Source organism: Pipistrellus kuhlii, unplaced genomic scaffold (assembly GCF_014108245.1).
Source record: "Pipistrellus kuhlii isolate mPipKuh1 unplaced genomic scaffold, mPipKuh1.p scaffold_m20_p_13, whole genome shotgun sequence".
In the NCBI taxonomy this organism is placed as follows: domain Eukaryota; kingdom Metazoa; phylum Chordata; class Mammalia; order Chiroptera; family Vespertilionidae; genus Pipistrellus; species Pipistrellus kuhlii.
The window spans coordinates 50,488,963-50,558,474 of NW_023425438.1; the positions used below are offsets into that span (position 1 = coordinate 50,488,963).

The following is a 69,512-nucleotide window of genomic DNA, read 5'->3' on the forward strand; positions in this document are numbered from 1 at the left end:
GTGGAAGCCTGAAAGAAGTGGGTGGAAATTATTTCTCAGCCACCCTGTTTTTAAAGCTAATGGTAAATTACTCACCGAGAGAGCCTATTCCATTTCCTTTTTCTGAGCCCACTGAAAAATTGCACTTGGCTCCCTTGATGGGCATATGAGGAGATGCTTACCAGAGTTGAAATGAGATTTTGTCCAGGTTAAGGCTTTAGGAAAGCTGTGGTGGCCATAACTAGGCATCTGTATGTAGTTCTAGATCTATAAAATGTTTGCTTAATTAGAGGGCTTTTCTCGGTAGAGATGTTAGAACAGGGGTTACTCAACCCCACACAAATTGATTTCCCTTTGCAATTTATAGATGGCTGTGCAACTCAAAGGTTGTTTTTGTAATTCGTTTTTGATACTTTTTACCAGTAGATGCCTGACAGAAACAGGATGGAGTCCATGTTCTGGTCCTCAGAATATCTCTAGTGAGTTTATTATGGCCTTTATGTTTTTTTCCACTATATTTTTATTTTTTTGAGTATTACTTTGTATTAGTTTCAGGTGTACGTCATAGCGGTTAGAGAATCATATACTTTACAAAATGTTTCCCCTGATATTTTCAGTACCCACCTGGCACCATACATAGTTATTACAATATTATTGACTATATTCTCTATGCTGTACTTTACATCCCTGTAACTATTTTGTAACTACCAATTTGTACTTCTAAATCCCTTCACCATTTTCACCAAGCCTCCCACCCACCTCCCCTCTGGCAATTATCAGTCTGTTCTCTGTTTCTATGGGTCTGTTTCCATTTTGTTTGCTCACTTATTTTTTTCTTTAGATTCATATATAAGTGAAATCATATGGTATTTATCTTTCTTTGACTGACTTATTTCACTTAGCATAATACCCTCTAGATCCATCATGCTGTCACAGATGGTAGTGCTGCATTCTTTTTTTATGGCCAACTAATATTCCATTGTATATGTGTATCATCATTTTTTAAAATATATTTTATTGATTTTACACAGAGAGGAACTGAGAGGGATAGAGAGTTAGAAATGTCGATGAGAAAGAAACATCGACCAGCTGCCTCTTGAACACCCCCCACTGGGATGTGCCCGCAACTAAGGTAATACCCTTGACCTGAATTGAACCCAGGACCTTTCAGTCCGCAGGCGGATGTTCTATCCACTGAGCCAAACTGGTTTCGGCTGTATCATCATTTTTGATGGGCACTTGGTTTGATTCCTTAGGTTGGCTATTATAAGTAACGATGTAGAGAACATAGGAGGACATATATTTTTTTAGAATTAGTGTTTTGGGTTTCTTTGGATATATATTTAGAAATGGAATCACTAGGTCATAAAACAGTGCCACTTTTAATTTGTTGAGTAATCTCCATACTGTTTTCCATAATGGCTGCACCAGTCTGAATTTCCACCAGCAGTGCATCAGGGTTTCCTTTCTCTACATTTTTGCCAAAACTTGTTTATTGATTTATTGATAACTAGAGGCATGGTGCATGAAATTAGTGCATGGGTAGGGTCCCTAGCCCTGGCCAGTGATAGGGGCCTTCCAACTGCCTGCAGCGGCCTCCCTTCGTTCTGCACCACCCCCTGGTGGTCAGCACACATCATAGCAAGCAATCGAACTGGTCTCGTGGAACTCCTGAAGGGATAATTTGCATATTAGGCTATACAGATAGCCATTCTGACAGGTATGAAGTGATGTCTCATTGTGGTGTTAATTTGTATTTCTCTGATAATTAGTGACGTTGCACATCTTTTCATATGTTTCTTGGACATCTGTATGTCCTCTTTGGAGAAGTGTCTATTCAGGTCCCCTGTTCTTTTTTTATTTGGATTTTTTGTTTTGTTTTTTGGTTTTAAGTTTTTTTTTATAAATTTTGGGTATTAATTATGGACAGATGTTTTCTCTAATATTATAATAAATGTGTCCTAATTTGCTAAAATATGATAGGGCTTTACATTTGTGAAAATTCACCAAAATAATTTAAGTCAGAGGCATTTTTAAGACCTATATTTTGAATTGTTGAAAATATATGTTAAATATTCCCAAAATGAAATCCAAAAAGATGTGAATTCTTGAGATGGAAAGAGACCACAGACATGCCCCGGGTTAGACTACATTTCAAATATACTTGGCTAAGGATAGAAAATTTTATTTGGAAGAAAAGTGACCACACAGAGTGTGTTTGGCCTATGTGACTGGGCCAAAGAGATGCACACAGAAATTAGCTAAGCCAGTGGATGCAAGCAGTGGTCCGTGAGGTCTGAAAGGATGGTGACCGCTGATTTAAGGAAATCTTTGGAGCAGCGGTCTCCAACCAGTGGTCTGCAGACAACTGGGGGTCCATGAGGTCCAAAAGGTTGGCGACCACTGATCTAAGCCATCTATAGTACTCACCCTTAAGAACATGCCATATGTTCCAGAATGGAAGCGGCTGTGATCCCTGAGTCACCATTTGGAGGAAAGTTGCAGTACCTGCACAGAATAAGATGAGCAAGAAATCAGTATTCATTGTGCTAAGCTAAGGATAGTTCAGGGTATATGCCTTATACAGCACAGCCTGTCCTAATACAATATCCTAGTTTAGTGATAAGAACACTGATTTCATAGTCAGGAGACTTTATGTTCTGTGAGGTTAAACTATAAGAAATTGCTGTTAATTAGAAGTTTTTAATATTCAAGAATGTCAATTTCACATAATTTATACTAATAGTTCCTCCTCTGTGAGCAGCTAGATATGTAACATTGAATAATCTGCAAATCCCATTTTCCCAATGTATTAAAATCAGACCTAATAAACCTTTTAAAACACCCAAAAATAGCAGAATACACATTCTTCTCAAGGGTACATAGAACATTCTTTAAGACATACATATATGCTAAGCTATAAAACAAACCTCAATTAATTTTAAAGGATTGAGATTATATGAAGTGTGGTCTCTTACTACAATGGGATTAAATTAGAAATCAATAACAGCAGGAAATTTGAAAAATACACAAAATTGAATTAAATGTACTCTTCAATAATAAGAAATCACAAGAAATTAGAAAATACTTTCAAATGAATAAAAAAGAAAGTAAAACATACCCAAACATATAGAATACACTGAAAGCATGCTCAGAACTTTATAGCTACAGATGGGAACATTATAAAAGGAAAAGATCCAAAATCAACCTAACCTTTCATCTTTTGTTGTTGTTTGTTGTTAATTCTCACCCAAGGATGTTTCCTGCCCCCCACCTCCAATGATTTTTAAAGAGTGGAAGGGAAGGGAAGAGACAGAAAGAAACATCAATGTGAGAGAGACACATGAATTGGCGGTCTCTTGCACAAACTCCAACTGGGAATTGAACCTGCATCCCCAGGTAAACCCAGGACCCTCCAATCCATGGGCCAATGCCCTAACCACTGAGAAAACTGGCTAGGGCTAACCTATCATCTAAAAAAAAAAAAAAAAAAAAAAAAAAAAAAAAAAAAAAAACCCAGCAAAATAAACCCAAAGCAAGAAAAAACAAATAAATAATAAATATTATGGTGAAAATAAGAGAAACTAGAAAAACAATAGAGAAAATAAAAAAAATTAAAAAAATGATTATTTGAAAAGATCAGCAAAGTTGATGCACCTTTTTCTAGTCTGGCCAAGAAAAAAAGAGAAAGGAATCAAAATACTAAAATCAGGGGGGAACATTACTACCAAACCTGTAGAAACTAAAAGGATTATAAGCAAATAGTATGAACAATTGTATACAAACAAATTAGATAACCTAATGGGATAGATAAATTTCTAGAGAGACATAGATTACTGAAATTGACTCACTAAGTAACAGAAAATATAAATAGATATATAACAAATGAGAGATTGAATTAGTAATTTTAAAATTTTATACAAAGAAAAGATCAAGCCCAAGTGACTTCACAGTTGAAGTCTACATTTAAAGAAGAATCCATACCAATCCTTAACAAATTTTCTTAAAACCCAGAAGAGGATGGTGGAATATATATATCAATTCATTTTATGAGGCCAATATTACCCTGATCCCAAAACTAGACATAGATATCATGAGAAAAAATACAGACCTATATCTCGATTCAAGTTCGAGAAGAATTATTGCAGCTTCATCCCTTCGTAGGATGCTGTTTCCTAATTGCTGTAATGTTCTTGGTTGCTCCTTCTGGACTCCAGCCTGGCAGTCCCTCCTGGTTGTGGGCCTAAGTGTCTCCTCAGCTGCTCCCGGTGGGCACCTCACGACTGGTTTTCAGCACCAGCTTCTCCTGTGTTGCCTGTACCGCAGCGTCCAGCTCCTCCTGGCCACACTGCAGCTCATCCCCAGGCCCAGGCAGCACGGCCCCCGGGGGTGAGGACGCACATGGGTGGGCTGGAGGAGACACCTGCTCCGCCCAGGGTGGTGGGTCTCTGCTCAGCTTTCTCTGACATCACCTTGGCCATAGGGCTGGGCCTGGCAAAGGGGAACGTCAAGGCTCCCCAAGCAGCCTTTGTTTGCAGGGCCTGGGCCAGGACAGTTTGCTGTGCTGTTTTGCTGAGTAGAGTGATTATTTTCTAAAAGTTTCCTATTTTGCTAGGTGACCTATTCTAAGTCCTTCGGATATAGAAAGCAAGCTTCTGTTGGGGTTCTTTTGGTCTGCGCTCATTGGCAAATTTCAGGGTTGGTGGCTTTTCCAGCACCGAGTCTGGGGCATCTGAGGCAGAAAGAAAACCCAGAGAATGCACCACCATGCTGTTCTTGGGGCTCTGAGGTCCTATGTCAGTCTGCCTTCTTCTCTATACCTTTGAAAGCCTCTTATATTTTATATGTCACAGTCGGTGCTTCTAGTTGTGCATAGTGGGAAGAATAGAGAAACATGCCTCTGCTCCATCACTCTGGAACAAGGCTTGACTTGCTTTTCACTCAACATTGTGCTTTCAAACTGTACTTATAATGGCACAATTAGAATGATTTATTTATCTAATTAATTCCTGTATAGTATTCCATTGTATGATTAAACCTAAATTTATTTACCTATTCTCCCAATGATGAACATGTATGTTATTTCAGGCATTTTTGTTGTAACAGAGATTCATTGAATATCCTTCCTTGCACATGTCTCCAGGGTACACATGAGTTTCTTTACACACCTACATGCAGCACCATAGAGTGGGCACATTTTCAGTTTTACTAGGTATTTCCAAATGTTTACTCTCCCACCGCTTCTTTGCCACACTTAGTATTGTTAGACTTTTTGATTTCTGCCAGTCTGATGTGTGTGAAGTGTATTTAATTGTTTTACTTTGTATGTCTCTAATACTAGTCTACTGGTCTTTAGATTTCTTCTCTGAACTGCTTGTTCATATCCTTTGCTGAGTCCTGGTTCAGGCTGTTATCAGCTATGTGATATGGAGCAAGTTATCTAATTTCTCTGTGTCTGTTTCCTCATCCATGGAATGAAAGTATATAATAGTATCACTTTATAACTGCAGGGCGATTATTAGGATAAAGTGCCTTCATGTATGTTTAAAACTGTGCTTCGTGTATAGTAAGCACTGTGTAACTAATTATTATTCATTCACAGAATATGTATTAATTTTTATATGGATATAAATTCCTCATTTGTTCTCTTATAAATATGTTCTCTCTGACTGTGACTTGTCCTTATACTTAGTTTATAGCATATATGAACAGACTGAAGTTTCAAATTTGTATAACAGTATATATCATGTTCCCTAATAATTTCTGATGTCTTTTTAAAGAAATCATCTTTCCCCAAAATAATGAAATAGTTCTGCATACTTTCTTGCAGTTGTATCAAACTGTTGACTTTCATTTTTAGATATTTAATCTCCCCAGAACTTATTTTTATCTGGTGTGAGAAGATAGAAAGCTGAGTTAGGCCAAGACCACAGGAGCTGGTTAGGGCATTAGGACTGGTGAGGGCAATGACCCGTACTCAGTTTGGTCTCATTCTTTGTCATTTACTGGGGAGCCAGTCAATGACCAGGACAAAGGATCACAGGAAGTTAAGGGCATTCGTACAATAAAACCGCTCTCCAAAATGTCCTTTGTGTCATGGAAGTGCATCTGATATTTGGCGTCTCAGCAGACCTAGGATAGACAGTGCCAGAGGCTGCAGAGTTAAGACAGCCTGCCTTTTCCATCATCCTGGCAGTGGAGAGGGCTCAGGGGAGTCACATCACCACGTAAGATAGCACTGTGATCTCATGAAGATATTGGCACAACTCTGCCTTCCATTCCGTTTCTAATTAGGCCTTCCTGTGATTTTGATGCCAGGAGATGACACAATTCTCTCAGCTCCATGAATTGACTAGCCTTTCCCTGAAACTGGTCACATCTCCCACACAAAAGACCCCTAAAGGCCAAGATCTCTCTGAGTACAGTAACATCATCCACGTTGGCCATTTTGCTTTAGTTTTGTAAAGTCCGAATGCTGCGGAGCTGAAGTTAAAGCAAATGACACATTTGCTTGCAATGACACATTCCGGTTTTTAAGGATTCATAACACAACACAGAGTCTTGCTCTCCAGATGCCTAATGGTATGCCATGGGCCCCGCACTTGGAAGTGTGCCTTCTGGTAAATACGACGGAGTCAGATGTAACAGCTGGGTAGTTATAATGGCAGGAAATGTGTAGCCTGATCACGGTCAGAACCTGAGTCAGTCCATAAATTGATTGGCGAACTCTCCGAAAAGAAAACCACTGACGTGGGAAGTGGAGGAGTAAATGTGTGGTCACAGTCCGGTTTTATTTCCTGAGAACGATTGCTTCCTCAGTAATGGGCATTGTGTTCCCAGTGCCTTGGGGAAGCTCTCACTTCCGTAGGGTCATGATTGGTAATAAAAACACAGAATCCTGAGGAAGGTTTTAAGGATGGCCCCAGAATAAAACGTAAAATGAGCTTGTGACATCTGACTAAGAGGGAGATGGAGGGGTGTCAGAATTATTCACGGTGGGTCATAAAATGAAAATGCCAAGAGGTCAGCAGAAGGAGCAGCCAGCAACGCTGGGGGGTTGTTTGCACACCGCTTCTCTAGATGACACATTCTAGTCATCAAAGCTTCCCCAAACTTCCCATCGGCCAGGGCTACAGGGCGAGTGCACAAATGCTAATTTTACACGTGCGGATGGCTGTGCGCACATCTCGGGAACGTTGGCTGCGGTGACAGAGCTGGGCTGTGGCACAGATCGCCCAGGACATTCTATACGGCTTCTGGAAGTCCTCTATTACTTAATTTTGGCAGGAGAGTTATCTTTGTCAGTGTGATCCTGTGATTTATAAGAAATATACATTTGGTCTTCTTCCACAGTTTCTGGCTCACAGCTCTAAAACCCTTGGAATTTTTTAAGTGATGAGAGCATACTGATGTCTTTGGTTGTGTTAATAAGGTGACTTTTGGAAAGTATCTAAGGTTGGGGGCTGGTAGTCAGGGGAGGGTTGGAACTTTTAGTCCCACCAGCCTTCCCCGTCCCCACCTGCAGGGAGGATAGAGGAGCTGGAGATTGAATTAGAGACAGTGACATTGATTTAATCAAGCTTGGCTCTATAATGAAGCCTCCATAAAAAACCAAGAGGACAGCGTTTGGAGATCTTCCAGGCTGGTGAGCACGTGGAGACGTGGGGTGAGTGGTGCACCTGGAGAGGGCATGGAAGCTGAGTCCTTTCCCCTCCCCTGCCCTATGCATCTCCTCCATCTGGCGGTTCCTGAGCTATATCCTTTACAATAAACCAGTGAGATAGTAAGTTCTGAACCCTCTGAGCCAGGCGTCCTCAAACTTTTTAAAGTGGGGGCCAGATCACGGTCCCTCAGAGAGCTGGAGGGCCGGACTATATGAACTACTAATTCCTACTGTAACACCCCGCTGCGCTCACTGTCCAAAAAACCTGGCGGGCCGGATCAGACTCCTCTGCGGGCCGCATGTGGCCCGCGGGCCGTAGTTTGAAGACCCCTCTGAGCCATCCTGGCAAATTAATCAAACCCACAGAGATGATTGTGTGAACCTGTGATTTACAGCCACTAGGTCAGAAGTACAGAAAACAACCTGTGATTTGCATTCTGAGTGGAAGACAGTTTTTGGCATCTCTAAGTTTTAGCCAGTCAGAAGCCCAAGTAACAAACTGGGTTTGTGATTAGAAGTAGAGGGCAGTCTTGTGGGACTAGTTGTTTACCTGTGAAATCTGATTTTATCTCCAGGTAAGATAGTGTCAGAATTGAGTTGAAATCTCAATCATCCTGCTGTGGTCTGAGAATTGCTCATTGATGTGGGGAAGCCTACACACACACACACACACACACACACACACACCCCACACACACACACTGGGCCTGGGTCCAGGAACACTTTTCAGTCAGTATTTTTCCAGAACTATATATATAAAACCTATATATATAAAACCCTAATATACAAATAAACTGAATGGCAGAACAACCAAACAACTGAAGAACCAGTCACTATGGCATGTGCTGACCACCACGGGTGCGTGCAGAACATGGCGGGCGTCGGCTGCAGCAGGATGGTAAGCAGGTGAGCAGGGGTGCCAGAACAAGGTGGGGCATCAGTCACTGTCATCAGGGTGAGCCTCTGGTAGTTACTGAAAATTCCTTGCTCCCACATGCTGTGGTCCTGCCCAGCACTTGCACCTGCTGCCAGTGCCAGCCCTGCTCGGACCTGCAGCCAGTTCCAGAGCTGATACTCGCACCCACTGCTGGTACGAGGTGCCAGTCCCAATCACTTGGCGCCATCAATGGGTGTGAATGGCAGCTGCCAGCCCAAATCGCCCCTGATGGCTTCTCCACCTCCCCCTGCCCCTGGAGGGCAATCGGAGCAGCAGCCACCACTTGCACCCACTGCTGGCGCCGGCCCCAATCACTCGGGACCATCAGCAGGTGTGAGTAGGGCCGGCACTATCAATTCATGGGAGCGATGGCAGTAGTGCAAGCGGTGGCAGGGGCAGGAGGGATGGCGGGAGTGGGGCTGCTGGCAGACAGGGGACCAGTATTTCAATTGGCCCTCAAAGCTCAGTGAAGGCACTGGGACACTCTTAATCCATTTTATAGAACAGGAAACTTGAGGCCAATTCCAGTTGGCTGTGGAACTGGACTCAGCTGCGCAGGGAGCCCTCACAACTGCACTCTCCATCTTTCCTAAGGGACAGCCTTGGGGCAAACAGAACAAACTTCCTCTTGAGGCTTCTAAGCTTCCTCAGTGGGGTACCTGGCAGGGCGATGCCCTTCCACTGAAATGGCGCTGCCCCTTAGCCCCTGCCTCAGGGCTGCAGGTTTGTGTCCTTTCAGCCAGCAGCCATCGCCTCTTGTTTCCTGCATCTTGGGGCCACCGCAGAACCTCGCTCTCCACAGGCGAGGCAGATCCCCGCCCGCCTGCCAGGCCCCTGCCCGGGCCGAACCCCCTCAAGTGCATCCTGCCTTGGTGCCGCTCTGTGCCCCTTGGGCCGCTGGCCTGGCCTCCTGCACTTCGCTGAAGCTTCCTTTTTCTCTTCAGGGGCTTGGTTCCAGTAACCCCGGCCCTCCGTGGCTCCCTGGAGCCCCCCGCTCCACTCTGCTCTCCTGGGTCGCCTCTGCAGGAGGCTGGGAGCATGCGCTCTGTCCTCTAGAACCTGGAGAGGGTGAAGGTGTGTATAGATGCTGCTGCTAGAGCTAGAACCCCTAAGTGCTGCTTCCGCTGGAGCCATCACCCAATGCAGGAAAAAATAAATGGCTCTCCCTTCTATCTTTCAGACTCCTCTTCCATTGACAGAAGGCAACTGGGGAGAAAGTTTATTTTGCAGGCTCCCAGTTCTCTGTGATTGGAGGGGAATAAGGAAGGTAGTTATGAAGACTAGTGTCCAAATAATGGGCACAACTCTTGACAAAGGAAAGTATAAAATACGAAGAGGCATGGTTCTGCCATCTCACAGGTCTTGTCTGTTAGCACATTCTGGTTCTTCTGAGATACATGGCTCTCCTGCCCCCTGAAACTAAACAGCAAAAAAGCTGCATTCAAGTGGGTGTGGACAGTGTCAGCAGATGGGTGAGGTTGGCCTTTTCTGCCACCAAACCGTTTTTTAGGGGATTTGACAGCCAGCCTCTGAAATAAACCTATTACTACTTTCTATAAATCCTGCACATAGATAGATGCCATCAAACATTAATTATTATACCTACATCATAATTTTCTTTAGACCAGGGGTTCTTGAAGAACATTGGGTACCACAAGAACTCGGGGAATTATACTTTCAACCCTGAAACTTATCATTGATTTCGAAATTTCATTTTTTATATCCTACAGATTAAAGTTCAGTTCCTTGAAAGCCTGCTGAGTTTTATCATAATAACAACTTGTAAAGCGGAAGCTAATTTAATGAGAAAAGGAGAGGAATTTTTAGTGTAATTCTCTGGTGTTTGCTTCTGTTTCAGATGGTGTGTGGAAAGTCCACATAGTGAGTTCATTTATTTTTTTTTAAATTATACCTCATTAAATTGGCTTGGCACTGACAAACCCACTGGTCACAAGCTTTTTAATAATACCTAACAAATAAAGCACTTTGGAGAAATAAATGTAATTTAAAAAGAGAAGAATTGATCTTTCACATATATAAGTTCAGGTCTTTACATATGTTAATCTATTTACTAATAATATTGTTTAGGGGTAAAATTCCATAGCATAGTTTAAGTCATAAATATTTTATGTTGAGCAATGCCTACTCAAATTATTCTGTAAATCTTCATTCATTTAAAAATTATATAATATGGCAGGTAAATTATTAACATGTTTTAGGCATATTTTAAGCATTCAACAGTTGTTAGGCCTTAAAAGCGCAAAACTTAAAGATATGCATGATTAAAAGAGTCCAAACATTTGTTTAATATAGGCCATGTCTGTTTCCTCTTTAGTAAACAATAGCAGAATTCATTTTTTTTAATCTTCTTTCTTTTTAAAAAATATGTTTTTATTGATTTCAGAGAGAGGAAGAGAGAAGGGCAGAAAGATAGAAACATTAATGATGAGAGAGAATCATCAATTGGCTGCTTCCTGCACACCCCTTACTGGGCAGCAAGCCCATAATCCAGGCATGTGGTCCCTGGCATACTGGGAATGGAACCATGATCTCCTGGTTCATGGGTTGATGCTCAACCATCGAGCCACACCAGCCAGGTTGCCTTCTTCCTATCCCATATCTAATCTATTTTTTTTAATTTTCTAATTTTTTATTGATTGATTTTTAGAGAGAGATAGACAGACAGACAGAGACAGAGAAGCATCAATTTGTTATTCCACTTATTTATGCATTCATTGGTTGATTCTTATTTGTGCCTTGGCCAGGAACTGAACCCTCAACCTTGATGTATTGGGACAATGCTCTACCTACTGAGCTAGCCAAACAGAACCTTAATTTTTCTATAATTATCATAAATTTCATGTGCAAGTTTTAAAAATAATGTTTGTCTAAATTAGGGGTGGAGAACATCTGGATATGGGCCACAAAATCATGTGGTCTGGCCCTGCCAAGGTATTAGGGGTGAGTTAACTAAATGTCTGGCCAAACATAACAGGCTAATTTTTAAGTTGATAATTTTGTATGGCCCACAAATGATGTTATAAATATCCAAATGGCCCTTGTCATAAAAGATTCCCCACCCCTGTGTTAAATAGTCTTCCTAAGTTTTTTTAATCTAATTCAGAACAGAAGAATAAAATTTTTCAAGCAAATACTTTATCAGGCCTCTAGAAATATAGGGTGGGACAAAAGTTGGCTTACAGTTGTGAGTACACAAAACACAGAATTTCTTATTATAATACTAGAGGCCGATGCATGAAATTCATGAAAGAGTAGGCCTTCCTTTCCCCGGCTGCTGGCACCAGCTTTCCTCCGGCGCCCGGGACCCAGGCTTCCCTCCCAGCCCCAGCTTCGTCTAGAAGGTCATCTGGAAGGATGTCCACTCTAATTAGCATAGTATGCTTTTATTATTACAGATTATTTATTAATTATTGTATTATTTCCCATACAAACAACTATAAAACTACTTTTGTCTCACCATGTATTGCATAGCTACTCAAATGAAAACATATTTTTAATATTTTTTCAGCTTTTTTATTTCAAGATAAACAATTTTAAATGAATGTTAGATGCAATAAACCTTAATAGTTCAAGAAAAATAAATTTAAATATGAATATGTTAAATGCAATAAATACAAATTATTCAAAAAATGATCTTACATATAATATTGCATGCAATAAACATTAATATTTCAAGAATAAAAGGATTTTAAGTATAATGATATTACCAAAACTGTACCAACATAGATGATAACTCAAACGTTGTAGGAAACATTAAAAATCTGAAAATAACAGGATTACTTCTACTATATTCTAGTACATATTTTCCCCCTCTGGCTCTATTTTTGTTTATTAGTTTATGTTGTTCATTATATTCTACAAATGAATTAGATCATATGATATTTATCTTTCTCTAACTGGGTTATTCACTTAGCATGATGCCAATAATGTCTATTTTGTTGGATAAGAATATTACTACTCCAGCCTTTTTTTTCTTTTCCATTTTCATGGAAAAGTTTTTTCCATCCCTTCACTTTCATCCTGTGTGTGTCTTTTGTTTTGAGGTGGGTTTCTTGTACACAGCATATAGTTGGGTCACTTTTTTTATCCATTCAGCTACCCTCCACCTTTTGATCAGAGCATTTAATCTAGTTACATTTAGGGTTATTATTGAGAGGTACTTATTTATAGCCATTTTAATTCTGTATGGCTAGGTTTCTTTCTGTGTTTCTTCTTCTCAGCAATCCCTTTAACATTTCTTGTAATGCTGGCTTGTTGATGATGAACTCCTTTCGCCTTTTTTTTTTTTTTTTTTTTTTTTTTTTTTTTTTTTTTTTTTTAAATCAGAGAAGCTCTTTATTTGACCGTCTGTTTTGATGATAGCCTTGCTGGATATAGTAATCTTGGTCTCAGATCCTTCCTTTCCATTACCTTGAGTACTTCATGACATTCGTTCTGGCCTGTAGAGTTTCTGATGAGAAATCAGGTATCAGCCTTATGGGAACTCCTTTGTAGGTAACAGTTTTCTTTTCTCTTGCTGCCTTTAAGATTCTCTCTTTGTCTTTCATTTTTGGCATTTTAATTATGATGTGTCTGGGCATGGGTCTGTTTGGGCTCTTCTTGTTTGGAGTTCTCTATGCCTCCTGAACTTGTGTGGCTTTTCCTTTACCAGGTTAGTGGAAGTTTCCTACTATTATTTCTTCAAACATATTCTCTATTCCTTTCTCCCCTTCTGTCTCTTCTGGCACACCTACTATTATATTCTAATATTGTTATGTTTCACATTGTCCCACAGCTTCCTTAAGCTGTCCTCCTGTTTTTTAATTGTGATTTTTTCTTTCTTTCTGGTTCTCTAATTGAGATTTTCAACTCTGTCTTCTAATTCACTGATTCAATCCTCAGCTTCCCCTAATCTGCTGTGTATTCCTTCCAATGTGTTCTTTATTTGTGTTATGTCATTCTTTATCTCAGACTATTCTTTTTTCATAGTGTTGAGCATTTTTACCATCATTACTCTGAACTATGTTTCAGATAAATTTCTTATCTCTACTTTATTTATCTCTTCTTGAGAATTCTCTCCTTTCATTTGGGGGTTGTTTCCTTGGTTCCTCATTTTGGTTGTCTGTTTGGGTTTGTGACTAAGTTTTAGGTAAATCTTCTACACCTCTCAATCTCTAGTGTTTAATGACAGTGTTAAAGGCTGTTTCTGACTAATTTGATCAGGTAAAGACTCAAAGCCTCCAGAGACTGCCTTTTCCTACCGACTAATAGGATTCTGACTTGAATTGCTCCCAGGCAATTGTCCTTAGGTATGGTGAGAGTTTTGTTTTGTTTGTTTGTTTTAACAGAGTGGGCAGTTGCTTCTGCCTGGAGGCTGTTACTTTTAATCTCTTAAGTAGCCTCAGGACAAGGTATTTTCAATAGGTTGTGTTCATTTTTCCCCCCAGGCAAGGCAGATGTCTATGTGGGAAAGATGTCCTCCCTATGTGAGGGAATGACTCAGCCCAGGAAACTTGGGGTGTCTGCTTTCTGAGCTCTATCTCCTGAGTCCCCAGTCCTGGGTTTTGATCTCATGGCTCTAGTCACTTCACCCTCCCTCTGCCAGAGCAGAAGGTGAGTGGCTCCACAGGGAATGTTTGTGCATTGGCCCTTCAAGAGGGTGCCCAAACTTTCAGCTGCCACTCCCTGGCAGACTGCACCTCACTGCTTTTCACAACAAATGTTATGTGGGTACCCTTCTCAGTTTGGTGCTTTCTGCTGGGGAGCCCTGCTTGTGGATTAATCCCAGAGTTCTCAGTAGCACCCCTCCCCCAACAGCTTAGATATATTTCTGGGGCTTCGGTTGCTGTCTGTGGGTGCCTGGCCAGCCCTTTCATGCCTCCACCCCTCCTACCAGTCTCTATGTGGTCTTCACCTTTAGTCCTTGGGTTCTCAGGGTTCTCTCCTGTGAGTTTTCCATTGATTATTCAGGAAGCCTTTCTGTATGTCAGTTGTAATTCCAGCTTTTTCCTGGGAGCATGTCCATGCAGCATCTTCCTACTCTGCTGCCATTTTTAATTTCCCATGTCTAATCTTAAGGGGACTGTTTTTAGAAAAAAAAAAACAATAATAAGAACACCTACCTCTTATCCCACACTCTTAAAGACATGACTACATCCTTGGGTCCAAATTCCTCATTTTCATTCTTGATGGGATGGTGACCTTGGCTAGTTCTTTTATCTTCTAAGGCTTAATCTCCCCATTAATAAGATTAGTATAGTACTATAGCCCTTATGGATTTTCAGTAAGAATTACATGAAATAACTTATGTGAAGTGTCTAAAACAGACAAAAACTTAGTAAGTAGAGTGTTGTTATTATGATTATTTTTATGTCTTCTTGAATACTGATTTAATAGGTCATATTTAACTTATTTATATAAAAGAATATCGGGAAAAAACTTAAAGAGTCTGATTTTCAACTATGATTTTTTTAAAAAGAACCTTACATAATTGAACTTTTTAATTTCTTGTAATGTTATATGCTGAACTCCAAATTTTGTTCTCAGATGCACCAAAGACTACAAAACATCCTTTGTTAATGATGGGAAAGAAACAGCTTCTTCATAAACAAGACTTCATCATTCAAGAGTTTATAGATTTATGTCCAGATCTATGATTTAAAAAAAGAGAAAAAGCCTTTCTTTAGAGTTAGAAATGTTTCTCAAACCACTATAGAAAAACAATTATGATTCTCCACTTTTTGTTTTTATTGCTGGGTTTAAAAGGATGACTCTCTACAATGCCAACACCAGGAGGATATTATTTCACAAATAAGAGCCCAGCATGACATTTATGAGAAAGCTGGGGTCCTCCTGTGAAAAGCTAATTGGTGCTTAGCCAATGGGCTCCGGGCATTGCTGGGCTTATCAGACACAGAGAAGAGGGTTGCCTGTACCTGCGGAACTTCAGAAAATACTCACTTCTTGTCCTAGCAGGACACATCTGTAGCCATCAAAGAGAAACCAGAGTTTAAAGATGAAGTATCTTCCCCAATTCCCTTTCTTCTTGGCCATCTATTGCTTCTGCCTGCTACAGCATCCCTCCTCAGGTAAGGGACCCCTTCATCTTAGTTGGCCTGAGCTCTAAGGAAGACTGAGATGATCCTTGATTCTTCTGGAAGAAGGCAAACTTTATTCCCCCACCTGCCCCTATTTCCACCCTTTCAATTTCTGTCTCTAACCTTTAAGAGAGGGTGAACAGAGCTAGGTATCAAAGCCTTTTACTAAAGCAGGCAACTTTCACTCGTTGGTCTCACACAGCTCCTGCCGCTGTCCTGAGGATGTGCCTGCTGAAACTGCGAGAGAAAGGACTTGGGGAAATCCCAATTTCTTAGGAAGAGAACTAGAGACTGTAGAATTGAGATTACAGGCTGGAGATTAGGGGCAGTTGGAGAGGGCTGGGGTAGGAGTGCTCACAGGAAAAGGGAATTTTTCATAGCCTTGTGGGCTCCCAGGAGGCAGGACCCTGAAACTCCAGAGGAGGTCCCGCTGCTTCCAGGTTGAGGCATTGTCCGAGGTGCTGACTGGGGTCGCTTCATTAACTGCCTAGAACCAGCGGTTTGTAGGGAACCAGTGCGTTTGTATGGGGAGTAGTCTGAATCCATTACCCCTCTCAGGTAACTCTCCGTATGATGCAGGGAAAGATGTGGTGGCAGAACAGCGGGGCTGTAAACACGAAATGTTTAGAATTTCGATTTAGGGGAGTAGAAATCTTTGAAAATATATTTCAAACTGTATGTGTGTTTTTTAACTGTGTCGTATAATCACAAAACCTAAGTATTTCAAGGAACTGTGAAAGTCACTTGATTAGCCTCTTATAGAGAACAAGGATTTCCTCTGTGATTTTCCTATGTGATAACTCTGTAAAACCCGGTGCACTACCAGCCTGAGATAGCGAGTAGCTGCTTCCTTTGGGCTCCAATAGAATCTTGTTTCTATTACACTTTTGTACATTTATTGTCTTTTATATATCTGTATGTATTTATAGCCACCTCCTTCATTTTTTCTGTTTGATTTCATGTTCCCTGAGGATATGGTCCCTATGGTCTTTGTGGTTATATTGATAACACAGAACCTATTAATAATTCTTTATAGGACTGGTTTGAATTAATTTGCATTTTTGAATGGCACCAACCATCAAGAACTTCTTTACACTAAACTGAAATCTGATCACATGTAACTTCTAACCATTAACCCTAGCTCCTTCCTTTGGAGATGTACAGAATAAGTCCAATAACTCTCAGGACAGTTCTCAATATATTTGGAGGTAGTTAACATATGCTTCCTAATTTTTCTCTTTGTCAAAGAAAACTATGTTTGGCTCCTTTTATTCTACCACACATCGTACTATTTCAAGTAGGGCTATTACCTTTCAAGGCTTGGATACTATTATTTGAATATAGCACAAGATTGCCTTAGTTTTTAGCTTTTTCTTGACTCATAGAAAGATTTCAGGGAGCAAAATACCAATTTTTCATCTAAAAATATATATTCTACTCTTGGGCCAGATATTTCTTTTCTCATATTTAAAAATCTAAGTTCAGAGTTTTGTATTTATCTCACTTAATTTCATCTGGTTAGTTTTGACCTATTTAGTTGATTCTTCCAATTGCAGTATTAGCTATTCCTCCAAGTGTTCTATCACATGAAAATGAGATGAAGACTTCATTTAGGTCAGGTACAAATTGGCTGGCACAGGGTCCATCTGCATGTTGATAGCAACATTCCTACAGCCCTGCCCCTGAGGAGTCTAATGAAGCACAGAGCCAGGCATCCATATTTCTTAAATGTTCCCAAAGTGATTTTGATGCACGTACTTGACACCATTTCCTGGTATTTCATCTTCATAAATTCCATCAAAATATAAATTAAGTTGTTGTCTAGGCATTTTTGCCCTTTTTCTGACTTGATAATTCTTGTACTGTTAATTCCTGATAAATAGAAAATTAAGTTATTTCAATTAATTTTGGTGCAAATCTCATGTTTGCTAGTGGCAGGTAAAATGTTGTTTTCTTTGTCAATCCTTTTTAACAGCATTGCATTTATAGAATTTCTGTATGTTTTTTATGGGAAAGATTTAAAAATTAATGCTATGACTTCTTTTATCCTAATTGATATTTTTATGATGTCTCACAATAGGATATATTCAAGCTTTAGATGATTCTCCAGATGGCGTGGATACTGTGCAGCTGGAGGTACACTGTTGTTCAGTAACGAGAGGTTTTTATTTAGTGTTGGCCTTGAAAATATCATGTGGGTAATGTTTACTTAAAACTATTTTAAGAACAGAGTCTTGGCTGCAGCAGGACTCACTATTGTCATTTTCATGGCCTCATTTAAGACATCCTGAAAATTGTGTTGAAATGTATTGCCACTGTGTAAGAAAATAATACAAGGCTCATAAATGGGACAATTTTAGGATTATATGTGTTGTAATAAAATGCTATGGATTAATGAATTTATACTTAATTTTGATTCATTTTCCTCATTTTTTAGCGACTGGCATATTGGGCAACTCTTTCTAGTCAACCTAAGGTAAAGAAAAAAAAAATCCATCCTAATATGATAAATTTTAATTATAATATGTTTATGCCATAATTGATATCTGTAATAACTGCACTGTTTTGCTACCTACAAGAGAATTTTATGTGTGTTTGTGTAAGAATATAGTTTTAGGAAATAACAACTGAATCTCTTAAATAATTTACTGTAAGATTTTTGTAGTTCATCTGCATTCTTACAATTAAAATAATCACATATGGATATCTAATTAATTTAATTGAATATGTTGTCTTATAGCAGCGTTTTTCAACCGCTGTTCCGCGGCACACTATGTTGCCTGGTGTGCCGTAGGTGCAGACAAGACAAGAATTTTATAATTTTTCACTATTTTGTTTACTTAATATTTCATAATAAAGTAATTATAAAATACTTTCTTTGTGTTTATTTGATTCCTAGTCAAGAGAATTACTTTATATATAGTCAATATAGGCACAGAGTTAAATTTTTTAACATTTTCTAATGGTGGTGTGCCTCGTGATTTTTTTCATGAAACAAGTGTGCCTTTGCCCAAAAAAGGTTGAAAAACACTGTCTTATAGCATAACATGAATTACAAATTGAATACTGTGATTTGACAGTTCTCCAAAACAATAGATTTCATGTAAAGAACTTATGGTAGCCACAACAGAAATATTTCATTGGGTACAAAGTAAATGTTGATTTATTCTAAAATGTAAGAGAGTGGTATCAAGGAAGAGCCCATGATTCTTAGGATCGACTATATGGTTTTTACTTTTTCTCTTCCTCCTCTACCTCTTCTAACTCACAGTATCCAATGCTCCAGCCACAGTGAACTTCTTACTATTTCCTAAGGCACCAGGCCCTTATGTCTTTGTATAGGCCTTTCTTTAGGTAAAATGCCTTTGCCTCCTTTGCCGGCTGTAGTTAATATCCCAGACTCTAAAGCCAAAGCTCAAAACCCACATCTATTTAACCTTAGTAGGTGTCTTAATTGCTCTGTGTCTCAGTTTCACCATCTGTAATATGGGAATAATAGCTGTAATAGCCTCATAATATTATGTAAGTAATGCTCACTTATATTATTTTTATAATTGTGAAGTATTTTCAACAGTATCTATAAGATAGACAGTGCAAGCTGTTATCATTGGTTTTTTTTCCCATTTATCTTTATTGTTGAAAGTGTTACAGATGTCCTCTTGTCCTCATATTGATTCTTATTCCCCCCCCATTGATTCTTAATTAAATGAATTTCCATTTTTCAAGACTGTAACATCATGTTCTCTCTTAAACTTCCCAAGTATATGGTGCCCATCTCTTCTCATTTTCAGTTTACCATTATGCATATGTTTGAAGACAATTGTCATCTCCCATCTTTAGAACTAATCATTACAAATTGATACCCAGAGCAAAAATCCAGGGTAAGAGCTCTCCATCTCCTTGCCGCTGCCTTCTCATTCACATCGAAAGGACTTCCTTACCCCTCACACCAAGGCTGTGGGGGTGCCCCTTCATAAGCACAGGAAGTACAAGTGTGGCTGTCACATATACTACCTTCAGTACTAAAGTGGGCTGTGTGATTCCCCAGTTGCAAAGGTCCACTTGGATCAATTTCCTTCCATTGTCTGCATTTTCCCATAGCTGATCCAGTTCATTGTTTCTAATTGCAAAAGAGCAAGGCATTGCTCGGTGAACACAACTACCAATATTTTACTAGAGAAAGCTATTAATGAGAGACTGCGGCCGAAATCGGTTTGGCTCAGTGGATAGAGCGTCGGCTTGCGGACTGAAAGGTCCCAGGTTCGATTCCAGTCAAGGGCATGTACCTTGGTTGCGGGCACATCCCCAGTAGGGGGTGTGCAGGAGGCAGCTGATCAATGATTCTCTCTCATCTATGTTTCTAACTCTCTATCCTTCTCTCTTCCTCTCTGTAAAAAATCAATAAAATACATTTTTTTAAAAAAAATTTTAATAAAAAAATAGACTGCAACTCTTCTGCCTTGAAGTGTAGCTTTCAACATGTCACTTCCTCTCCTGGGCTTTGGCTTCCTCTCCTACCCAGTGTCTGCATGTCTTGTGCGGCTCTAAGTCCCCTCCAGTGCTGGTCTCCAGGAGAGTCCCATCTGTGTCTCTAGGAAACTTTCATACAAGGCCACTCAAAAAGCATTACAACCTGGGAACTGCAGCACTCTTGGTGTTTTGTGCTTGTCACTATGTGGGATCAGAAGAATTTAAATGGGAAAGGGGGCAACAGATTCTTATGAACACAGCCCTACTATTCATCCATTTGAAAAAGGTATTTTTTAAAGCATGCCATGTGCCAGGAGCTAAGGATATACAGTAGTGATCAAAATAGACAAAACTACCTATTCTCATGGAACTTATATTGTAGTTAGGAAAATAAATAATTTAGATAAGTACACTTAAACTTTTTTAGAATAAAAGAAAAGAGAAAGGAAGGTGCATATAAAATGTTGAGAGTGGTGTTTAGCAACTGAAAAAAAATCTTTGTATTTCTTTGTGTGTGTGTGTGTTGTTGTTGTTGTTTTGTTTGTTTTTTGTGGGTTTTTGGTGGGTTTTTTTGTTTGTTTGTTTTGTCTAAAAGGTAATGGTAAAAAGTTGATAAACTTGATACCAAAAAAGCACACAATTGTTCACCCAGTACGTTTTCAGAACACACACACACACACACACCACAGCAAACAGATGCTGACAATGAGACCAAAAACTATAAAATAATAAATGGTAAATTTTAGAATTTATAATAAAGAAATAGAGGAACTCACCACAGAACCTCTGCTATTAATGATGTTGGAATTATATGGGGTGTGCAAAGTAGGTTTACAGTTGAAAGGACAAGAAACACAGGGTCTATTCTTATATTTTTATTAATTGTATTATTTTCCACATGAACAACTGCAAACCTACTTTTCCCACCCCCTATAGTATATGTGCTGCCAAAGCGAGCACTTTTCCCACCCCCTATAGTGTGTGTCTGTGCCCATAAGTATGTAGGTGCATGTATGTACATGACAGAGAGAGAATGCATAGATATTGGCTGCTGCAGAAATTCTCCACAAAGTTTATAGAGAGATGTAATCATATTCAGAGCCACAAAATTAGAAGTACAATATTATTAAAAACTTCTTATTTCTGTGTTAATGGAGTTTAAGCTGATTCAATAATGTTTAAATGTGAATGAGATATGAATGATCAATAGCAGCCAGATAAACATATTTAAAAGTGCATTCACAGTAATCATCTCTAGCAATTTTATAAAATACAGACATGGAATCCTGTGCTAGCACTTTGTGAGCGCCCTCTTCACAGCATCCTTGAGTGGAATATGCTGCCCACACAGCTTTTTCCAGGTTGTCATCTATGCAAACAAGGGCAGGTGGTGCTCTAACAAGGACTTAGAATGAAAAACTATGCTTTGTGCAAGAACAGTGAAGATTCATGTTGAATGTTTTAGGGGGAAAAGGTTTGATCAATTCAAACCAACCATTTAAAAAGCTGAACTCTAGGATATACCCAGCAGCAAATTAAAAATTGCAATCATTATTTTGTTCCAGTTCTTATCAGATGGTTATCTGGGAATAGATTCTTGTATCTCTTCTAGGCATCATAGAGTATGTTTTCCCCTTAAGCTTGAAAAGGTAAAATGAGATTAAGTTTTAAAATAATGATATATTGCTGCCAACTTTGTTTTTCATAAGATCCTGCATCACTATAATCTTATTCAGTTTGTGTAATGAATTTCTTTTTAGCTTGGCAATTTATTTCATAATATTAAGGTAAATCCTATATATCTCATGGTGTAACTTATCCTGAAAACTTTGTCAGTTACCTGCCACATAAAATTCCATGTAACTTGCCCTCACAATTCTCTTTCCAGGATATTCGAGACATATACAAAAGGGTGAGTACTGCCCAGCCCTGTAGCAAGGGCATGCAGCTTCTACTTTTTGTAGCAAGTGACACAATACTAAAATGAACCTTTTTTTGTTTTTCTTATTCAGTTTCTATTTGACTACTCCAGAGCTCAGGAGACAACACAGCCAGTTAACACTGGGGTCGGTATTGTATCGTAATCGTCTTTGTAAAAGTCCCTCCCCTCTGCATGCCTTTATTGCTTCCTAATTAATGCGTGCGGGTCAGCAGAAGGCCTGAGACACTCTCTCTGTAACAGCTTCCCCGACGCCTTTCCCAGGCCGGTAGGGACTACATGTCTCTCTCCCTCGGTGGGAGTGGGAGGAGGCTGACAGATCTAGAAAGATAGAGAATAAATTATAGAAAAGGAAACGTAAGTAAGAAATCACTTTTCGTGATGCATTTAAACAGATGTACAAGAAGAACCTGACAAACGGAACTCTATTTATATTGTTCCGCATTACCCTCTGTTCTTAAAAGTATGAAAAGTGTCTTGTGACATGTAAAGCACCCTATCCCCCAATAGTGGTCCATGGATGTTCTTTTTTCATAACAGACACAATGTGTGGGTGCTGTTCAAATAATAAACATCACCTCTAACTTTATTAGCATAAACTTGAGTTATCCTCAGGTACAGATTGTGTAAGTGAATTTCTGAAGGGTATGATTTGAGAATTATTAAAATCATAGAATAAAATTAATTCAGGTGCCCTGTCACAACAACTGAAATTTGACCATTAGAAAGTCACTTATTTATGTAATTAAGGCTTCCCAAGTCTTCAGGAAGACCCTTAAGAAAAACAGCAAAGTATTTTTTTCTCCTCAGAGGCAAAGATTCACAAGTAGTACAGGTTTGGGGATGGGAATCAAGGAATGACGGGGATTTTCTCACGAAAAGCCTTGGGCACTGCAAGGGGGAGGGAAGGTGCAATGAAAGGGGGAAAATAAACATGGTCTGTGACACCAATTAAACTTGACTCTGAGTCACACTTCTCAGGAGGATTCAGAAAGACCAGGTAAGACACAGGTGTGTCTGAGAGCCGGTGGGGAGTCACAGACAAGAAGTCTGGGAAAATAAATGCCTCCGGGAGAGAGGGTCCGGGTGCTGTCCTCCCAGATGGTCCCTTAGGTCAGGAGAGCACAGCTGGAGGGCAGAAGGACCTGCGTGGAGATGCTTCTTTGGAACAGTGCACTCCACACCAGAAGCACGGAAAACTTGGGGCCAATGCAGCTCAGAGTCTGGTTTATCCTAAGGGAATGTTTTAAGAGATGTGTTGGAATTGAAACCTGCTACCCAAGCAGGCGCGTCTTTATTGAAAACATAAAATTCCAAGCTCGGGTTCAGAAAGGATATTACTCTGAAAATTAAACCCATTTGTAAGGGAGGGAGTGGAAAGGATGCGGATAACGCTGGGCTCTGGCCCCGCCGACTGGAGCCTCAGGGCGCCCATCTGTTGCAGTTTCCTCCGGGGCGCCCTTCCGTGCGGCTGGCCGCCTCTCTCGCCGAAGGAAAGATGAGGAGATTTCTACAGCGCGTATGTGCTTTTTTTCTTCCGCCATATTTCATGCCGGTAAAGGTCCATTTAACTAGGGTATATGCGTGTCTTCGCCTCGGAACGGGCTTGCATTCTCTCCTCAATCTATGTCTCCCTGCGGGAGGGAGCTCTGGCCCATTGACCCCACACAAGTTAATTAACCTCCCCCAGCCACAGCCTCCTCCACTGGAACCATCCATGGGCCCCTCATGGCTCCATCCTCTCCTCTGCTGACCTCTTCATCCACACTTTTGTTGTTGTTAATCCACTGGAGGGTATTTTTTCCATTGATTTTTAGAGAGAGTGGAAGGGAGGGGGAGAGACAGAGAGAAACATTCATGCAAGAGAGACACATTGATTGGTTGCCTCCCCCACGAACCCGCTATCAGGGACACAGACTGAGCTGCAACCGAGGCATGTGCCCTTGATTGAAATCGAGGCCGGCCTGCACTCTGTCCACTGAGCCAAACTGGCCAGAGCTTCATCCACGTTTTTTGTTTTGTTTTAGCTTTTGTGTTGTCTGCCACCTTTCCTGTCCCTTCTCTTCCTCTTGACATGAACATTTGCCTTGGTGGCCCTCTGTTTCCCATTGCCCTACCCACCCTTTTGTCCATATCTCAGAGCTTTGTTTTTGTCTTCATGGGGGGGGGGGGGGAGAAATAAGTTTAGAAATTGCCAGTTTCAGTAATAGTTGAACCTCAAAATCTTCATCAAGGTTTGTTGCATGGTAGCAAAAAGAAAACTTCTTTTGAACACTGTGAGCCCAAGTCAGGTGACCAATGCATCCCAGGATGCACAGGACTTACCTGGTTTTATCTCCGAAAATTCCAAGATCCTCAGGAAACTACTCAGTTCCTGAGAAATCTATTTGTCATCCCAAGCACAGGGAGCAGTTTTTCTGATCTGACCACAGCTCTCCAGGCTGGGTCTTGCCTGCAGGGTTATGCCAGAGTCACAGGCAAAGACAAGCTGAAGAAGCTGAAATGCCTTATCTGGGATATGTGTCTAAACCAGGGGTCAGTTTCAAGTTGAGGCTGTTGAGAAGAGCAAGCAAATATAACATTGTCCAGGACACAAATGGTAACTTAATCAATAAAGCATGCTTGCTTTCCTGAACAGGAAATTGAAACTGACCACATACCTGTGCCCTTGAACAGGGAGGTGCAGAATCCCAGCAAATAACAGCTAGCCTCACGGATGTGGTCCCTGTGAAATTAACCTGTGTCTTTTCCTTCACAGGATTCGGGGGCTGTGGCACCTGACTTTACCAAGAAGGTATGTGAGCCTTGCGGAGAACACAACCTCCCAAGAAAGATCTGCGAGAGGGAAGTACTTGGGACACATTGACAATCCTCTGGCTGTGGGTATCTCATCTCCAGTCTTGTGGATGCGTCACCTGGGGCCATCTGTCCTGGAATTGGCCTTCTCTGGCTCAGGGCCCCCATGCCAGTGTACAACTTGGGGAGGTACTGCAAGTGGCACAGACCCTATATACCTGTGCTTCTCTGCTTTGACAGCGCATTAAAGATATCTGGGGACCTTGTCAAAGTCTGGAGATTCAGTAGGGGCCTATGACTGTGTATTTCTTACAAGTTGTCAGGTGTTATTAATGCTTTGGGACTGGGGACCACACTTTGGAAACTGCTGTCAAGACATCTTTGAGAGGCCTTGGGCACAACATGGTTGCATAATGGTTTGTGTTTTTATGTTGTAGGATCACGCTGCTACCCGGGGACGACCATTTTTTCTTTTCAGGGTACAGCATGTTTCTGTTTTTAACCCTGACTCCCTCGTGTTGAATGAGCAGAGCGGGCCCCACGATGAACTGGTGAACAATGGTGGGGACTCTAACTCTTTAGTTAGGGGGTAACCCTCAAAGTTTTCTCTACAGAGTCAGTGCTTGTAAAGGAAAGAGTCCACCAGGACACAGGCTGAGAGCACCAGGGCGCTGGGAGCACAGGGTTGGGAAGTGGGGGTTCTAGTGATGGACAGACAGGAGGGCCAGCCAGAGTCGGAGCCTGTGTTTCTGAACATGAAGGTGTGGATACCTGGCTCCAAAACACTCTGGCAAGAGGAGCCTAGTGCCATCCTCTCCTCCTTCCCAGGGGACTTGAGCCTCTTGCAAAGATCATGGAGCCGGAGAGTTCTCTCTTGGTATTTGACCTGCCTATCACCCGCTTTGTTTCAACCCCTAAATACTCAATGTTCGCATCAGAAAAATGTGCAAATCAGCCAGACTTGTACCTCTCAAACTGCATTCTGTGGGCCATTGGTGCTAAGAGTTGCTATGCAAAGATCAAATCAGATTAGAAAACACTGCACCCACCATTCCTGAAGATTTACAATGCACACTGTGTCCGGCAGAAAACAACCTGTTTAACTTGAGTTTATTGTATGTTGTTTCCCAAACTGTTCTGGCTATGGAAATGCTTCTCAACCCTCATGCCACCCCACATACACCTTTTTAATCTGCATGATCTGTTAATAGTTGTTCTCTGGAAAGTACTTTATGAAACAGTGGGTCTCAATGATGTCTTTAGGGTGAGAAGTCCTGTGACAAATAGGTTGAGGACTGTCCTGCTACATAAACAGAGGCTAAAGGGTGGAGTGAAGGAGGGGGGACAGTGTCTGGCTAGAGTGGTGGAGTGCAGACAGTCTAAGCAGTAGGGTCTTGGAGCTCTGCCATAGAGGACCTACAGACTGAGACAGGGCTGAGGCTCACCCAGTGAGCCCCCCAGGAGGTCACTGACACCTTAGTTAGGAGAACAGGGCCTTAGGGCTCATGAAGAAAGAATCTGAAACCAAGAAACAGGTTCTGGACAGCTTTGTTCCAATGTTTCTAAGTTGCTCCTTTTTTTATTTTATTTTTTCCAGCCAAGGAATGGAAGAAACACTGAACACCCAGTAGGATAGACCAAGGTCAGTCCATTACAACTTTTTACTCCAAGGAAATGTTATGAGTCTGACAGGGGGTAGTGAGAGGCAGCCAGAGGGGTGATAGTACAAAGAAAGGAGGGCCACATGGAACTCTTGAGGACCTTCTGCCCCATCCCCTTTCCTGCTCTCAGCACCACAGAGCCCCCATTCCAGCCAGCCCTGGGCAAACACTGCAGCCTTCACTTCACGCTGGCTCTTTGCAAGGGAGCTGTCTTTGGCTGCCTGTGAGGGGCTGGACGCTCCACTTGGCCCATCTGACTCTCTGTGAATTCTCACCTGGCTCTTCTAATGAGGAAAAAAAACTACCCTGGGGTGCTTGGGGCAATGTTTAAGCTCCCTAGAGTGGAAACATTACAGAGTACAGCCAGACAAGGCCATTCCTTCCATTCAATGATGCTCAGAGTTTCCATCTGGGGAGATTCCTGGTCTTCGGCCTGTGGAAGCAGACATCCCTGTACAAGGTCTCCTCTGCCTCTCCTGTTGATGTGGTCCCAGGAACATGAGGTCACAGTCCTGCAGAGGCAATGCATGTTCCCACCTGGAACCTGATCCTGACCTGCTGGCCGTGGTCAGGGCCCCAGAAGGCCCAGGTGCCTGAGAAAGCTGCCCAGACGCCGGGTAACAGAGCTGCCAGGTAAAAAGGAGAAGGTATTCCTAGAGTCACAGCACTCACACATAGTTAGTGGTCTAATTAGGTACAGAGCAAACACAGACCTTAGAAGTATCGACTATGGGCATTTAGGACATGTCAAATTGAGGTGTACTTTTAAAATATGCTATGTAATAACATGCCCATGGTCTCATCTCAGTTCTGAGAATGAATTCATCTGAGTTGTATGTTTTCTTTCTTTTTTCTTTTTCCAGAGTTCAGTGGCAAAGGGAAGCTGGATCAGATGAAGCAACCCAGCAATTATTCTGGGCAAATGTCAAATTTCTTCTTATGAACAATATGAAAAGACAATTCTCTTGCTCTATATTCACTGAAATTTTCAGTTGTATAAAGAATAAAATAGCATTGACACATTTTCATTTCTTATTGGAAAATCTTGGGGGAAGGATCAGTGTATATTTAAAGTAATGGGATTTTTCTTTTTTTTAAAGTACTTTTTGGGATATCATTTTAGCATGCCCCAACTATCTTGTTATTATTGAGAACTGAGCACACAAGCTTGAGAGATGGGCTGTTTTCAAATCCTTACTCTACTTTGTAGTTGGGGTACCTTGGGCAGGTCACTTTCTACCCCTGTGCCTCAGGCTCTGGTAAAATGGAGTTGGTAATAATGGCTCCTACACATAGTTTGTGTGATGATTGAAGAGCTGGTCCATGTAAAGGGCTTAGCATGAAGGTGCATAGTGACCATTCAATTGTGTTGATTCTAATTATACTTCAAAGATGATTTTCATCACACAAATGGTATCAAAGGGACTTACCCTAATGAGAGCTACTTCTAATTGCTGACCAGGGGCCAGAGGTCACAGCATTAAGTAATGCATAACAACTCAAACTCCTTAAGGAACCATAAGGCCCAGGCCATTAGCTTCTCATGCTCCTCCTCTATAAATAGTATTTGACATCGAGACTCCTCAAGATCATGTGAAGGAATAGACAGCGATGCAGAAGACAGGCACACAATGCAATGAGGGGCCCTAATGATACATGCATATAACAGTCTTTTAAGGCACTAAAGTGGGTGCTTTTATTATATTTACCTTCACAGTCCTGTAAAGTAGTGTATTATAGTAATGTTAGTTGCTACACAAATAAACCTCAGAGTCTTGGTGGCTTGGCTTAGTATAATCTTTTTCCCCAAAAAATGGAGTGAAAAATTGAATTAACTTCCTGGATATATGTTTCATTATTATATCATTCAAGTAACTAATCTTACTTTTACTTGTATTATAGAAAACATATTTGCCTAATACAATAGTAAAATAAACATTATTCTAACCTTTTCCCCCAAAAAAAATTTTGATAAATAGATGGAAATATAATAATACATCTTGTTTGTTTAAAAGCTTTACTGAATTTTAACTCTACAAATATTTATTCAGTTGGGTCTTAAAATAGCCAATACTTTATACTGTTCAGTAATGAAATATTTATAGAAAAACTGCCTTTCGCACATTTAACAGTTATATCCTAAGGCTTGGCCCCAATACTTCCTCATATATAAAGAAGTTTGATGCCTTCTTGTGAACACTTCACCATTTCTTTTTGCCTCATTATTTTTTATTAAAGTACTTATAAATTGGTAATACTTTTTTGGTTAGATTTTCACCATTTATCTAAAATACTAGCAGCCTGGTGCACAAAATTCATGCACTCAGGAGGGCCCCTCAGCCCAACCTGCACCCTCTTGCAGTCTGCGAGTCCTTGGGGGATGTCCGGTAGTCAAACATCCTTAGTGATGCTACAGAGGCAGGAGAGGCTCCCGACACCACTGCTGCGCTCACCAGCAGTCAGCTGGACTCATGGCTTCTGGCTGAGCGATGCCTCCTATGTGGGAGTGCACTGGCCACCACAGGGAAGCTCTTGCCTTGAGCGTCTGCCCCTAGTGGTCAGTGCACGTAATAGCAACCAGTCATTTGGTTGATTATTATATAGGACTAGAAGCCCATTGCATGAATTTGTGCACAGATGGGGTCTGGCCAGCCTGGCCCTGGGGAGGGGCACAAAGGGAGTTGGCCAGCTGCCCCACCCTTGATGGGGTGGGAAAGGCTATTGGGAGTGGGGCTGGCCTGGGGAAGTTGGCTGGCTATCCCCTCCCCAGATGAGGCCAGTTTGCTGGCCCCAGAGGGCATCATAGCAACTAGTCGGTCAGATCTTTACAGCATTCCACTCACTGGCTTTTTAGATAGATAGATAGATAGATAGATAGATAGATAGATAGATAGATAGATAGATAATATAATAGATAGATAAACTCCTTAAGAAGAGAGCAGGCATGAAAAATTATGTATTTTCATATTGACTAAGAAACAAAAACCTTATAGAAGACAAATTATAACACATGCCACTGAATCAGTAGAAGGTAAGCAGAAATCTGAGGCAGGAGATGATACTGATTTCATATTTGCTAAGTACCTGTAAAGAAATTATATTTCTATGAACCAACCACTTATAACTCTCTGATAGAATTAATGAAATATAATCCCTCCCCTTTCTTTCATTTCTACAAAGAAAATACTTTTTTCTGAGGTGTATTATTAAAATAATGTTAATCCTGAATTTCAGTGTACATAAAGGCCAAACAGTTGTCTTTCTAGGAAAAGAAGATTGCTACAAGATTGAAAGAATCATTTGATAGATTAATTTTAGAGATCAGATATGTAATAACAAGTAGTTTGGGCTTAAGTTTTAGAGTTACTTTAACACATGCTTTAAACTTTATAGCCTTACAATATTGATTTAATTAAAGTAATTCTGTTCATTGAATACATTTATTTTCATAGGGATTGGATAATGTTTTACTGTAACTCTTCATTACATACATCTCAAAAGTTTTATTAACTGAAAGCTTCATAAGCTGTCACAAATGTTATGTAGAGACTCTTAAAATGTAATTTAAATTTTATACATTATGTTTAGAATATTCAAACTTCATTTTAGTGACCCAGTTGACAATATCTATAAATTTTTAACTCTTAGAAACCAAAATCAAAACAAAACATTCTAGATTAAATGCTTAAAAGTTATATTACTATGCTATATAAATGTAAATGCTTGTATATATGGAATTTCATTTTTATGATGTTTATATTTATAGGGGTCATTAATGCCACTACAAAAGCCCTAAGTTGCATGCCTAGCACAGAAGCCACATTTCTTTCTCTTTTTTTTAAATATATTTTATTGATATTTTACAGAGTGGAGGAAGGGAGAGAGATAGAGAGCTAGAAACGTCGATGAGAGAGAAACATCGACCAGCTGCCTCCTGCACACCCCCTACCGGGGATGTGCCCGCAACCAATGTACATGCCCTTGACCGGAATCGAACCCGGGACCTTTCAGTCCGCAGTCCGACGCTCTACCACTGAGCCAAACCGGTTTCGGCAGAAGCCACATTTCTTTTCTCTTTTTCTTTCTTTCTTTTTTGAGTGAAAACTCTGAATTTAATGTGATATTGGGGAGCCCCATTTTTCACTTTCTATCACTCACTCATCGGACCTATTGTGAGTTGGGTGAAGACTGCCCCCAGTCAGCCTCTTTGGTCTGTCTCTGAATCTCCTTCTCGCCTATTCATAGAGTGCTTGTTTTCACTCCTGTAGGCTTTCCAGTGGGCCCAGGAGGACGTGGCAAATGTTATGGCTGTGGGCTGAGGGCTCCCCAGGCCAGGGCTGGGGAACTGAGGAGATGCAATGTGCAATCATCATAAATGCCTATTGTGCCAAAGAGGCACTGTGGTAGGGTCTTGGAGGCAGAGGTAAGGGAGGAAACTGGGTCCCCTTAGGGATGTCTTCAGGTATGAAAGCTATATACTCCCTCAAGTATATTGCCGAAGGTCAAGTCTACGCAGCCAGTCCTCGCTGACTGGGGCGGCAATCTAGGGTGTCTTTGTCGCTTCAGGTGCTTTGTTCTGAATGCTAAAGTGAGTCATGTCCCCATCTGGCCCAATTCTTGGGCCACCAGCTGTTGTACATGGAGGGAACTCCTCATTCCCCTCCCCCAGCTAGCAATGAGCAGGACGCAGCCACTTGATACCCCATGCAAGATACAAATAGTGATCACAGCAGTTCTGAGACCCACTAGGCATGTGACACCTTCACAGAGACTAGTCTCTGGACTCCAAAAGTAAGAGGCTATACAACATCCTGGATAGAAAATGGTCAGGAAGGTGTTACAGCTAGGGAGGTTGACTATGTTGTGATTGAAAGGTGTCAGGTAGTTGGAAATGAGGACCCTGAGATGGTGATCCCTGAGTCTCTAGTCCTGCCTGGCCAGCCCCAGCACCACACATTTCACACCACCAACCTGTGAACGACACTGTCCAGCAGTGCACTGCTGAATCGGAAGACACAGATGCAGGACAAGGAGGCTGGACCTGATGGGCACGTAAAGTAACAGTGTGAGGATGGGCTCCGGAGCCACAAAGGGAGGCTCCATGGAGGTTGCTGCAGGGACGCCTACAGGCCATATTTCCACTTGCCACAGGTCAATCCATTCAGCTCTCACATGGTCCACTGCAAATTCTCCTAGTTTAATTCAGAGCAGAGTCCAAGTTTCTTTCTACATTGTAGTCTCTGCCCAGGATGGGCTCAATGAACCTCCCCACCCTCTCCAGACACTGATTGAATTGGGAAAAAGAAGATGCTCTCAGGAGCGAGGGTTTTATGGGCCAGGCCTTCCTTTTTAGTAGAACTCTGTCTCATAACCATGTCTGACTGGAAAGGAGGCTGGAAATGTCACCTTGCTGTGTGGCCTGGAGGAAGAGAGGCAGATTTGGTGAATAGCTGGTCAGTCTCTACTGTAGTATTAATATAAATATTATCCTTAGGGTGCAATGAAACTGACACTCAAAGAAATCAAATATTTGCCCAAGGTCTTTCACTAAATGTCAAGGACACAATTCAAACCCCTGGCGCAACTGATTCAATATCTGTGGCTCTTCACCAGTACAAGCTATCTCCCAGGGACAGTTAGCCTTTGGCTGGGGGCAGCAGTGGAATGGGATAAGGGTACACTGTTGAACTGTACATGAAATCAAAGCAACAAGCCCTGCTACCTGAGCCTTGACTTGTTAGGTAGAGATTGATGTTCTCAGTGCCAGATCAGAGGGAAGTAAGAGTTCACCCTAACCAAGCAATGCAAGGCAGTGCCTGATCGGGGGCTGAAGAGGCATCTGGATGAATTGGGGGAAGTTAAGCAGGGACCCTCCCCCACCTCTGCTTGGGTTCCAGGTTCTTTTCCAATTCAACATGTTTAGACGCTCTGGGTTTCTTAGTCTTTATGAAGGTATGTACTAGTATCTGTGTATCTCACTACCTGAAGGAACAAATATGCCTGGACCAAACAAACCCCTTTGAAAAGCTGGAAAAATTCCACTTTGGACAATTTTATTTTTTGCTCAATTCTCTGATCTCTTTGTTGACTCCTGGTATTTCAGCTTAATATTAAACCATCAATTTGCTTCAAGAGAATAAGTCACAATCAATAGAAACCCTGAAGGAACAGGCAGTAGGACTTACTTTATTTGCCCACTTCATCTTCCAGACCATGGTGAAATGGATGTAGGGAATTGCTGTAATAAAGCAGAGCCCAGGAGAAGAGACATTCACTGCATGTCAGCTGTAAGAATGCTGGGCACTGGGCAGCTGAGCAGTAGACCATGTGGCTACAGACTTGCCGGAGGCGAAAGCAAACAGCAGTTAACATAAAAATGCAAAAAGAAACATTGGAAGGCCAAAGGACTTTGGTATTCATCAGGGCTGAAAATCATCATAAAATTGCCCTGTTGCGGGCTCAATGTCTCAAGACAATTTCCTAACCTGATAATCCTTACATTGTTTACCAAACTTTACCTTTGATCTGCCTGTATGCATTGCTAAAGGAAAAATGTGTATTCAAGTAAATAAAAAGCAGACCAGGCCAAAGGTGAGTGTGTCTCTTCAAGAAAGAGGCTCCACTTGACCCCCAATGCCTTCTAAATTCGTATTTCTTGTATAGCATTTTCATTTGTGCATCGGCCTCTCCTTCAGATCTTGAACCTAGCCATGAAGGTCATGGCACAGACTCAGAAGAAAATGTGGCCAAGGGAAGAGCTACCATTTATCACTATTCTCTGGGGAAAACTCACAGTGACCTGAACTAGGTAAAGAAGAGCAAGGATCATTTGTGGCAGGGGTCCTCAAACTTTTTAAAGTGGGGGCCAGATCACGGTCCCTCAGAGAGCTGGAGGGCCGGACTATATGAACTACTAATTCCTACTGTAACACCTCGGCTGCGCTCACTGCCCAAAAAACCTGGCGGGCCGGATCAGACTCCTCTGAGGGCCGCATGTGGCCCGCGGGCCGTAGTTTGAAGACGCCTGATTTGTGGGAAGAAAAGCCACAGGAGATTAATTTTACCCTTGATTGTCACTTAAGCAATGGACAACATTGCAAAATGCATCTTTTTATCAGGGGATAAGGTCCCTTCCCACTCAGCAAGAAAACAGACACATTTGGTAATGGGACTTGTATTACTTGGAGTCTCGATGCGAATGACCCAGGCCAGTTGAGTACCTCTATTGTTTGAACTGTTCAGAAGGAAAGGATCCTGAAAATCATTGCCTCACTGTACCCCACATTATTAAATCTGGGTTGCCCCTAATCTGTGCTCCAGCATAATGTTTTAAGTCCTGTACCTGGAAATGAAAAACATCGCTTCCCTCCCTTGGGGAGAAATCAACAAGACCACACTTGAGAGGTAATTCATAGTTCATACCTGGGTGGTCCTATCTCACCACAGTCTGCTGCCTTAGATTTAGAAGAGGAGAAGAGTTCTTGGAGGGCAACCATGACTAACAGAATTCAATGTTGAGGAAGAGAAAGGGATCCTTCAGCAAAGTGCTAATGCTGTGGTGTGCTAAGGGGTGGAGTTGGGAGAGGCTGCTCATGGTTAGCACACCAAGTGTTCCAGGACACCTTGAAGAGAGACTCTCCTCACTGCCTTAAATATTCCAGGCCAATTGTCCTCCACCCTCCCCTAAAACTCTACATTTCTTGATGGCTCCTTTTGTCTGGCTAAGTCATCCTACTCTTCCTCGGTGCTGTCATCTACAGACATCCTGGCTGAACCTCCTTGTCCCTCGAGGGTTTTGATAATTTGTTCATGGCCCTCCTGTCCACCTCATGTCTTGTGTCATTCAGGTTGGCATCGAAGTCCCTGTGGACATCTGTCTGATACTCTGGGCTTGGAGTTCTTGACCTCCTCATTGACAAAGCTTTTCATCTCTTCACTCTGGCTGCCCACTTGTTCTCTCCCCAACCTCACTGCAAGTTCCTTAGGTGGAGGATGCTTGTATCTATAATAATAAAAGGGCAATATGCTAATTAGACCAGACATCTTCCAGGTGTCATTCTGGATGTCTTTCCTAACAAAGCCAGGGCCGGAGAAAAGCCAGCCCAGGTTCCAGGTGCCTGTGGGTGGCCTGAGGGAAGCCATCCCAGATCCTGGGTGCCTGTGGGTAACCAGAGGAGGGAAGCAGCCTGGGTCTGGGGTGTTGAAAGGAAGCCAGTGCCAGCAGCCGGGGGTAAAAAAGGCCCATTCTTGCATGAATTTTCATGCATTGGGCCTCTAGTTGTTAATAACTTCAGAGATTGTAATTCTGTTAAATGAAAGGTTGTCATGCTTGATTCATGAGTGATAATGTTAGATCTCTGTGTGGGTCTTTTACAAGAAAACATCTAATGACCATGGGGAGGCAGAAGAGACTGATTTGACATGTGATAAGAAGTAATCATTGACAATTTCATGGTGGTCAGTCCTCTGGGTTCCTTTCTGTGACCTGGGATCTAAAATTGGTAATCAAGTCAAATACAAGCAAACAAACACTACCATCTTTCTCCCCAAAATACAGGTCAAGGACCATATTTTTTCTATTTAAGCTTAATCAGGCCAAAATCACAAGGACAAGCCTGAAATCTGACAGAATCAGATTTATTGACCTGATGCCATGAGGGAGGCACTCCAGAAGAGCCATGGGGTGCTTCTCAGTAAATGAGGAGACTTGTAAGTCAAGCTCCTGCTGAAGGATCCAGGAAAGTCCAAAGGAAGTGGGGATCAATGCTGTACTAGTTGCAGTTGCCAAGGCAGAATTATGAGAAGTGGGGACTAACTAGAGCTTGGAAGGCATAATGAGCAAGAATGGCTCAGCATTTGGGAATCCCTAGTAAAAGATGGGTGAGCTAAAGCATGTCAGGGCATCGTTGGTAAGAAAGCAGAGGTCATTCGAAGTGGGCATTGTTATGACGTTTCACAGCTTGAGAGAAGGCTGTTCTCTGTAAACTCCGCTTTTGGCTTTATCTGAATCTGTCCTCCCAGCCTGGGTATCAGCAGGACTGCTTTTGTTTTGTTTTTTCAATACACACTTATTTTCACTCTTTCAGTCCCAAACAAGTTTTAGCTCTTTCTGTTAACTGGATTTAGCCAAGTTTAAATATTCCCTTTTACATCTTACTAAACCTAATGTCCACATTTCCCTCTACAGCTATGACCATCAACCACACACAGAAGCAAATCAAATAATCCTGCAAAGACTAAGGTGGCATGTGTAGGACAACTTTAGGAAGGTTCATTAAAACAATTAGAACCAAATAAAATACAAACTAAAGTCAGAGGTGGTTTATTCCCATCAGAAGTGGGGTGAGCATCTGCTTGCTGTGGCATGGTCAGCTTCATGTGACTGGTATTAGGGAACTGTTTTCTCTGCTAAGGCCCTAAAGCATTCACTAAGAGGAAGAACTTACTAGCTCCTCTTCTCTCATTTCTTAAAAAAAAAAAAAAAAAAAAAAAAAAAAAAAGGAAAATCATTGAGAATTTGGACACATTAAGAGCCCAGCTATTATAGCTGATGAGAGACAACTCATATTCCAGTAGTTCTCAAACGTTACTGTGCTTCAGAAAAACCTGTAGGACTTGCTGAAACCCAGGCTGCAGTTCTCTATCCCTAGAGATTCTGATTCAATAGGTCTGTAGTAGGTGCCTAAGAATTCACAATGTCAGCAAGTTCTGATACTGATGATGCCGATGCAAGGACCATATTTTACATCTCTATCTCAGCTTTTCCTCGTTGCTTCCACCTTCCATACCTTTCCACCTTCTGTTTCTCCTGCTTGAAATGCCTTCCCTGCTCTCCATTTAACTAGTTGTTTGTCTTAATTTCAGTTATCCAACCTTGCTTGGCTATTATATTCGTTTATCTGTTGGTATGTAACAAATTACCCCAGGTAGGACCTCCAGAATGGTAGCATGAGGTGCTCAGAGAAATCATTAAACTGGTGGAGATTAATAAAGACAACCATTCAAAATCTTTAAAGATTGATCAAAAGATTTAAACATAGTTGAAAAACATCAGTTCAACAAAATCTATGGAAACTTAGTTAGAACAGTGGAAATCCATGGCATTGAAGCTAGAGACTGCATCCATCTCCCCACAGCTCTGCCTTGTTGAAGAACTAACTGTTCCAGTGAGCTCAGCAACCATCTATACTAATAAAAGAGTAATATGCTAATTAGACCAGGAGACCTTCCAGACAAAGCTATGGTGGCAGGGCTGAGGCAGAGGCAGTTAGGGGCAATCAGGCCAAGGGAGCAGTTGGGAGTGAGCAGGCCAGCTGGGGCGGGGGCAGTTGGGAGTGATCAGGTTGGCAGGAGAGGCAGTTGGGGTGATCAGGCTGGCAGGCAGAGTGGTTAGGAGTAATCAGGCGGGCAGGCAGATGAGCGGTTAAGAGCCAGTGGTCCCAGATTGTGAGAGGGATCCCAGGTTGGAGAGGGTGCAGGCTGGGCTGAGGGACACTCCCCACTATGCACGAATTTTGTGCACTGGGCCACTAGTTGAAGAATAAAACCTTCCTTTCCACAATAGCTCAGTGGAGAAGTCCTCATGGGCTCAACAGATGAATGACAGCTTCCATCTTCCCCAGCTTCCTAGGGATGAAGATGGCAACCAGTGAATTTCAAATCTCATCCTCTTTGGATCTGTGCCACAGAAGATTCATACTGGGGACATACTTAGGAGTGGTATGATCCCCCGATATGGGATCACTCCCTCCCCTACCTTGCCTCAGCACCAGCACACACACAGCTCCTGGTCAATAAAGAGAATCCAGGTGGGGTAGTCAGTCAAGAGTGAGCTCCTCACCCTCCCGCCAGCTCTGGTCAGAGCCTCCATGGCTTAGGTTCTGCCCAGGGGGGAAGAGCAAATCTCAAAGTCGGTTAACACCAGCCCAAGTGTCCAAGGAGGAATATTGATTCTTTAACTCAAATTTGTAGGACTTTCATAGGCAGAATTCTGGGGCCTAGCACCCGCACTTTACAATTCAGACTGATTTTTACTCAGTGCCTCCAGTGTGCCCATATAAGGCTAAACATTTGTGCAAATATGGATTGCCTTTCTGGTTTTGTCTGTTTGATCACTGCTGAATTTGTAGAGCCTAAATTAGTACCTGGTACAAAGTAGGCTCTCAATAAATGTCTTACAAATGAATTGCCTTATCCGACGCTGAAATTATAGTTTTAACTCCAGGTGACTGTATCATTTTTTATTATAACACTGCATCAGGGAAACATTTCTATTTCTGACTTCTAGAGCTTAGTTTAGACTTCTTTTGCACATTCAGGTCTAGAGCTGGAATCTCCTCCACCCAGCCCAAAGTTCCAAGGCCGAAGACCAGCCCTAATAAGGTAGCGCTCAGGGTTGGCTCCGGGTCACGTGACTTGCAGCGCAGCCAGAAGGTAGACGTCTCCTGCGACTCCTGCCTCGCGCGTGCGCACAGCTTCTACGCCGGTTTGAGGAGCGTGCGCAGACTCAGAGGCCTCGCTTCCTCCCAGGCGCCGCAGCTCACTCCGGTGGGCGGGGCGAAAGCTGAGCTGGGAGGGGAGGCCGGGAGGCAGCTGCGCGCATGCGCAGGAGAGAACTGAGGGATCGGGCGAGGTGGTCGGCCTGGCTTAAGATATTTGAGACAAGATGCAGGTGAGCAAGGCCGGGGGTGCGAGGCCTGGGGGCTGCGGTTGCTCGTGTACCCCGCTAGGTCCGCGCCGACGGCGGCCTGTCCGTCCGGGCCCACGGGGAGCGCCACAGGCCGCTGGCGCGGGGGACGCTGGCCAGTCTGGTCCCGCGCAGGCGCAGTGCGGAGGGCGGGTGTGTTCCTGCCGGCGGGGCATCTCCACCCGAGTGTATCCCACCCCCAAATCTCCGCTCTTTGGGGCTACCCCTCTTTGAGGTCGTATCCCACCTGGCAGTTACTTCTTACCTGTTAACTCCCTTACTGAGCACCTGAGCAGGTGTGTTATGGACCCTTTGCACCGATCGGGAAACTGAGGCTTGGAGAAGTGAAGGGTCCCTCCTGGGGGGTGGGGGGGGGTCCCCCATAAAATGAAGCAGTGGTGGAACCCCTGTTCCTGATTCCACTTAGAGATTGGGGAGGGCCCTCGTTCGTTACATTCTTATCCCTAGCGATGATGTTCAGGTTGAAGGGGCTCTCCTGGCTTTCAGAACTTGGCCCAAAGAGCCCCTATGCTCACTTTCCGTCTTCAAACAAAACCCCCTTGTATTGTCCTCTTATTGTCTCTGGAATTTGACTAAAATCCAAAGGAAAGGAAAAGAAAATGACTGAAAACACAGTGAAAATGGATGCTTTTATGAGCAAAAATCTGTAAAACTAAGTCATCAAGGACACTCCCCGAAGGTCATTCTGCTGCCTTCCAGACCTCGCTGTGGGCAGGAATTCTGATGAAAAGGTTTCTGGCTCAGTGGGAAATGGGAATGAAGTTCATGTGGGTTTGGTGAGCACTGGAGGTATTGAGGCTGGAGCGGATGATCCTCTACAAACACAGCGTGTCTGCCACAAGCCAGACACTCTTACATGTTGGTGAGGAAGCTCCAGGCTCCCTGGCTCCTTTGCATTCTTTATCCTTCAGGCCCCTCCTTAAAAATGTCACCTCTTCAGAGGCCTTCCCTGACCACCCATTTGAAAGGATTCTGTTCATTTTTCTTTTGCTGTATCTCAGCTAAACCACGAAGTGGAGTGGGCCTGGTTATCCCAGTGTCCTTTCCACCGCGCTCCTTGATTACACATTTCAAACCAGACCCATTAGCAGTGTCCCTGCCAAGCTGTGCAAAGCCCGTGTTTGAACAGTTGGGTTCTGGAGCTAAAAGCCCACTTTGACATTTATCTTTCTGACATTTGCCTGGCAAATTGGACTGGTACCAGCATGGCAATGGCTTCCTAAATGCTGTGTCTCCAAGGCTTGTGAAGATGAATTAAGCAGATACAACTAAAGGGCGTAGAAAAGCATCCAGCGCCTAACACTCATCAGGTGTTAGCCATTGTGAGCTATTCTGTGGGTCTCAGCTCTTCTCTCAGGTTTGGCTGTTAGAGTTGTCAGCCTAGCATCAGGCTCTCCTCGTGCTTCTCCTGCAGCCACAGGATTTGTAGATGCTCAATATCGCTGCTCTTGGGCCCTTTGGACATGCTGGTCCCTCTTCCTGGAATGTGATTTCCTAAGTTCTCATGTCCGATTCCTTCTCACCCTCCAGAGATGGTGAGAGGTCACCTCTTCTGAGGGACCGTCTTTACCCATCCTGTGGAATGCAGGCCCTCGTAATTCTAGGTCAGCAGCCTGTTGGCCATTGCACTTGCTACAGTTTGTAATAAGTCTGTGATTGTGCGTTTAATTGTTTGATGCCTGTCTCTCTCGACTGTAAAATGGGTAGCACTGGTATTCACCACTCTTTCCTACTATTGCCAATAATTTACATATAGTACTTGCTCAATAAATATTTGTTGAATGAATCACTCTAAGTCATTAATAAGAATATTGGATAAAAGTCAGGTCAGAGCCTTGGTTTCAGCTTTGATGTTGATCTGCACATCATATCCTGTTCTATACCCCTCAGTGATGGTTGGAGGCGTGGGGGGAGAACCAGGAAAAAAGGAATAGGCCTCTGAGTCTTTTGACACTTTCTCAGAAACATAATTTGAATTTTTCTTCCCACCACCTTTCCTTTCCCATTTGACCCCTTGCCCAACATGGCACCCTCCTTAGTGGACTTTGCACTCATTGTATATGTATCCTTGGTCCCCCTGTTCCAGGACCCCAATGCAGACACTGAGTGGAATGACATCTTACGCAAAAAGGGCATCTTGCCCGCAAAGGAAGATTTGAATGAACTGGAAAAGGAGGCAGAAGAGGAAGAGCAGCGAGTGCTTCAGCAGTCAGTTGGTGAGCTGCTTTTATTACTTTCCGTTCTGTGTCTACCTGGGTAGAGAATAACTTTCTAAGCCTCTGACTGCTTTGGTGAAAGGATCCTGTAAGCAAGAATTGGGAGCCAGGGATTGAGGTGCCAGAATTAATGCTGTGGGACTACAAGCGAGTCATAGCATGTCTCTACCTTTGTCTTCCTGGGCCATAGAATTAGGGGACTTCAAGGCTTCCTTCATTTCCATGGTTCCTTGTGTGTGTCAGATGAGCACATGACAGTCTTAAACTTGACTTTCTCATCTGCGATTCACCTGGGATAATGTTATGGAAATCTGCTCAAAGTTTATAGTGTTTGTATAATTCTGAGCTTATACTTTATTCTCTTTGTGCCTTGATTGAAAATATTTAAATAACTTAATTTAGGGAAGCATAAGATGTTTACAATGTATAGGAGCTGAGAGAGGTATTTTCTGAAAGGTAGCTCTACTCCCAGCATTGGACTCCTTGGGGCGCTTGTAAACACTCAGTTCCTACTGAATGGGAATCTCAGGACGGGGGTGAGGCCCAAGAATGTGGTGTTAAGCCAAGTGCCTCAAAGGCTTTCTGACTCACTCTAGAGCCTGAGAACTACTGACACAGAATCCCATTTGCATATTAGAGCTAATTTAGAGAAGGTCTTACTACAAAGCATGTATCCAGCGAGTGGTTATTGAACGATTACTGTGTGACGTGTGTTTTTCTGGGCGGGGGCTTTCACTGTGCACAGGTCAGACAGAAATCCCTGTTCTGTGGGACTTACACTGTAGTGAGAGACAATGAACAATACATAATGAAATACAGGAAAAGAAGACAGTGAAAGGGCCTTTAAAGGGTTGAAGAAGAGGTGAGTATAATTTTAGATAGGGTCAGAGAGGACCTCACTGGGAATGACATTTGGGTAGACCTGAGGGAGGTAAACAGCTAGTTTAGTGAAACGTATGTTGGAGAATCTACAAGGAAGCCAATATGATTAGGAGAGAGGAGTAGGGAGTTCGGAGAGGTAACTAGAGGTCAAACTTGGAACCTTGTAGCTTCTAGTAAGGATCTTGATTTTATGTAGTGAGTTAGAAGTCATTGGAGTTTTATGTTTCAGCAAAGGGGTGACATGTGTCCTCCATGTTGGCAGCACCATCCTGTGGCTGCCTTCCAGAGCATGAACAGTGGTGGGAAAGGCAGGACGTATAAGACTAGTCTGTTAACTACTGAAGTAATTCAGGCAAGAGGTACCATTGGCTTGGACCAGTGTGGTGGTGGTGGTGGTGGTGGTGGTGGTGGTGGTGGTAGAGGAAATCGTGAGAAGTGGTCAGGTCTGCATATATTTTGAAAGTAGGTTAAACAGGATTTGCTGATGGATTGATCCTATGAGGGGTGAGAGAGAAATAAGTCTAGGATGAAATAAGGCTTTGGGTTTGAGCCACCAGAAGGATGAAGTGACCCCAACTGAGAGGAGGAAAGCTTGGAGAGAGCAGATTTGGAGGTGAGATCCGGAAGTCTGTTTTGGACATAGTAACTTTGATAATTTTTATTAGACAAATAGGGATGGTAAGTGGGCTGTTGGCTATGTTTTTCTCCAAATCAGAAAATATGGGCTGGAGGCATAAATTTGGGAGTTGTCAGCATACTACAAGCCATGAGATACTATCAACAAGAGAGTGGCTATAGGTAAAGAAGAAAAGGGATCCAACCAGCAAAGAGTCCAAAGGAGAGCAGAGTGTAGGTGTCCTGGAAGCCAGCAGAGGGCAGTCTTTCACAGAGGAGACAGTGATGGGTTGAATCACATGCTGCTCAGTCAAGAAATGAAGATCATTGTTGACCTTGATAAAAGCAATTCTTTGTTGTGAATGAGTGGGTGTCAGGGACAAAAGCCCGCTTTGAAAGCAAAAAGAAAGAGTGTTTATGGCAATAAAAACAAAATACAAATGTTATAGCATTTTCTTAAAAGAAAAGATAGAGCGGCCTGGAAATACCCAGAGCCTGTGATATCCCTGTAACTGTAGGAAGGGTGTGCTCACTGAGGGAGGACACCCCGTGGTCTCCTTCCATCTCCTGGGAGACAGGAGGACTGTGATACACCACCCACCAGGGTATGGGCTTGTTCTGCCAGCTGAGTTGTAACCTTGGGGAACTTCTCATTCATGTCCTTACGATGGTGTGTAGGAAAGAGTCAAACCTGTAGATTCCAACACACTAGTTCTCTTTTTAAAACATCCTAACTTATTTTTACTAGTTAATGCCTAAAGTACTTTGCGTCCTGGTTTTGGTGAGCTGGGGGTCTTGGGTGTTGTATGCACATCTTTAGGAGAAAAGTGAAGGGGGGAAAAACAAAATGCATGTTTGTCCTTTAATTTTTTTGGTTTTGCTAACTTAATCACATTCAGTGAAAACGTATGAAGATATGACTCTGGAAGAATTGGAGGATAATGAAGATGAATTTAATGAGGAAGATGAACGAGCCATTGAAATGTACAGGTTAGTGCCACCCGGAGGGACTGTTTTTTTGTGTGGCACTAAAATGTGTGTCATTTGAAAATGAATTTTTTGACTGAAATCACATTTGGAAAAGACCATAATTAAATAATAATATTTCAGCAAACAGGTCTTGGACTTTTGCCGTGTGTCAAAGAAACCTGGACCTTTATGGAGGTTGCTATGTGAAAGATATACGTGTATGCACATGCGTGTGTGTGTAAGTGTGTGTAAGATAACTTACTCCTCCTTGTTGTGCAGGCAGCAGAGACTGGCTGAATTGAAAGCAGCTCAACTGAGGAATAAATTTGGAGAAGTTTTAGAGATCTCAGGAAAGGATTATGTTCAGGAAGTTACCAAAGCCGGAGAGGGCTTGTGGGTGATCTTGCACCTTTACAAACAAGGGTGAGTGAGCTTATGCTTTGTCTTTAATGCTCATTTGAATTTATATCTTGAACATCTTGGGTTTATTCCACATTGGAGGTTGTTTTATCTTACATTTTTTTGTGGCTGATTTGCCCAAACCTTAATGCCTGATTTTTGTCTTAAGATTTTCAAATTAATATTTGTGACTAACACAAATGCCTTTGTTATGGTGTAACAATAGAGACTTTTATTGAAAATAAATTTCTAAGTTATTTATTCCTCTAGAGTAGGGGTGTCGAACTCAATCAGAGACGGGGCCAAAATCTAAAATCCAGCCTAAATCATGGGCCGAATGGTTTACTGAACAGTCATAAACTGTCATTGTGATGGAAACGCAGCGGAGTGCAGTGATGACAGCGCGGTGCGGGCCACATTGCAAGGCCTGGCGGGACGGATTTGGCCCGCGGGCCTTGTGTTTGACACATGTGCTCTAGAGAAACCCTGGCTTTTTGTAATTCCATGTATGAGTCACTCTTGTAGGTGGCCAGGTGCCTTTGTAATGATTGTCCACAATGAGTGGTACAGTGGTCCTCCATGTTTCTCACCTCCAGGTCTGTCCTCAGAGCAGGAAGTACTTTCTGACGCATTTCACACATTCTGAATCTTGAATATTCTGTCATGGAGAGGGGCATAACAATTATCTTTTACATTGATGCTGTTTTTCTGACTTACATTTCGGAATATTAATTTGAACTTTGGATTTTGAGTTCTTCACTTTTCCTGAACATATTAGAAGGTTTGTGGCTCTTTTAAATATAATTTTTTTTTATTGATTTCAATTAGGAAGGGAGAGGGAAAGAGAGAGAAACATCAGTGATGAGAGAGAATCATTGATCGGCTGCCTCCTGCACGCCTCCCACTGGGGATCAAGCCCGCAACTGGGCATGCCCTCTGACCGGGAATTGAAGGTGACCTCCTCATTCATAGGTCAACACTCATACACTAAGCCACAGAATTTTTTTTTTTTTAATGTTAATTCATCTTGAGTAGCAGGTCCTCGTGAGTTTTTACTTAGGACGGAAGGCTAGTTGAGCTTTGTTCGGTATAAATGCAGAATCATAACTGCTTCTATTTTTACTTTGTAGGGTTTTCCTCTCACTATTATTTCCTCTTTCTGTTTTATAGGATTCCCCTCTGTTCCCTGATAAACCAGCACTTCAGTGGACTTGCCAGGAAGTTTCCTGACGTCAAATTTATCAAAGCCATTTCAACAACCTGCATCCCCAATTACCCTGATAGGAATCTGCCCACAATATTTGTTTACCTTGAAGGTGATATCAAGGCTCAATTTATTGGACCTCTAGTGTTTGGTGGCATGAACCTGACAATAGATGGTAAGGGTCTCTTTGAGATGGCCGGTGCATGGTAGAGAAGAGAAGAAGCATATTTAATCTCTCATCTGAGACCAGTTAGTGACGCAGAATAACTGGGCTCTAATGATTCTCAGTGAAAAGAGGACATGGTGGACTTTTAAAATATATTTAATATTGATGTTTTATGTCTCTATAGTTGAATGTTTTAAATTATAGCTCAAGATCATATCATTCGTTTTTGTTTAATTCACATGAACGTATTAGGACATTGCGTAATATGCTAAGTGTCTGACCGGTCGCAGTGAAACACACTGACCACCAGGGGCAGATGCTCAACACAGGAGCTGCCCAGCTGCAGTTTGGCAGTGGTGGTTCTCAGATGACGCACCTTGAAACCAAAGTGCAAGGAACCCAATTCCTCCTTGGGGCTGCGGATTTCACCTTCAGCCATGGGTTATATTGTTGCTGGGGCACTGTCGGCCCCAAATCTGGTTCACTGCACACTTGAGTTTGCATTCCACACTCTGTACTACAGCAACTTTGCAGAGTGCCCTCTCACACTCTGAGACTCCTCCGGGGATGTTGAAGAGCTAGTTTTGGCCTAATCCCTACAGGCCAGGCTGAGGGAACCCACCTACTGGAGGCACCCCACTCATTCCACAGATGCCCTTCGAGCCATGATGCCACCCAGGTGTGGCTGGCAGGGGGAGGAACCAATAGGGGTAGAGACTATGAGACGTTGACTACAGAGCATGTCTGGCCTGTCAAGCCCGTCCCACCGATACCTTCTAATTAATTTCCTTTCAATGTACACGAATCCATGTACCATGTCACTATGTATGTGTCATTAATATTCATATTAATGACACATATATATGTGAGTCATCTCCATAGAAATATTTTCTCAATTGAATGTCTTAGTAACTTTTAAATTAAATCAAGTCCATTTAATTCTTCCTTTTAACTTGTAACCAATGTCTTTTTATTCCTTTCTGCCTGTTAAACATGAGGTGTCAAATCTTATATAATAAAAGTGTAATATGCAAATAGACTGAACAGCAGGACTGGTCACTATGACATGCACTGACCACCAGGGGGCAGACACTCAACACAGGAGCTGTCCACTGGTGATCAGAGTGCTCCCACAGGGGGAACGCAGCTCAGCCAGAAGCTGGGCTGACAGTGGTGGGAGCCTCTCCCACCTCCGCGGCATCGCTAAGGCTGTCTGCAGAGAGTGGGCCTAAGCTAGGGGTGTCGAACTCAATCAGAGAAGGGGCCAAAATCTAAAATCCAGCCTAAATCGCGGGCCGAATGGTTTACTGAACAGTCATAAACTGTCATTGTGATGGAAATGCAGCGGAATGCAGTGATGACAGCGCGGTGCGGGCCACATTGCAAGGCCTGGCGGGACGGATTTGGCCCGCGGGCCTTGTGTTTGACACATGTGGCCTAAGCTGTCAGATACCCCTCAAGGCCTCCCGAACTGCGAAAGGGCCCAGGCTGGGCTGAGTACACACACACACAATGTGAAAGAGAGACTGAGGCCTGAGGGTTTCCTGCTAGGTCAAAATCTCTTTATTGAAATATTCTGTCTAACAATGCTTTAGTAGTCTTTAAAAACATGTTTAAATATGATTACATACTACTTTATATAACTCTATATGATAGTCAACTGGGAAAAATACAAACATACACATCAGTATGTTACATTAGTTATTCCAGTGAGTAAAGGCAAATAGCATGCATATATGTATGAATGTGTGTGTGGATTTACTGTATTTTTTAGTCAAGAATAAGAAATCTTAAGCTTGGGTTTTGTGTGTTTTTGTGTGTGTGTTTTTAAGAAATTGTTTGGATTTTTATAACATTTAACTGAGAAAACTGAAAATACTGGTGTTATTCATCTCCATGAGCACTTTACAGTACGATGACTTCAGTAAAATTGGTTGTCTGACTTTAATGGCAGGACCTCATTAGCAGAGCATTGCTTTAAACCAGGCTGTTGTGGACTTTCTCCTCCAGTCCCTTAATTCTGCCTGGACCCTCTGATTTTGCTTCATAAGGGCTCACTGATTATCAGAGAGTGAAATACGGTAACTGAGGCATTAGTCATTCATTTTGTGGTATTTTTTTTAATTAGTTGAAACAAATGATCAGTTTAAAATGTCATCACCCATTTAGCCTTTGACTCTAATAGATGGGAGATATTGGACATGAGGCTGAAGAATTTCCATTTGTTAACTAAAATAGGACTTGATCATATAGCCAGCAGGACTGTGAAAAGAATTGCCTTTAAATGCTTCATGCTGATTCTTCCCTGGGAAATTGTGGAGTCTGAAAAACTGAAGTCATTAGGAGACATAGGTGTAGTCTCTTCTTTTAATTCTAGGTTTCTTGTAATTATGGCACTAAAATTAAATTGGCATCAAATGTTGATTGTAGTTTCTGCAGAGAAAACCTGACTTGGTGAGAGCCCTGTGCAGTCTGACTTAGATGATTTTCTTTTTCTTTATTGCTTAGAGTTGGAGTGGAAATTGTCTGAATCTGGAGCAATCAAGACAGACCTGGAGGAAAACCCTAAGAAACCAATTGAAGACGTCTTGCTGTCCTCGGTGCGCAGCTCCATCCCCATGAGCAGGGACAGCGATTCTGATGATGACTGAGCTGTGCCGCGGTACTGCCCTGCCCTGCCCTGCCCGGTGACCTCTTGGTTCCTGGGTTGATGCTCAGCCACTGAGCCACACCAGCCGGGCTTGAGCTCTCTTAATGGGACAGATGATCCGGATTTTTTTTTTAAAGGAAAAAGTAGGATGAATCCTTTGTTTTTTAGTCTTTTATAATTATGTTTCAAATATCGTAATTCTCAGGAATAATCATTGCTGGGAATCCAATTGGATTTCTTAGAATTTTTTTTAAATTAATAACATTTAAATTAACCAGCTGTTGGTATGGCAGATGTCTTTGTTTTCCTCACTTGTGGCTTAAGAAAGCTGTAAAACTATTCACTATTTATTCACATATCATTACATAAAAAGGAATGTGGAGTTTTTTTAATGTGAATAATATATACAGAGAGAGATAGAAATACTAGTGATGAGAGAGAATCATTGATCAGCTGCCTTCTGCATCCAAAAAACTGCAAACTAAGCTTTACAGTTACATTAATGTTTATATTTATTCTTTTATAAGGTAGTAATGGGAGTAATAGCACAAAGGAATGATTGATAGGAAAAACATTTTAGTGTTCTATTTGGGAGAATATGCAATGATTTTTATAAAAACAAACTATTCTTAAAGCAGTAACTGAAAGATCTCAATTTACTGCCACTTGGGTTAAATATTTTTTCCAGTTAAAATAATTTTTTTGTCTCAAACTGTTGAGATGTCAGCTAATTTCAATTACTGCAAAAGGCTCCCTTATTTTTTTTTAAATAAACATATAAGCATGCACATAGATAAACAGAAACTCAGTCAATTAATAAAAAAAATACACCAAGCTGAAACCAGTTTGGCTCAGTGGATAGAGCGTTGGCCTGTGGACTGAAAGGTCCCAGGTTCTATTCCAGTCAAGGGCATGTACCTTGGTTGCAGGAATATCCCCAGTAGGGGGTGTGCAGGAGGCAACCGATGGATGTTTCTAACTTTCTATCCCTCTCCCTTTCTCTCTGTAAGAAATCGATAAAATATATTTTTTTAAAAAGAAAAAAAAAAACACATCAAGATATTTTTCTGCCAAAAATCCTTGTAGAATTTATCACTTCTTAACAAATCAACATTAATAGGATAATTAGGGAAAATATTGTTCCCTAATATTTGTGTTGAATGATGTAGCATTTAATGCTGGTTTGAATCTTAAAAATATGAATCAGAGAGGACAGAGTTCCTTCCGATGATACTGTAAAATTTATTTCTGCTGTAATTCAACAAATGACAAGTAGCTTTGATTCATCCATCAGAATTCTCTGTGTTAGTGATTATTGGTTTTTCTACGCACATGAGAGCCAGCGCTCTGTCACGTTTTACCTTGAAGGATCTTTTCTGAAATTTTCGTTGATACAAGCTTGGCAGGCCTGTCACTTGAAGGAGAGCTGCTTTCTTGGGTTTCCTGTTGTTAGCAGACAGTGAAATGAAGTGTGTGGGAGGAACCCAGGTGAAGGCTTGAGCACTGCATCTAAGGGCTGCAGTTCGCGCAGCTCCCAGTAGAAAAGAGAACTCTACCTGAACATTGGCAGGCAGGTGAGCATTGTCCACAGTGGTGGTGCCTATACCAGATGGAATTCTAAATGTTTACTGTACCACTTGGAGCAATGTGAGTGTGTGAACTGCCTCATAATCTTGCTTCCAGGCCAGACGAAGACACTTAGTTTGTGGTCAATTAAAGCTCAGTTGCCTGTGGATTTGTCTCATGAGCCCCATCTGGCCCCAGGGCCCTAGGCCCCAGGTGCTGTTTAGTCATGCTGACCAAACTTGATACAAAAAGATAGAGAGACCATCTGTGGCCACACCACTGAATGCTCCCAATCTCATCCACAAAGAGAGAGAGAAGCATCTCTATCCTAAAATTAGTATTGGGATTTAGAACCTGACCTGCAGATTGCTACAGGTTAATAATTATGGGAGACTTTTCTATAATATTCACCATTAACTTACTTCTGTTTCATTTGGAGCATTTGTGATGTGACAGAAATGATACAACTTGGCTCTTGAGCATTGAGTTAATCTATTCCAGAAACATGACCAGGGAAAACATAAGAATGGGACCCAGAGCCTGTCTTCGAGGAAAACTGAAACACACTAAGACTATGGTCAAATACAGCGGGGTTTTTCTGACTTTCCTTATTTGTGGAAGAGAAAAAGGATATTAGTAGATGGAGTACACTTTCTTCATTGCAAATCTAAGTTTTCATTCTTACTCGTCAAGGGTACAGACAGCTGTTTCAGCAGAGGCCCCTCTCACGGTGGTTTCTGGAGTGTCAGGAGCACTTCAGAGAAGTTGTACTGGCTGGAAAGGTACCTGCTGAGAAATGTGAAAGGGCTGTGAAGAAGAGCGGTCACCAACCTTTTGGACCTCATGGACCACCAGTGATCCATGGACCACCCATTGGCAACCGCTGGTGTAGGAGGGTGTCCCTGTCACCAGTGCCTAACTTCGTTGTCATCTGTTACCTTCAGCTTTCAATCCAGTTTTCTTATATAATAAGCACAAATTTGGACAAAATGCTTTTCAAATGTAATACGCTAAAATGTTGTGATTGTGTTTCCTACTTTAGAAGCATGTCCTGATGAAAGTGGAAACCAGTAACAACTCATAAATACAGCCTTTTAACAAGTGGCTTTCAACACATATTCTTGATACTATTCACATTTACACAGCAGATGGTGCAGGCCCTCTACTCTCTGCACACTGCCCCCCACTCAGCAACTCCACTGGAGACCTTGTCACTTGTGTGCTACGAGGACTTCCCTTGACTCTCGGTCTCACCAACCCATGCCCATCCTTGTCTTTCTGTTTGACCCTCTTCTCTCCCATATTCTTTAGGACTTTGTTCCAATAAATCATCTTGATTTCATTCTCTCCCTAGATGCACAGCGTTAGGCAGTAAGAGTGTTTGAGACCTGTGGCAGAGACTGCTACTTGCCTACCAAGTATCCAGAATTATCTGGTTCCACTCAAGCAGCAACAGGACCAGCTAAAGGATCAGACTCCCAGCCTCCCTTGGAGCTACAGATTGCCAGAAGGAGGTGGGCACAAGTTTCATAAGAGAAACACACTGACATGTGCCCCTTTTGGGCTTAATCCCCTTCTACTTTCTGACTAAAGCATCCATGTGATTGCAGTCGATTTAGCGTAACATTCCTGATGACATTGTGGGGCCACTACAACCAGCTCCTGACTGTCCTTTTACACTTCTGTTATTGCAAAAGAAGTACCGTATTTTTCAGACCATTAGACGCTCCGGACCATAAGACGCACCAGTTTTTAGAGAAGGGAAATGAAGAAAAAAAGATTCTGAAACAAATAGTGTCCTAAAATATTTTATGTGCATTAAAACCCAACATCACAGTCATAAACACATGTAATCAACCCTGTAAAGTAAACAGCAGCATTTAGAACCATTTTAGAGCCGGGCAAGTAAAAAAACTTTTTTTTTTTAAGTATATGTGTAAGCTATATTTGGACCATAAGACGCAGGGACTTTTTCCCCCCACTTCTGGGGGGAAAAAAGTGCGTCTTATGGTCCGAAAAATACGGTAACTTCCATCCTGGTCTCTCTTAGTAGCAGCTGCAGCATTTCCCAGTAAAGCCACCAGGCCATCACAAACACAAAACACAGTCACCCTAGCTTTCTACTCCCCACTTTTCAAATTGCTTCACCAACAGAAGAGCATCTGTATTCCTGCCTCTACTTCGTCATTGCTTTCCAGTAACTCCATGGGTCAGAATTTAGGACTTCCATTTCCAGTGTGTGAAGAACTAGGTACTTGGAGGGGGTATGGATGCAAAAGGGGCCATACTAAACCTGGTAAGCACAGGGGAGGCCTGCATGGCTTGTCTTACAAACTCAAAGGCTGAAAGAAACCACAAAAGATTATCTGAAATGAAAACTTCCTAACTAAACAAATCATGGTGAGTAGTCATGCCCTAAGCATGTATCTTCTTTTGCAAAGATCAGTCTTTACCTTAACTGAGCCTGTCTAATGTTTTTGTATCTATGAACTAACATACTTTGGGAATGTCAGTTTAACTTCACTTTTTCAGAACCCCTTACACCAGAGCAGAGACCATAAAACTGATCATTGCTATTGTTGTGTTGTTAATTATCCTATACCCTCCAATGTAAAAGATGTGTCTATTTTTTATGCAGTCCCAGAGATTTCCCCACTTTGCTTTATCCCACCTCCCTAATCTATCACCAGTGGGTTTCATGTAACCCTCCTTATGCCTTATCCTTTGATTGTAACGTATAAAATGAGGTGCAAAACTGCCATTCTCTGGAGCATTTTCTCAGTCTGTTGAGATTTTGCTCCCTGGCAATTGTCATCAGTTTGACTCAAATAAGCTCATAAAAAAATTATACAGGTTTGGATTTTTCTTATGTCGACATTTACTTGGTGTAGTGTGACAGGATTCCATAGAAGCGCACCCAAGACCATCTTGCAGACCCGGACCCATTCTAGGTACCAGCAGGGGTCCGAGGACTCCTCATTTTGTATCAAGTGAACTTGGGCGAGTTTCCGATGGGATTTCAGACCTCCCTGTTTTAAGGCAAAAGGATGATGACTTTATTTAGCTCTTTTTTTAAATCCTTGAGGTGGAGCTAAATGAGAGAACCCAGGCTAAAGATTAGAGTGGATATAACTAAGAACAGGAGGAAAAAAATTAGTTTGGCTTTTCATTTGGAATTGCATTCTGAAAACCTGAGCAAAACATTTTACCTCATAAATGAGAGCCTGAACTCATTCAACTCTGAAGATGAGGGGCACTTCCTCCAGCCCAAATCTCAGGTATTCCTAGGTGACTAACAAGCTTTGTGGAGGTGTCAGAGGATATCCCTAACTAATGTGCAGGAGCCACATAGGAAATGCCAACCAACTGTAATGAAATACCTTACTCTTCTTGGGCCATGCACATATAGGTTGGTTACCTAGCATTTGAGCCCTCGTAGCTGTATTAGACTGTCAGGGAAAGAAACCAAGAAATGTAAGAGGGTTGAATGAGACTCAGGAGGTGACAGCTCCTTGGAGCTCAACCCATAAGCTGCCTCTTAACCAGATGAAGATAATGATTTCCTTTCTATACAGTATCCCTAGAAATTTGTTCAGACTCCAAAGATTTCAAAATAAAACATATTAACATGGGAAATCATGCCTCCAAGGCCAGAAACTCCCAACCTCAGCCCCCATTAATATTCCTGCAAAAGCCTAAGTGACCTGGCCTACTGGATGGTAGCTATAACATGCACTGACCACCAGGGGACAGAGGCTCAATGCTGGAGCTGCTGAGCAACAGCAGCTTTGCAGAGTGCCCTCTTGCACTCCAGAACCCCTCGGGGGATATCGGACTGCCAGTTTCAGTCCAATCCCCACAGGCCAGGCTGAGGGACCCCACTGGTGCACGAATTTGTGCACTGGGCCTCTAATAAAATAACTAAGAAGCCTTTACTTGCAAGTACTTACAGAAATGAAAAGATTTAACTAGAAATGTTACCAACTTTATATTCTGAAATCTAATTATGTTTTACTAGAGGCCTGGTGCATAACATTCATGCATGGGTAGGGTCCCTAAACCTGGCCAGCCATCAGGGCCGATTGGAGCCTTCTGGCTGCCAGCTGGGGCCTTCCTTCATTCCACGCTGCCCCTGGTGGTCAACACATGTCATAGCAAGCGATGGAACTCCTGTCATATATTAGCCTTTTATATATATAGATTGTAATAAGTGATACTAGATTCATGCCATTTTAAAAACTGAGGTAAAATATACATAAAATAAAAATAAACATTTTAGTCCTGGCTAGTGTGGCTCAGTTGAGTAAGCGATGTCCCATGGAACAAAAGGTGGCCAGCTTGATTTCCAGGTCAGAGCACATACCCAGATTATGGGTCCAATCCCATCAGGGTGCATACAAGAGGCTACTGATCAATGTTTCTCATGTTGATGTTTATCTCCCTCTCCCTATCTAAAATCAATAAAAACATATTTTTAAGAAAATTACCAAAAAATTAAAAAACATTTTAAACTATACAACTCAGTAGCTTTAGAATCTGAATAATGTTGTACAACCATTAACTCTCTAATCCTTAAACATTTTCATCACTGTAAAAGGAAGCCCTATATTTTAAGCAGTATTTCCCATTCTCCCCTCCCTGATCACCTCATTACCACTTAACCAGATGAAGATAATGATTTCCTTTCTATACAGTATCCCTAGAAATTTGTTCAGACTCCAATATCCCATTGCCTCTTAACCAGATGAAGTTAACCGAGGGGTCTGGAGTGCAAGAGGGCACTGCAAGCTGCTGTTGCTCAGCAGCTCCAGCATTGAGCCTCTGTCCCCTGGTGGTCAGTGCATGTTATAGCTACCATCCAGTAGGCCAGGTCACTTAGGCTTTTGCAGGAATATTAATGGGGGCTGAGGTTGGGAGTTTCTGGCCTTGGAGGCATGATTTCCCATGTTAATATGTTTTATTTTGAAATCTTTGGAGTCTGAACAAATTTCTAGGGATACTGTATAGAAAGGAAATCATTATCTTCATCTGGTTAAGAGGCAATGGGATATTGGAGTCTGGTTAAGATTCCTTTCTATACAGTATCCCTAACTAACTTCCTCCTGTTTCTATAGCTATGATTTTTTATATTCTGGTTCTTCACATATTTCACTTCTAATTGACAGAGCTTTATTAATCATTTGTATTATTTTACTCACTTTTTGTTGTTATTTATTTACTTATTTTTAGCCATACAATATACAAAATAAATATATGCGGTCTCCATTTCTGGTCCTCAGATATCAGTTTTCTGTTGATTATTCAGGAAGTTTTTCTGTATTTTAGTTGTAATTCCAACTACTATAATAAAAGTAAAACTTAAATATCAAGAACAAAGCTCTGACTATTCAAATAATAACAAAACAATGCCAATGCAACACAGCAATGAGAGCAATCAAGTTATAGACATGTTAACATTTTTAGCTACAAAATGAAAGTTTCTTTTGCTGCTAATGTATATTTACTCAGAGTCATCAGACTTTGCTGCGCAAGATTTTACACAAGACTGGCAGCTAACCAATGCTAACATAGCCAGGAACATGGTTGAGGAAGTAGCTTCCACTTCTTGCTTTTCTATTATCTGCTGGGCTTCAGTCATTAACTTCTTCAGATGACCTTGGTCCCTTATGTAGCCTTCAGTTTTCTACTTCTTCCACTTTGCTGTCATCAGTCTTTTGAATGAAGGGACAAGGAGCTTCTCTGGGTCCATTGTGGTGATGCATATAATGCTCTGGCACCCAAACTGGCTGCTCTGCTCCTTCTGGAAAGATACAAAACACAACCTCTCCCACATTATTACTGAATCTGATAAAACTTTTTTTTTAAATAAATCTTTATTGTTCAGATTATTACAAATGTAATCCTCTTCCCCCCCTCAATTGCTCCCCTTCACCAGGTTCCCACCCCACCCTCTGTCCTTTCCCCATCCCCCATTGTCCTCATCCATAGGTGCACAGTTTTTGTTCAGTCTCTTCCCGCACCCCCACTCCCCTTTTCCCTGGGAATCGTCAGTCCACTCCCCTTCCATACCTCTGATTCTATTATATTCACCAGTTAATATTGTTCATCAGATTTTTAAATTCCCTTGGTTTTTAGATTCACTTGTTGATAGCTACGTATTTGTTTATCATAATTTTTATCTTTATCTTCTTCCTCTTCCTAAATAACCTCCTTCAGCAATTCATATAATTCTGGTTTGGTGGTGATGAACTCTTTTAGCTTTTTTTTATTTGTGAAGCTCTTTATCTGTCCTTTGATTCTGAGTGATAGCTTTGCTGGGTAGATTATTTTTGGCTGTAGGTTCTTGTTATTCATCACCTTGAATATTTCTTGCCATTCCCATCTGGCCTGCATGGCTTCTGTTGAGAAATCAGCTGACAATCTTATGGGTGCTCCTTTATAGGTCACTACCTGCTTTTCTCTTGCTGCTTTTAATATTCTCTCTTTGTCTTTTGCTCTTGGAATTTTAATTATGATATGTCTTGGTGTGGTCCTCCTTGGATTCCTTTTGTTTGGGGTTCTGCGGGCTTCCTGGACTTGTAAGTCTATTTCTTTCCCCAGGTGGGGGAAGTTTTCTGTCACTATTTCTTCTAGTACTCTTTCGGTATCTTGCTCTCTCTCTTCTGGAATCCCCATAATTCTGATGTTGGTTCGCTTGAAATTGTCCCAGAGGTTTCTTACACTATCTTCAACTTTCTGGATTCTTTTATCTTCTCCCTTCTGCAGAGGAGTGACCTCTGGCTCTTTGTGTTCTAAATCTTTGTCTTGATTCTTGCGATCTTCCAGTCTGTTTTTAGGACTTTGTATAATATTTTTTATTTCAGACAATGTTTTCTTCATTTCTTGTTGATCCCTTATTATTTCTAGTTGCTCCCTTTTCATATCCTCATAGGTCTCATTTATTTTATCAGCCTTTTTTAGGATATTGTTGAATAACCTTATAACTGTAGTTTTGAACTCAATGTCCAATCTTTTCTTTTCCTCCATCTCCTTCCTTTGTGTCCTTCTTCTTGTCTGCATTTTAGTTGTTTCCCTGATTTGATGGAATAGCTTTGTGTGCTAGGTGTTCTGGTAGAGCCCAGTAGCACAGCCTTCCCAGTTACCTGCAGTGGACAGTCTTGGTGTAGCCCTTTGTGGGCTGTGTGTGCAGTCTTGTTGTTAAGCCTTGCTTATTGTTGGTATCACTGGGAAGCGTTGATCTCCAAGCCAATTGGCTGTGAGGATCAGCAGTGTCTCAGCTAGGAGGGTTTCCGTACTCTGCTTGAATAGGGCGGGGTCTCGGGGTGGTGCAGACAATCTTTGGTTCCCTGTCAGTCTCGCCTTAGAAAAGTCCTGTTTGTGGAGAGTTTGGAAGATTGGTTGCAGGTGCGCGCACACCTCTTTGGTAAAGGCGCAGACAAGCTTTGGATTCCTGCAAGTCCCTCCTTAGAGAAAGCCAGCCTCTGGGAGAGCTTCTGTGCTCAGCCACAGGTAGGGTGGAGTCTCGGGTTGGTGCAGACAAACTTTGTTTTCCCTTCGGCTCCTCCCCAAGTCCCGCAGTAATGGCCTCTGGCTTCACACACCTCCAAGAGATCTCTGCCCACTGCCTGACAGTCTGGCCTCTCCCTGTCTGGGGCCGTTTATCAGAGCAATAGGGTGATTCTGTTTTCCTCTCGGACAAGAAAGCCAGCCGCGTTAGCTGTTCGCCCTCTCCGCGCCAGGAGTAAGCCAGTAGCGAACTCAGCCCGGCCCGCCCTCTCTGCGTGCAGGGAGTAAGCCAGCAGCAATCTCGGTCCGGCCCTTCCTCTCCGCACCGGGATTAAGCCTGCGCCTTTTTGCGCACACAGTTCTCCGTACCTTCACAGTTCCTGAGGTTCAGCGTGCCTTCTCTCTCCTTCCCAGATGGCAGAGCCTCCTCTCAGCCAGCCGTCTGGCGCTTCAGGGCAATGCCTCCCCTGTTTTTCAGTTCTAAATTCAAATTTGTTGTGGTAGGCTGCATTCGGGTGTCTACCCTATGCCGCCATCTTGGTTTCTCCTGATAAAAACTCTTGTCTGGTTTGTGTATCCTTCCACCGGGCTAACTCGGCAGAGGCTATTGTATAAGAGGCCTGATGCCTTTCGGCTGCTGTACGACCCTCTGCATCGCAATTCTAAAAATTTAAAGTATAAAGAGCATGACTGAGTTTGTTTTGAGGTGACACATAACATCCCCCCCCCTTTTTTTGTTTTAGTAATTGCATTTTGAAGAGTATGATTGGCTCTTTACACTATTGAGTGACATCCATTTGCCAGATTTGATTAGGTTTAAGTCCTCAGGGATTTGCCCCTAATGCTGGCACAGGGAGGTGGACAACAAACTGAGGGCATTGCTTGACACTTGGCGAGCCTGCTCTCAGGAAATATGGAGTTTCTTGTGCAAGGCAGAGGCACTTTGATGATGGAGGGCATGTGAGGCCTGTGCCATGGGAAATGGAGTGACCTCCTCTCCTGAGGCAACGAGGTGATCTACTTCCTCATTGCCTGCAGACAAGGTACCCGGAGGCCAGAATGGGATCTAATGTGGCCAATGAAACATGGAAACTGTCATTCTCAAACAGCAAAATAAGTGAGAGTTCCTCCGAATTAGTGTGCCCTATAGTAGCTGTTTCAATAAATTTGGCCATTCTTACCACATAAACACTATCACTATAGGTTGATGGGCTCCATAGCAAAATCTGTCAAGGCATAAATAAGAGCTTGTATTTCAACCCATTGTGCTGAAATATAAAAGGTTTGAAGGAGTTTTGCTTCCCTGCTGCAGTAGATCCAGCCTTTCCAGAACTGGATCTATGTGCAAAAATGGTGAATGCCTGCGGTATAACATCTTCAATGCCACAACTAATACCATTCCCTGAACGTATGCAGCACAAATACCAATAAAATGCTTCCATGTAATCTCCAGGTGAGAGACAAGCCTCTGCGACAATATTAAGCCTCTGGTAACCTTCCGCTATTAGTTCCCCTGAACTTTATTTGACCTAGGGTGTGGACAGTAAATGACACTAACTGTATTTCTGCTATCAGTCTTTTTGAGTACTTTGGCATAAGCTATTTACTTTCTGTTTGGGAGGCAAAATATAAACCACTGACTTTTAAGTGTCCTTGGTTTAGGGAAGATAGGATTTACCAAAAGCTTGGCATTCATATTTTTTAAATGGTTGCAAACTGCTATTACATGGAGTCACAAAATTAGAAAACTGACTCTGTTCGTCTTTGCATACACTTAATAAAAACTCTCTTAGGATTTCTAAGTATATTGAATAAATTTGTCATTTCTCCCATAGAGATTTTTAGATAAGGTCTTAACTAATTAATGTCCCCTTTAAAAGTCACTTAAGATCTCAGAAACATCACGATGAGAGAGAATCATTGATTGGCTGCCTCCTGCATGCCCCCTACTGGGGTCTGATTCAACAGCCCGGGCATATGCCCTGACTGGGAATTGAACTATGACCTCCTGGTTCATAGGTTGATGCTGAACCACTGAGCCACACGAGTTGGGCAGTTTTGTTCATTTTAGATTGATCACTGGAGTAGAGGAGACTTATGTACAGGGTTTTTGCATAATCGAATGGCACTGCACTCAGTATTTGACCCTGTGATTCTAGGAAAACCTTTAAAATGACATTGTCTTTTATTGATAAGGATTTGCTACTGGGTGCATATAAATGGTTATTGAGGTAAAGAAACTCACTAAGAGGTACTGCAGGGTCCTCTTGTGGAGACAGCAGGCCTACTGAGTAAGCACACAAGAACGCAGGATATTCACATGCACCCAAATAAACAACTGCCAAGCAGGGCCTTTAGCTCAAGAAGCAATTGTTGGCTGCATGAATGGCTGGCGTAATGTCAAGTAGCTGCTGCCTGTGGCCTGAAGAACATCAGGGCAGGACCAGGAGCCATCATGGGGCTGGTATGAAAGATGAATAATGAATTTGCCCTTTCCTAGGGAGAAAGTGTCTTTTTATGAGATTTTTGTCCAGGTATGCAAACTAGGTGTGTTTCCCTGGAGCGTCTAATCACATTTTAGCAACAAGGCAGAAAGAAACAAAGAATGCTGAGTGGGTGCTAGGCCCACAGGTGGAGTTCATACAGAAAGTTTTAGCCCCAAAGGTTAGGGCAGAAACAAAGTACCTGTCCTGTGGTTTAAGAGTATGCATTCTTGCCTGGCCAGCATGTCTCAGTGGTTGAACCTTGACCTATGAACCAGGAGGTCATGGTTCAATTCTCAGTCTGGGCACATGCCTGGGCTTGATCTCCAGTGTGGGGCATGCAGGAGGCGCCAATCAATGATTATCTCTCATCATTGATGTTTCTCTTTCTCTCTCCCTCTCCCTTCCTCTCTGAATCAATAAAATTATATATTTTTTAAAAAGAGTATGCATTCCAGAGCTAGAGCCCTTTGGTTTGAATGTTACCTTTGCCCTTTAGTAACTGTGCAACTTTGCACAAGTTAATTAATTTTTCTGAGCTTCAGTTTCCTCAACTATAAAATAGGCGATAATATAACACCAGGATATTATAATGTTTTATATTATAATTTAATACAAAGTAATATTTGTATCCTACTTGGGACAGGGCCTTGCACATAGTAAGCATTAGGTGTTTATACGTCAGACCTGGAGTCCCAGGTGCCAATACTGCCCAACAAACCCATCACAAACCAATGGCATAGACAACCACCCTTTTAGTATGCTCACGTTGTGTGGATCAAGACCCATTGGGCATGGCTTGCCTTTGCTCCACAACGTTGGGGGCCTTGGTGAGGAAGACTTGGAATGCTGGGAAGGACTCAGGGGCCTGAGTCCCTTCACTCATATATCTGAGGCCAGCTGGGACCATGGGCAGAGCACCTGCTCATGCCTTGGTCATGGCCTGGCTTTGCTCATCGTGGTAGCTGGGTTCCGAGAGTGAGTGTTTCAAAAGCATATGAAAGTTAGAAGAAATTCTGACTCTCTCTCCCTCTCCCTTCCTCTCTGTAAAAAATCAATTTTATATATATATATATATATATATATATATATATATATTTATTTTTTTATTTTTTTAAGAAGAAAGCCATACAGCCTTTTGTTCCTGAGCCCCAGGCGTCACAGGGAGTCACCCCCACTACCCTGTACTGGTTGAAGCTGTCACCCAAGCTGATATTCAAGGGGAGGTGATATAGACCCCACCTCTCCACGGTATTTGATGGGACAGGAGAGCCTCAACAACCCTGTCTGCTTTGGGAGTCCCATGTGCACTGCGTAGTGGGCAGAGCTGCCACCCAGGTTGCTTCCAGAGGAGCAGAGCCCTGTGTTGGCTCTGGTCACACCCACTGGGTGGGCTTGCCTGAGAGTACTCTAAACTCATGCCACTTCGCATAGGGACCGTGGTGCAGGACTTTGAAGTGACTGGCAAGGCCACAATGCCAGGATCTGAACCTTGCTTTGCACCTCCTGCCTTCCAGCACCAGGGCTGATCTATCCTGATACTGGAACTAGTGCTGAGTTGCTGTCTTTAGCCCACAGAGGTTGCCTGTGCTCCATGGTTTTAGTTATAGGCTGCTTTTTCATTTTTAAAATCAGCCATAGGATTAAGGACACTGTCGTTTTAAAAGCCACACTCCTGGCCTGAAATCTCATCAGTGAATCCGAGGACAAATGTTCCCATGGTAGTGGTTAAAATAGAAGCTTTGGAAAAAGTGGCAGAATGAGATGAATGTCATTGAAATAAAACTGCATTTACTGTAAGTGCGAGCTTGGGGAAGAATCTGTTCTAGGCAGAGAAGCTCTATGGTGCTTGTGACATGGAAAACCCAAATCCTTAGCTGATTGCTGCTTTTGTGTTTTGAATTTTTACAGTGTGTATTGTTATGGATACTTCTCAGTGTCGTTCTTACCAAAGCTATTTAAAAGGACCCTGCCGCTGAAACTGGTTTGGCTCAGTGGATAGAGTGTCTGTCTGCAGACTGAAAGGTCCCAGGTTCAATTCCGGTCAAGGGCATGTACCTTGGTTGCGGGCACATCCCCAGTAGGGGGTGTGCAGGAGGCAGCTGGTCAAAGTATCTCTCTCATCGATGTTTCTAGCTCTCTATCCCTCTCCCTTCCTCTCTGTAAAAAATCAATAAAATATATATTTTTAAAAAATAAAATAAAAAAATAAAAGGACCCTGCCACTCCAAAGGAAAATAAGAACCACATAGTTCAATTATTTTTCTTTTTCTTTTTTTAAATCACACCTGAGGATATGTTTTTATTGATTTTTTTAAAAATTGACTGAGCCATTTGGCTGGGCTAATCTCAGAATGTAGCTTTTCTTTTGTTCTCACTGAGCAACATTTCTACATTTCTATATATCTCCTGCCTTAGCAGTCAAGTTGTACATTGGACATATTTGAAAGGCAGGGCTTAATGTTTTTTGGTGTGAAAAAAAAAGCTTGTGCTTTTCTGATTTTAAATCAATACATTCTTGCCATATAAATTTTTAAAAATGTACAAAGAAAGTAAACTATCCTGAATCCAGCCACACACAAATAAAGCACTGCTAGCTATTTGATGAATATACTTTCAAATCACAATCTTTCTGTGGGTTTAGAGATAGTTCTGTTTTATTGCTGATGTTAAATATATTCTGGGACTTATTTTTATGATAATACATAGTTACATTATGTGTAATGGCAAACACATTCCAAAGGATCAGTACACCATAACTTATTTAATAATAACATTGTCATAATGAGCTAAAATTTATTCTTTTACATATTGAAAGACAAATGATTTCATGTTTATATATATCTAGGCTGCTTTAATGAACATGTTGCACATTCATCCTTATGCAGTTGGCCAATTATATTCTTAGTGTGTATATATATATTCCTAGAAGCAAAAGATGTATGCATCCTTGAGTAAGAGATGTATACACTTACTATTTTGATATTTCAATTACTAAAGTTGCCCTTGGAAATGTACCAGTTTACCTTCCCATAAACACCTTTGTCAGCATTAGATTTATACCAAGATTTGTAAACAAACAAATATCAATCAAGCAGTTTTATTATTTTTTAATATATTTGTATTGATTTCAGAGAGGAAGGAAGAGGGAGAGAGAGAAATATCTATGATGAGAGAAAAATCATTGATCGACTGCCTCCTGCACACTCTCTATCGGGGATAAAGCCTGCAACCAAGAGTCAGGGCACATGTCTGGATTTTGGCTCAATCTCCAGTAGGGGGTGTGCAAGAGCCAGCCAATCAATGTTTCTCATGGATATTTCTATCTATTTCTCTTCCTCTCTCTCTAAAATCATTAAAAACATATTTTATAAAAAGAAAAAGTATTTAAATTAAAAAAAGAAAACGAGTCTTAAAGAATAAGGACAGGTAAAAAATTCAATTCAATATTTACAAAAACACTTTCTCCTTGGGAACTCAGGGCAGAAGGGTGGCCTGAGAACAGGTCCAGGTATTTTTTTTTTTTAATATATATTTTATTGATTTTGTACAGAGAGGAAGGGAGAGAGATAGAGAGTTAGAAACATCGATGAGAGTCATCGATCAGTTGCCTCTTGCACACCCCCCACTGGGGATATGCCCACAACCAATGTACATGCCCTTGACCGGAATCGAACCCGGGACCCTTCAGTCCCCAAGCCGACGCTCTATCCATTGAGCCAAACCGGTCTCAGCAGGTCCAGGTATTTTAAAGTCTCTTGTAAGCCCTGGTTAAATGATTCTCCTACTCATATTTGTAGCCACTATGGCAGAGGCAGGGAACTTTTTTCAGCCAAGGGCCATTTGGATATTTTTAGCATCATTCACAAGCCACACAAAATTATCAACTTAAAAACCAGCCTCTATATTTGATCATTTAATTAACTCACCCCTAATGCCTTGGCAGGGCCATATGACATGCAGGCTGGACATTCCCCACCCGTTCCATGGGAAGATAAGCTCTACATAATTCATAAAGAGTGTGAATTATGGGCTATTGGTACCTCACAGTCAGCCAGCTCCTATAAGGAGCAAGACCAGCCATCTCTGATGTGGGCCATCAGGGATGGCCACTTGCCCACGTATGCTCCCTCTAGTCATTCTGCATAACAGACCTGTCTATGTGGACAATTGGCCATTGCCCAGGAGGCAGCTGGGAGGGGCCTCACTGAGGCCCAGCATTTTGTGGTAGAACATGCAGTAGCTGCAGTTGTGGACCAGTGACCTATGAAGAGACACAGACCAAGGGCAAACCCTTCTTATGAGTAAGTGGCTAAGTAGGAAAACTCAAAAGTCCCCCAGACAACAGATCAAATTCTACACTTCCAGCCCTTAGCTGCAGGTGGGAGCTGGTTGTCCCCAGCTCCCAGCACTGATGTGAGGACACTCCCATCTCCTAGCTTTGTGACCTAGTGCTGTAGGTGGAAATGACTGTCCCACCTCCCAGCACTGAGGTATAAATTGCTCCACTTCCTGCCCTAGCTTGTTTGGCTCAGTGGATAGAGCATCAGCCTGCGGATTGAATGGTCCCAGATTTGATTCTGGGTTGCAGGCTAGATGCCCGGTTGGGGGCATGCAGGAGGCAGCCGATCAATGGTCCTCTCTCATCATTGATGTTTCTTTCTCTCTCCTTTCCCTTCCTCTCTGAAATCAATAAAAATATATTTTGAAAAATTGCTCCACTTCCTAACCAGGTTCTTCCCTAGTGACAGTAAGGGTGCCGCTTAGCTCAGGCTCTCCTCTCAGTACCAAATTCAACAGAAAACAGGCTCTTTCCTTGCAGTTTACAAATATCCCAGGGTTTATTCTGATCTGGCTAGCCTAGGATGGACCTTGTTCCTGAGGACAATTCAGTGCCTTGAGTGCCCAGGCCTAGGGTCACTTGTCAACCTATGTGGCTGAGGCAGGAGGGAAGGTTCCAGGAGAAGGAAAGCGAAGTACTTTAAGTAGAGGGAGGGGGCTGGATGCTGAGTGGCTGAAATGCAAATGTCTCCCAGAAATGGAGAAGACTCTGGGCTTGAGGCCGTCCTTCATCCTAACCTGTCTCCTCCCCCGTAGGGCTAGGCTCCTGTTGGAGTTCCTGACACGTGTGTTTCCAGTCCCATCATAGGGCACTGTCACTGGTTTTTCCCAGGTCTTTCTCTTCAGTTTTTGTTTACCCAGCTTATATGAGAGTGTCTTCTCTTAGATTTCAAGTAGTGAGGGGAGGAGATAAAAGGTAGTTGCCCAAATAATTAAATGTCATAGTGGAGACGCACACAAACAAAAAAAAAACAACAAAAAACAAACAAAAAACCATACAGTGGAAACTCAAAGGGCAAGATTGAAGGGCATAGGAAAGCAATTCTCTAGAAACAAGGGAGTGGCAGTCAGGGTCCAAAAATCTGTATTGAAAGAGAGGCTGGGTCTGGAGTACATAGTGTTAGGTTTGTCTGGGCTAATACAGATCCCATGAGGCTGACTCCCTACCTAGAGAAAGCCCCCCAGCTGCTGCCCTGCCCCTGTAACCATAGAGCCCACTGCAGCAAGAGCAGTGGGATTCTGTACCCTGCAGGCAGCTCACACAAGAGGAAGGAGCTGGCCCATGCATGATCAGTTTTCCATCCCCATCATCAGAGTGGTCATCTTTTACTTTTCCTGAGCAGCGATAGGACAGGAGTATTACCCCACTGAGCTCCTTGCACACAGAAGGCAATAGGTTTCCAAAGAGGTGGCATTTAAGATGGGTCTGCCTAGGTGCTAAGCAGGAGGGATTGAGAGTGTTCAGGCTAACACTCTTACGTGCAGTTTCTTGTCACCCCACTGTGGTCCTACCTTTGTCTCAAGGCTCTAATGACCATCCTCCTACTTGCCTCCGGCCTGGGCTGCTATATGCAGAACCTCTGTGCCCTGGTGTTTGGGTTCTGACTTGCTGGCACATGGTTTTGCACATCTGAACCCTAAGATACTCTCCCAGCTCCAGCTGGCTTGGTTCCTCTGCACCTGCTACCTTGCAATGAGTCAGCCTGTCTTCAGATGCAGCAGCCCCTGCTGTTGGGCTTCTCATTGTGCACTGGGCCAGGCTGGAGACAGATAGTAACCAAAGCTGAGCCAGCAAAGTGCTGACTGGAAGGAAGAAAGAGGAGGAAGGAGTGGGAGTCTCATGTAATTCACTCCGAGCTCTAGGCCCTCCCTCCACTGTCCACTTGGGAAAATTCTTGCCTACGGGAGGCAGGGAAGCCTTGCTCCCAGAGCAGGGCTGGTGGAGGCTGTTTAAAGAAGATTCTCACTGGGAATTTTGATCTGGTTCTGAGAAGGGTTGGCCTATATGCAGCTGCATCCTTGATGACAAACCTGGATGCTTTCATTAATTATTTTAGATTATAAATTGGGGAAATTGCCTGCTATGAAGAGATTCACATACTGATTAGTAACTAGATTGACATTGTAAACACTTTCCATTCTGAATAGAGCTTTGGGTTATATATCACTTTTAAAAGAAGGAAAGATAATTATCACTGCATTATGGCCTGACCATTGAAGCTGGTACTTGCAGATAAATTTCTTCATGCAACACTGCTAATTGGTGCTTCACTCTCTGCCAGGTTCCCAAACTGGGAGAGATGATGTCCAGTCATCTCACCTGCAAGCCACGAGAAAGGGCAAGACAGAGGGCAACGATATCTGTTGAGGGACAGCAGGGAAGGCTGGCTGCAGAGGGGAGTGTGCAGTTTCAACAGCACTTCCTGGGCAGAGATGGAGCGCCCATGACCTAAACCTCAATACAGCTTCTCTGAACAGGCCTACTCTATTGAGCTCAATGAGTCTGCTGCAGGTTGGGTTCCCCAGACAGCTGACTTTGAGATGGTGTTGAGGTTGCTCTCAGGTTCCTCACCTATGGAGGAAGCAGCCTTGGGTCAGAGGGAGGTGGGGCATACTCCCCACAGAGGCCTCAGCTGACCCCATTGAGAGAGTTCTGAAGCTGAATGGCCTTTTGAGTTGTCCCGAGGGAGTCTTTACACCCCAGCTTCAGCCAGTCTTTGAATGCGTGCCTTCTCCGGAAAGGAGAGCATGACCTTGGGTAGGGTAGCTCTCTTCACTTAGAGTAAATTCCCGAAGAGGGCTGTTAGCCAGAAATAGTTCCAGCAACCACCTTTAGTCATGAAGGTAGACCTAGATCGTTGATCGTGTTGTCCATTATTCCTTTGCTACTCAAGAGTCACTTCTTTGTATAAATTCTGGGAGCAGCTCTACTTTTCCTGGAGGAAAGTGATGGTAATAGGACAAACGAAGTCCGAACCTCTGCAGCTCGTCTTAAAGCCCCAAAAGACAATTGTCATCTTCCTCCTCTACTACCCATTTTATTTTTTTATTTTTTAATAAATGTACTAGAGGCCCGGAGCACGAAATTCGTGCTTAGGGTGGGGGGTGTCCCTCAGCCCAGCTTGCACCCTCTCCAATCTAGGATCCCTCTCGCAATCTAGGATCCCTCTCACAATCTAGGACTGCTGGATCCCAACTGCTTGCCTGTCTGCCTTCCTGATTGCCCCTAACTGCTTTTGCCTGCCAGCCTGATCACCCCCAAACCACTCCCATGCCAGCCTGATTGTTGTCTAATTGCTCTCCTGCCAGCCCGTTTGCCCCCAACTTCCCTCCTCTACCAGCCTGGCCACCCCTAACTGTCCTCCCCTGCAGGGTTGATCACCTCAAACTGTCCTCTCTTGCAGACATGGTGCCTCCCAACTGCCCTCCCCTGCTGGCCATCTTGTGTCCACATGGGGGCAGGATCTTTGACCACATGGGGGCAGCCATTTTGTGTGTTGGAGTGATGGTCAATCTGCATATTACTCTTTTATTAGATAGGATAGAGGCCTGGTGCACGGGTGGGAGCCTGCTTGTTTGCACTGAAGGGTGTCCCGGATCAGGGTGGGGGTTCCCTTGGGGTGTGGGGCAGCCTGGGCAAGGGGCCTGTGGTGGTTTGCAGGCCAGCCACGCCCCCCGGCGACCTAGGCAGAGGCCCTGGTATCTGGAATTTACCTTCTACAATGAAACTTTGTAGCCTGGAGTAGAGCAAAACCCCCTGCCTCCATTTGTTTGGTTTTATGTATCTTCTACAATGGAAACTTTGTAGTCTGGAGGCCTAGGCTAGCCAGGGCAGGTGGAAAGCTTTGCTTCCTCTGTTGCCGGGGGCAACCCTAGCCTGTTCTCTCCAGCTCTGTGGCTGCTGCCATTTTTCTTGGGATTTATCTTCTATAATTGAAACTTTGTATCCTTGAGTGGAGGCCTTGGCTGGCCAAAGTGTGTGGAAAGCTTGGCTTCCTCTATTGACGGGGAAATCGGGGAAATCCAAGCCTCTCAACTGCTCTCTGTGGCTACAGCCATCTTGGTTGAGGTTGACTTGTATACTTGCTCTGATTGACTGGTGGGCACGGCTTGAGTGAAGTGATGGTTAATTTGCATATTACTTTTATTAGGTAGAATTATTATTGATTTCAAAGTGGAAGGGAAAGGGAGAGCTAGAAACATCAATGATGAGAGAATCATTGACTGGCTGCCTCCTGCATGCCCCCTACTGGGGATCAAGCCCACAACCAGGGCATGTGCTCTTGACAGGATCTGAACCTAACATACTTCAGTCTGCAGGCTGACACTCATACACTGGGCCAAACTGGTCAGAGCCATTTTAGATTCTTTTTACTCTCGGAAGGATCTCTGCTGAGCCTCTGGTCACCATGCCATTTTCAGGCCATGGCTGCTGTACTTGTCTACTTACCATTAAAACTGAGCAAGGGTGTAACAGACACCCAACTGGATCATCTGGGTGCCAAACATCTTTTTTGTTCCATTGTGTAACCAAAGCCCTAGCTTTTCCTGATGAGCAGGGTCAATTGTTCCTTCCAAGACAGTGCCTCATCCTTCTTGCCTGCTGGTCCCTTGGCATGAGGAGTTCAAAGTGCCTGGTGGCAAGTGTAAATTAAAGTTCAATAGGGCTTTTGCTCTTATCCTCTAATATAGGGGTGTCGAACTCAATCAGAGAAGGGGCCAAAATCTAAAATCCAGCCTAAATCTCGGGCCGAATGGTTTACTGAACAGTCATAAACTGTCATTGTGATGGAAACGCAGCGGAGTGCAGTGATGACAGCGCAGTGCGGGCCACATTGAAAGGCCTGGCGGGACGGATTTGGCCTGCGGGCCTTGTGTTTGACACATGTGCTCTAATAGAAATATTTCCTTTTTTTGGGAACCAGGGCTTCAAAACCTCAAAGCTCATAGTCGTGGTGACAGAAATACCCCCAGTGGGATCATTGGGTTAATGGCAAGAGGAGCCACTACTACTTCCACCCCTTGACCCCTGGACCTATCCATTCCTCTTTGGGACATAGCATCATATCGATTGTTGATTAAGTATAAACCATTGGTCACCAACTGGTGGTCCACAAGTAAATTTTGGTGGTCTCTAGAAATATTTGGATATTATTTGCATTTTCATGTCTTATTAATCCTAATAATAAAACAAATATTCTAAGAAATTCTTATATTCTGACTGACAATTTTCGCTTTACAGAGACTAGTACATTTTGTGAATTCTCCTTTCTAATAACTAGAGAAGGGGAAACAAGAGAGGTGCAAGCGGCTTCAGTATTGTTTCGACCATTACAGCTGTCTCCTGCTCTGCGTTACTGATTCTCATCCGATTGTTTTATTTGTGTATGGTGTGAAACTGTGTATTTTCTTTAATGGCATCAAACAGTTTAATTAAACTATAATTTCTTGTTTGGTTTTAGATTCAAATGAAATAAATCCATAACGAGTGAAAAAAAAAGCAAAGAAATATTTTGCATTCCTTTAATAATACAAAGATAATATAACAAATGATAATAGTAACAATAGTAATATGTGTACTTCACTTAACCGTGAGCTGATCAACGAATCAGAGTGTCCACAGTCCTCGTCAGGCACCATTAGGAAGAATATTCAAACTGGAGGTGGAGAGAAGAAAAATCTCAAAGTATCAAGAAAACATGATTCAAACTACTTGTAAATTGGATTTAAGAACCTGGTAGTGAGCTGGATCCACGGCCGATTTGGTTGTCTGTTCTGAGTTTATCCAATGATGCCTTGAAACCTTTGAAACTTGAAAGACACTTGCAATCAAAACACCCGGATTTAGCTAAAAAAAAAAAACTAAAAAAAACCCCACGTGAATATTTTCAAAGAATGTGCAAAAATATGCAAAAGCAAGTAATTGCTTTAGCAAAAATGACTGCTGGAGATAAATCCTTATTAAAGGCTTAACTGATAGCACTTCAGATAGAGAAAAATAAAAAACCATATACAACTGGAGAAGAATTAATAAGTCTTTTATGTTACAAGCCAGTGAAGAGGTTTTGGAAAAGCAGACATCCAGAAACTGAAAGCAATTCCTATGTCCGCTAATACAGTCAAATACAGAATTGAAGACATGGCTGAAGATATTGAAAATCAAGTTATAAAAATGGTGAAAAATTAACCATTTTATTCAATTCAACTTGACAAAACAATGTAAGTAACAAGACGCTTCTCCTTTGTTTTGTGAGGGTTGAGTGCAA

At 42.4% G+C, this 69,512-nt stretch overlaps 2 protein-coding genes and 1 pseudogene across 2 annotated transcripts; 2 read left to right on the forward strand and 1 right to left on the reverse strand.

Annotated features, from left to right (window-relative positions):
• The first annotated feature begins 15,384 nt into the window (after positions 1–15,384).
• NMS (neuromedin S) lies at positions 15,385–27,564 on the forward strand. The gene is given in 10 exon segments (XM_036436073.2): positions 15,385–15,667; positions 17,757–17,812; positions 18,114–18,152; positions 22,035–22,058; positions 22,159–22,212; positions 23,530–23,604; positions 24,844–24,879; positions 25,319–25,360; positions 26,479–26,523; positions 27,406–27,564. Coding segments are annotated over 9 exon segments (573 nt in total). The 5' UTR covers positions 15,385–15,459; the 3' UTR covers positions 26,518–26,523; positions 27,406–27,564.
• A 3,067-nt stretch (positions 27,565–30,631) lies between these two features.
• On the reverse strand, positions 30,632–31,983 carry LOC118717688 (annotated as a pseudogene).
• Positions 31,984–38,059: 6,076 nt separating this feature from the next.
• On the forward strand, positions 38,060–47,917 carry PDCL3 (phosducin like 3). The gene is made up of 6 exons (XM_036436071.2): positions 38,060–38,213; positions 40,336–40,465; positions 42,862–42,952; positions 43,211–43,354; positions 44,501–44,709; positions 47,209–47,917. Exons 1-6 carry the CDS (start codon positions 38,208–38,210, stop codon positions 47,349–47,351), a joined length of 723 nt encoding a protein of 240 aa, XP_036291964.1. The 5' UTR covers positions 38,060–38,207; the 3' UTR covers positions 47,352–47,917.
• The last annotated feature ends 21,595 nt before the right edge of the window (positions 47,918–69,512 follow it).

What these genes read in the sequence shown, in the direction of transcription:
- PDCL3 (XM_036436071.2), top strand. An exon ending in AGTGCTTCAGCAGTCAGTTG is followed by an intron (nt 40,466 to 42,861) that starts GTGAGCTGCTTT and finishes AATCACATTCAG; the next exon opens with TGAAAACGTATGAAGATATG. An exon ending in CGAGCCATTGAAATGTACAG is followed by an intron (nt 42,953 to 43,210) that starts GTTAGTGCCACC and finishes CTTGTTGTGCAG; the next exon opens with GCAGCAGAGACTGGCTGAAT.